Source organism: Antedon mediterranea, chromosome 4 (genome assembly GCF_964355755.1).
Source record: "Antedon mediterranea chromosome 4, ecAntMedi1.1, whole genome shotgun sequence".
Taxonomy (NCBI): Eukaryota; Metazoa; Echinodermata; class Crinoidea; order Comatulida; family Antedonidae; genus Antedon; species Antedon mediterranea.
This window is the reverse complement of record NC_092673.1, coordinates 17,743,693-17,815,781: the sequence shown is the minus strand read 5'-3', so window position 1 is coordinate 17,815,781 and position 72,089 is coordinate 17,743,693. Positions and strand designations below refer to the sequence as shown.

Sequence of the window (72,089 nt, the reverse complement as noted above, 5' to 3'; positions counted from 1 at the left end):
CTAGGCAGTAAAATAGTTTTTTGTTCCAGTAGTTGTGACCTTGGCCTATGACTTTTTCCCCTCAAAATTGGGCATAGATCATTGTGGCCAAATTTGGCCAGATTCGGATGAAACTGTGGCCTCCAGGCTGTTCACAGACACACACACACACACACAAACATACAGGGGTGAAAATATAACCGTCTTGGAGGAGGTAATTACTATTTAAGGAAGAAAAAAATCTTACAAATTTCATCCAATCTTCTAATAGAAAAACAATGTAACAACAAACTAAACTTTTTTTAGAATCTGAACTAACAAGAAATAGAAAAATAATAAAAAAAGAAATACCTTTTAAAAACTTCCAAAAAGACCTCATTTGGTTCAGACTAGAAATGAAAAACAGAAACACAAGTATTAATATATTACAATAGTTTCTTGTTGTTTAACATTACCTAATTGATACAATTACTTATAAACAAGTGATCATTCATTAACAAAATGTTAAAATTGTATTGATTCAGTAATGAAAGTTAAAATTCTTTGTTTTTCAAATCATACTTTGTGGCTTCTTGCTAACAGGATGAGTATTATATTTGATGATGCTCCATACAAAAATCATGAGAGCATGTTACAAGAAAAACCTCAATGCATTCTTGTTTGTCTTATCTATAAATATTTTACATAATCATTGTAAATACTAATTTTGCTATACATGTCTGTATGTCATAACTTTGTATCAATGGTCAAATATAACTACTGTATTTGAAACATTTTCAGAATAAAACTGTAAAAAAAAAAATAGCATGGTAAAAATTCTTCTCTTGTTGTCAATTGACTTGTCATACTAATCTACGGCCAGTAGAGTTTGATGGCACAAATTTTATGGTGTAAAATGATATCAAGTACACGTTATTAACATTCTCTAATGGTAAATTTAACTTATACTATTTATATATTTAAATATATTTTCTTTCCAGACACAAGTTTTTATCAACTAAAATATTGTTGTACTTTTCTTTTCGAATTTTGACAGTTATTTACATTAAAAATGTATAAACTGTACAATTCCATATCACAATAACATTAAATATAATGTTACTGTGTACTTGATAACATTTTATATAAACCCTACCGGGCGATACAGGGCATAGATTAGTATGACCCCAATTGACACCTATCAACAGCAACGAAAACAATAACAATTGGTGTTGCTGAGTTAATGTGAGTGTTGTTAAATTAAAGTTAGATAACCCATAAACTACTTACATTGGATTGTCTAGTTGACCTGAAAAGACAATAAATAAATGAATTAAATTAAATTTCAAGTAAATAATGTGTTGTTTTCAATCAATGACAATGCATGTTTGGTCCATTTTCAAATTTGTTCTAATGTAAATATCCACTGCATGCAGTACACATGGATGTCCATAGAATTTTTGCAAAACAAAGCCATGAGAGAGAGACCAGTTTTTGATTTTGTATTAATTTAGACCCAAAAAAGATTAGCTTCAGATCATTTGTATGATTTTAATTAATTATACAAGAAGTGGAAAAAACACAGAATTAGCCTACAGTTGATCAGTTTCAATTGCCTGTTAATTTTTCATATCGTCTTTTTACTTTTTAAACTAGGAATAATAGGTATGTGTGCTATAAAACAAATAATGAATGTTTGTATTTGTTGATGGTGGATCGCCGACTTAAATATATAGCAAATATATAGCCTCTGTCAACTCATGAAATATTCTCCACCATCCAACTCATAAACATTCATTATTTGTATACTTTTTAACATTGTAAATACTGTATACAAGTACATTTTAGTGTTTATGGTATTGTACAAACTTTCGTTTTATTGACTTGACTAAAACACAAAATATTTCCACTTTAAAAAAAAAAAATTGTGTCTTTCAAATGCTTGGATATGAATACAAACCAGGACAAGCATCTTAACCATTAGACCACACATGCTTCATGATTGAACAAGTGCAAATAATCAGCAATTTAAAATTTGTTCTCAAAGAAGTTGATACCAGATAAACCTGATAGTATTGCTAGAATTTAATAATACACATTGCCTGTGTTGAAAGCTACGTTAGTCTGTTTATTAAAAACTAGTTTTTTAAAGGAAAAGAAGTGCCAAAAATAAGCATGAGTGAATTAATTTACTATCATTGTCAAAGGTCTTAAACAAGTCTTTGGAAGTGGAGTTGTTTAATATGGTGTATGATGGTTTAATGTATTTATTTAATTCTATTCTCCTTCAAGCATTTAAAAGCTATGCTGTCTTTATTAAACACTGTATTTAAATTTTGTAATTTATACAAAATGTATGTATGGCCAAAAAATAGATCTTACCATTGGCTTGGTCACCTGATGCAAGTAATGGATCAGCTGGAGAATTACTTGGCACATCTGTGAAAAGTAAAGTGTTCAATATATGATCTGTATTTTATATTTTCTTTATTATCTATATTATAAGTTTAGTGCAATTAACTACACATACACTAATCACCAGGAAAATAACTCTTATATATGTAGATAACATAACATAGTAGAACACTATAATAATAATTATAAGAGCAACCAATGGAATGTAAAATGGCTTTCTCAATTTCACGTTGTGTGTAATACAATAAACCACAGTAATATTACAAAATCAACTGTTACACAAACTAAACGTTCAGGTGTTTGTGGGGGAAGAGTCTTATAAGTAAAGAAGACATTACTTGGAGAGTACAAATTGAATCTGAATTTAAATTCAGAGTCACTGGAAAGTACAGAAAACAATTGATTTGAGTTTTATAACACTTTAATTTCCCTTAAATTCATTATAACTAATTAATATTGAAAAAAAGTGTAAATTCTCACAGCTTAAAATTGGTTAAATTTTCTGATTTCTTGGCAACCAGGACATGGCTTTGCAAAATGTGGTAAAAAAAATCAAACACCCATATTTATGTCCTGGAGACACAAAAACCTAAATATGATCCTTAATATATGTTTCGGGCATAGCCCATCATCAGGTGATGATTATGACCTGATGTTGGGCTATCCCCGAAACATGTCATATTAATAAATTTATATTGAAGAAGTTTTAACTTGTTTGATTTTGATTTTCTTCCATCTACCCTGCCTATGCAGCTCTTTGATTTATAAATAATCATTAGCTACATTAATTTAGAACAGAAAGAGAAACCTAGTCAAGTTTGTGATTACCTTGAATACATGTTTGATCTGGAACTGTAACAGGAGATATCTCTGTAAAAGGTGAAATAAGTGTATATATAATTCAATTACAGGACAAAAATCGTTTGTTTGTCATAGCACAGTACATTATTATTCTTTATTTTGTATCCTGTTTTATAGTATCAATATTGGAGAGCTGTGACAACACACAGTATTTTACAGGGTTGTGGATTACAACTGTTTTAGTCAAAAAGCTTGCTCATTTATTTACATCCAACTGTGTGTTCTGTAATCATGTGACTAACAATGTTTAGATTTCATTATTGATCGGGATGTCCACTATTTAAGAACCTCGACCACTGTTTATTCAGTTATTTAGTTACACGCTTAAATTGACAATTGTATATTCTGTGATTCCGTGAGTGATTTCACCACCATGTGCTAGTTATTAACTGAGGTCTTTTTTTGGTGTGGAGTGGAGGAGAAATACATTTGCCAAATTGATGAAGACAACAACATTTTTGCATCAGCCTATAGCATTGTTACTATATTGTTGAAATAAATGAAATATAATTAAACTTGTAAGTTGTAGTCTGTTACTACTTTACCTCCAAATAGCTGCTTGTAACATGTAACATCAGTCCAAAAATCCTTGCCAGTTATGTTGCAATGTAACTCGTCCTTGGATGTATCTAGTTTTCGAATGTGCTTCTTTTTCTTATCACTACAACTACATAGAATGCATCTCTTGAATGGAATCCCCCTTCTACCGCCATCTTTAGATTGTTCAAATGTCTTCTCAACCGTTGACAAAGCCTAAAGATATAAATTAAATACAAATTTAGAGATATCTGTAACAGACAATTTACAAAACAAAATAAAATAACAGCTACTTTATTGAACAGAAGCGTTGAAAAATGTTGAATTTAATTATTTACAATACAATTGTAAAAAGAAATGAAAACTAAACTAAAACTAAATAAATAACATATGTATTTTAAATAAAAGAAACATTTTTATAAATTTATTAAAATATATGCAAAAGGTAGGCTACTGCTATACATTTTCTTCAAATCATTGCTACTTTATTGCTATGAGGTGATCTAGAGACTATACTATACCGTGTATCAGCAACAGTTGTCTCCAGATAACCTCAAGCATTTTTTTTAAACAATTCCTGAACCCCAGCCACTATTCAATGATGATTATTTTTACAGAATTACATATTTTTAATACTCTATTAAGTGTTAATATACAACACTTTTTGTATGCAATAGACAAATGGATGTAAAATGTATAAACACTACTCTTAATATCTCAAAAACACAATCATAACATACCTTTTGACATGCTTGTGGACATAGGTCACATTTCTTGTTTTGTTTAATAGTCATCTGTAAAAAAATAACCAAAATAATTGATATTAGAATTTGAGTTGATATGTATGAAAAGTAAATTCTTTAATTGATATTTAACAGATTTATGAAATTGACAATAAATTGGCATAAAGACCTTAATAAAATAAATAATATATACTATAAGCAAATAAATAATATATAAATTGTTTTGCTTTTTATTTAACTTCTATCAAATTAAAATATATTTGTGATATTTATTAAATATTCACTAGAGTTTGTACAATACCTTTAACAAGAACTTTTGCTCAAAAGATGAGTCATTCTTCTTAGTTTCAAAATTAACAAGAGATAAAGTCACATGATGAATTTCGTTGAGGTAAAGTTCTGCATAATTACACGATAGTTCTGTCTTAAATCCATCAGATTGAAATTTGGAAAGGAATTCATTAACTACATATGGAAACAATACGTCTGGCAGATATCCCTCAAAGTCGTAATAGATACTGATAGATTGTGAATCATCAGGTTTTGGTTTCACTTTACGTGTTGTCTTGAAAGCAAAGCGTAGTGGCACAAAGAATGATCGCTTTACATCTGATTCCTGAAATTGATAAATTTGTGTAATGTCATTTAAAAGAACCAAAGATCAGTTAATTTATATGTTAAAAATATCTTTTAGTAGAAATATTGTGTATCAACAAGGCTAAAATTGTGTATCAACTATTCAGTAAAATCACAGACAAATCATATTACACACATTAGAAATTATTAATTTATCAACAAGTTCAACAAACATTTATTTCATCAAATGCCATACAAAGTAAAGAGCATAAAAATGTAAACTTGTCTCAGTTGGCCCTTTAAAATGGTTTACATAAACAATAAAAAGAAACAAAACCTACTGTAGATGTACTTGCCACATCTTGGCTGCTGGTTGTCTCCCTCTCACAAATGAAACCTAATTGAATCATCAGTTCTACAAGGAACTCAAAATTCTCTACATTGCATACATCTACTTTACACTCTTTACAAAATTTTTGCAACAAGACTTCCTCTAGTATGCCCTCGCCAAGCTTACGATAAGCCTTTATAAACTCGGTCGGCTAAAAGAAAGCACCAATAATTAGCCACAAATGTGATTGTGTGTTCAGTGACAGAATATTCAGAAACTGAAGGAGAATGACAACGCATCATTGCTTTAAATAGACACAATAACAAGTTTTAAGGATCACATATAATCTTATACATTATACCACCACGATCGATGATAAATAGATAAGTATGCATTTTTTTACATAAAACAAAAGAAATTAGAATGGTTTTTGTTCTAGAGCTATAAGATAATTATTATGCTGTTTTTGATAAAAATAATATTTTTAAAATTCAAATCAAATGATGTCATGATAAATAAAAACAATAAAATCATTGTATTGTCACGATATTATTGCTTTTACTAATCATGATGTCATTTGATTTGACGTGTGAAAACATCATTTTTACCAAAGGAAACATAGATGGGTATTCTATAGTTCTATACAGTAGTTCCATTACTGTTCAAAATTATCTTGCCTCTAAAATTTAGAAAATACTGTTTTTCCAAAAGGAAAAAGAAATGATATTGAGCACTTGTTTGTAATTTGATATGAGCCTACTTACTTTTGGTGGAACCACAGTTACAAATTGGGTGACAATGTTAACCAAGCTATTTGGATTTACCACCACTTGATCTCTTAATAATGTCCTGTCAGCCATGTAAATAATTTCATCAATATCGTACAAGAAGTTAAGCACCATTGATTGTTCCCTTTCGCCAACAATGCCATTCTTAGAAGCCAGTGTTTTGATCTAAAGAAATAACAAATGTCATGTATTATTCCACTATGAAATTCTATTCATTTTTTACATCCAAATGTCATTAAAAAAGTTTTTTGTAAATTAGTGTAGTATAATATAGTGTAACATAAAGGAGCATGTTTGAAAAATTCTTGAAACATTACACAACAAAGACATCGTACAAAAGCTATAGCAAGCATTATTGTTGTGATAGGTTCATTACATTACCACATTTTTGCAACTCAAAACATGAAAAAAATCTGCATAGCCAACTTATATAAGTGTGGCATTCAATAAAGAAACAACATTTACCTCTTTTAAAGGATACAAAGGAAAAGGCTTCCTTAGATCATGTAGATTACATCGAAAACGCATCCACTTTAAAGGAACATCCTTTTTTAGTTTTGTCATAAGGTCATCAATAACTTGTTTGAGTTCAATAAAGCTCTCATCTGCAGCATTGCTGTTTTCGATGGCAAAATATGGTCGATGTACATGTTCTTCATATGGTTTGTCTTCAAGTGCCTTATCAATCTCATCAAACAGCTTATTTACCTGGTTATAATAAACAATTCAAATTTGTCTATATATATTGCAAGGACAATAATATTTTAATTGAAAAAATAAAGTATTGAATACATACACCAGTAGCTTTTAAAGCAACAATGTATTAATTCTCAATTTTTAATAACAGGGAGTTTTCAGAGGAGCACGTAAACTTTAACGGATGATGTCAACATTCTACTATTTGCATAACAGCGTAGTTCAGCCAACAGTTGCGCAACATACTCTTTTTTGATTTCGACGGGAAGTGTAGAACGAAACGCATGTGTCGCGCACACAACATACTCTGCTCGTTTTAAAACAAATAATGGAATACCTTGGCGCCTTAGATACTACACCTAGCTAGGCTTGTTTAATCATGCATATGATAAATAGGATATTGTGATGCACAATTCTTATTGTTTGGCTTAATTAAAACATAAATTTAAATTTCCCATTTTTGTTTTCTTAATTATTTTAGAATATGCTTGTCCTGTCTGGCATTTTGGATTAACTGATGCACAGACTAAAGAATTAGAGAGTATTACAGAAAGGTGCTTGCAGAATTATCCTTGGCCAGCAATTTGAATCGTATGGCTAAGCACTTGAACTGCTTAGTCTACCTCATCTGAAAGTTAGACGGGAATCATTGTTACTTGAATTTGCCAAAGGTATTGACAACATTTTGCTCAATGCATTAACCAAAAGTAGAGCAGACACATGTGGAAGGGTCCTTAGAAACAGTGAAAATCTCAGCGAGTTTTTCTGCAGAACGAAAATATACAGAAATTCTTGTTTCCCTGCACTTTACCGCCTAATTAATAAAAATAAGTGATCTCTCGCAGATCGATTTGTTTACAAAGGGAGTGGAGCTTGCATGTTGCACGTTGGGAAATAAAGTTAACGTTTACGTGCTCCTGCGAAAACTCCCTAATATATAAACAGAAATAGTATTACCTCATCATTTTGTTTTTTTTTAGTACAACCAAGCTTACCCTTATGTGTACCTACAATAAGGATAGTTGGTTTGTGAACTTCATTCTCAGTGTCTTTTTTCACTTCATTCTCAGTGTCTTTTTTCACTTCCTTACAACTATGAGAATAAACCGTCTGGATGAAAGATAATATGAACTGAAGATTGGACCAATGATGTTTACGCTTTTTCTGCAAAATAATGTTCAATTAAAATGACATTTCAGTTTAGAGTTTAGAGTGACAAAAACTCTTAGAAATTGCATGAAAATGTGTATGGCCTTCTCAAAATTTACATCCAGTAATAGATCTATATTTATTTAAGGACTAAATTATTTGGAATAAGCTCAATTATAAAATTATTAAAATAAACTCCTAAATTCTATTAATGATGTTCCAAAAACATGAAAAATGAAGATTAATTAAATCAGAATATGAATCATTTTGTAGTTTTAATAAAGTTAATCACTTCCATAGAAAAAAAAAATTATGTTTTCACTTATAAAATTACAAATATTTACTACCGGTAGATTTAATTCGTCACTATGACAAATTATAGGTTATATGCATTGATTTAAATAAAGATATTAAATTTTTAAATAATATATTGATTGATTGATTTTCCCAGAATCTTTAATTATTTATAATATATGATAGGACCTAACGCAAATACAATAGCCGGTATCACAATCCGATCAAAGATCCCTCTGCGTATAATGTCATAAACCACATTTGTTACATACAGTAATAATAAAGACATAAGTTACTTTTTATCGAGATTTCATTATAAATCATGTGTATAATCTATACACTATAAGAAATAAAATTGAACAAACAATACGGATATTAAAAAAAAATCTGATTTTGTTTCGTTTCCCAAGGTGAGACTCGATCTCGGTACCTTGAATGCCATAGACACGAGCACAGACCACTGAGCCATACACAACTGACTTACAGTTGTAGAAAGATTCCTCCATGTATTTACTATGCAGTAAACCACTTTGGTGCAAATAGATTATTACATACTGCAATGAATTATAATTTGTTACTATGATGGCATCTTTAAAAATTATAAACAATGACAAAACTATGTCAAACTATATACTATTAACTTTTCATATATGAACATTTTAAGGAAGAAAGTTAATGTTAAGTTTATTATTTCGGCCTAAGAAAATGTCATAATTTGTTGGATTGTCAAAATTAATTTAAAAAAAAAATTTAATATGCAATTGATGATGACTTAATCAACTTTTGTTCTCTTAATTTCATAGTAAATCATACATATGATACATACACTTCAAGAAAATGAAATGAAAAATAGGTGTTCCCGAGCATTCTGACGATCTATAATAATTTTAAAATTTAGCATATTTTCACTATTTTGTTAACTTACATGTGCATAGCCTGTCACTTTTGACGTGCTCGTATAACGCAATTTCAATTAGAAAAGTGAATCATGATGATATTATTAAAGAAAAGTTGTAAAACAGAAATCGGGCAAAATGAGTGCATATCAACGTTTAACGTGCAGTGCCGGTTAAAAAATCTACGCACTCATTGCAATTTTTTAAACGCTTAAAGTTGCCTGAAACATACTCTAACTAAAAAAAACTATTTAAAAAATGTTAAGCGAGCGTACGCATGCATTATGCGCTACGCACGTAATTGTATTGCCACATGATGAAATATGACCTGAAATACCAAATTTTGTTTAATTGTGATTCATGCTTGATATATGAAACAAACATGATTTCGTTAAATTTTTGATTGCCCATCGTGAAACATAACCACATCGATTCCTGGCCATAAGGAATTTACTGTGAAAAATTGACTAAGGAAATAGTGCTAAGGAAAGAATAAATAAATAAAGATTTTGACAGAATCAATATACATGCATGATATTGCATATAACCTAATAAATGGTTAAATTCAATCAATTACAGTTTTTTCAGGTAAATACATTTTTCCGTCCAATTTTTGGTCAAAGTGGATAACTATTATGTTACATTAAAATGGCATATTCAACAAAAATTGTGGTGAGAATTATTTTTTCAGTGCGACAATACATCTTTAAATATACTAAACGTACTAAAAATCTCAAGAATTATGATGATTATAAATTAATTCAAGAGTCACTCATGATTGTAGTAATTAGGTATAGGTAGTGTGTTTTTTATACATCCCCTGTGTTGAATAATTTGATGTGCGCATAACAACACATGGTTTATAACTGTTGTCAAGAGAAAATAATTTGCACATTTGTAGGAATTCTTTTTGCACATTTGTAGAAATTCTTTTTGTACATTTGTAGGAATTCTTTTTGCACATTTAACGTCAAAACTAATCGTTTTTACATAATAACTGCAATATGTTTGCACATTAGTTTTCTGTCAGTAGTTTTTGTTTAAAATTAACCACTTATTTTGTATTTTTATAAGTGAAATACTTATTTATTTATTTTTTTTCACAGAAGTAAATAACTTTATTAAAACTGCAAAATGGGCTATTTAAAGTCTGATTTTATTAATCTTCATTTTTCATGTTTTTGGGGGAAAATACATTATTATCACAATATCTTGAAATACTTACTCTAGTAGAATCAATGACAGTAGCACAAGTATTAAGGGGTCTACTGAGATCAAACACTACAATGTAGAGTGCTTCTGATGTCATGAACATTTAGAAAAATAATGTATATAAAAAATTTTACTAATTAGGCCTAAAAAAAATTGTTTGTTTGCTGTCAAGTTCTAAATTTGTTTTGGGAGGAGCAGGTGGAAAAAAGTTTTTTTGCAATATGTGCTCCTGTTGTCAGCCAGACAAACAGATCAGGCTTAACTAACTAGCCAAGCTAGATGCGACTCATACTCATTCCAATAAAGCAATTTTTTTGTAGTACAAATTCATGAATACCCTGAACCAGTAAAAATTGAAAACAAAAACCATAAATTAAGAGTTACTGAAAATATAGCACTTGGTAGACTGTTTAAAAGCCTGTTTTCCTGTCGACGTTAGTCGACGTTAAATGAGACATTTACCAAGGGTTTGTATTGACATGTGGACAAAATTATACAAAAATCAGGCTTTACTGTAGGTAAGGTAATAGTAGTGCATTTCAAAAAAATAAATTAGTACCATGGAAAGACATTGTAATCTTTTGTACTAAAATATGTATTTCTACATTTAAATAGGTTACTTTAGGTGGAAACAAGATTAACTAATACAACTTTATGTAGAGTTTACAGATTGTGTAGTAATTATAGAAATATGGATAAAATATCAATGTTAATATAATACCAAAGTATATCTATATACTATATAAAGTACTTACATACAAATACAATTATAACTTACACGATGTATACCATGGTACATCATTTGTCCCCCATGATCCCAGATGTTGAAGGTATCATAGGTTTCTCTCTCATTTAGTTCAAAATTCTGAAGTACATTTTTATCTGTATTCAATAGAGTTTCAGTATCTGTAGGTAAAACAAATATTATTTCATAACATTGTTGCATCATAATGGTCCTTGTTATCATTATTGAAATTGTATGAGATCATCTTTTTTTTTCTGTATTATTCTTCTTTCTTTCCACCCTATTTTTGTGCATGCGTTTCTCAAAAACGTGTAAACATAATATTTTTTAACTTTGTCAACATATCGACTTTCACAAGTTGTACACCTCCTATTTTTTAATGAAGTCAGACTTATGAATTACGATTTATGAATTTCAATGATTGATCATAGCATAAAAACCAAAAGTAAATTAATTCATTTCTGTGGAGTAAAAACGGCGTGTTTCAGAGTAAGTTACGCGCACTTTCATCAGTCTGTGTAGGGCCTGTGTCCCTTCTAGGTGAAGTTGTGTTTTCTATAAATATATTGGGTAGTGGATTGAACAACTTGGGTCTCCATGTACTTCATTGGAGGGAAAATCTAAATAACTCTTGAACTATGATCTAATCTATAAAGGATATTACGTTTAAAATTGGCAGTCCCTTACTTTCTTTATGCAAGTTTACATAAGAGCAAGATTTCACAAAAACAATTCACAAATTCTTTTTTTTTGGAGGTGCCTATATCTAATTAAGGGCAAAATTCACATGCCAAATTGGTAAAATTGGCGTTAATTGTTACCATTGCAACAATTAATTTTGTTCCAAAAATATTTCAGTTTTGTTATATTTACATAAAGTGTGATTAATTATCAAAGTATGAAGAAAATCCATTTTGTTTACATTTGGCCACAATAGGTTGATATTTGTAGTCAACCGCTCTTAATATCAATAATACTCAATTCTTAATAATATTCTTTTTATCAGTGTTATTGACTGGAAGAATAAATTAAGGAGAAGTTACAAACCATGTTCATCATCATTGTTGTGGTTGTGATTATTAACATCAGTGCCATTGTCATCATTATCTTTGTTGTGGTTGTTATCATTAACACCATTGCCATGGTCATCATTATTGTCGTGGTTGTCATCATTTACATCATTGCCATGATCATTATTGTCACCATTGTTATCAATACTATTTTCATCAACAATATCAACACGGTCGTCATCATCTATAGCTGATATTTCAACCTGACATAATAATATTGTCTAGCTTTAATAGTGTAAATAAAATAGCATTTACTTTCCAACTTAACTTAACTTTGAGAAAACTTTCAAAATTCATAACAAAAACATTCACTTATTATGGTTGGTTTGATAGCGGAAATGTCAGTAATATTTATTTGTATTACATTATTGTTGACATACATTTCTATTTAACCATGCTCTCCTCAGTTTGTCAGCAACCAATTTTCCAAACTGTTTTAAAGGATCACCTGTTGGGATAAAACCAAAGTTTACATATTTGTGTAGATCGTACAGTATGTTTGATTTAAGTGAATACATTGATATGTGACTATAATCTGGACGTTTTACCACTGTCAAACTCATTGATTAATGTAATTCAATTTCATTAAAAAATACAGTTTAGCATTAAAACACGGTAACATAGCTTGCTTGTAAATAACAATTGTATAATGTAAATTATATAAAACTTAAACTGCTGACACCATGCCACAGTTGCCAGATTGATTGAAAGCATGTTAGGCTTTTTGTAAACAATTTGAAAATGTTTGCCACACGATGTTGTTGGCTGATTGCGTTCAAAAATCAACTTGTTGTGCATGCCATCATAACTGTTCTACTCCACATCCAAAGTTGGAGCACTGTCTTTTTGAATGGCCTATCTTCCTGGCCTAGCATTCATCAATGATTTATGATAGATACATCGAATAAAAGTAGGTGTGTTATAAAACAAATAATGACTATTTTGTATTCATTGAATGGAGAGAATTTTTCATGAGTCGGCTCTGCCTCATTAAAAATAGAGCAGTCGATCTTTTAACTCATGAAATATTCTCACCATCCAACTCATAAACATTCATTATTTGTATAATAATTCATCATGTTTACCACTATCAGCATTATCTTCTTCCCATTTTGAGCGAACAGTTGTAGTCAGTGCTATGCCATTTGTTACAGAATGGTTTTTCTGAAATCTGACGTAAATCAATAATATTATTAAATATATTATATTAAATAAGGCAATCACTTAACAGATGTCAATCTATCTTCTATGCATTAGTTTGGTTGTCGTAATGTTTGTTGACTAATAACTAGTACTTACTTCTTTCCTAGTAATGCATTGACTAGGCACGTTTTGCCCACTCCTTCTTGCCCAATCACTTTAAGCATTCCAAGATTGACAGGGACATATCCCTCTTTCAAGGCTTTAAAATACTCTAATATGATTTCTGGACTCTGAGCAGCAATAGCCGATGGAATATTCTTTTGCACTGATAAAAATCAGATTTACATTATTTTAAATTAAATCAATAAACATCAGCATTAAAATGTTTAGAGTGTGTGTGGCTAAACTATAGTGCCAACACCGAGATGATAAAAAATTCAATTTTTAGAAATGTAGACATAAACATCTCAGACATTTAATTCTTTGGAAAAAAATTGCATTATATCACTTATCTCTCAAGTAAGAGATTATGGATTGAATTAGAAAATTGTACAACCACAGAATGTTATGATCATCTAGCAATGTTACCATAACTTTTGCAACTCTGGGGCGGATCCAGACATTTTTGAGAGGTGGGTCCGGCAATAAAAAGGGCACATCAGATATTGAGTATTTGAGCAACAGCCCCCCCCCCCCCCCCATGGTGGGGGTTGTGGCGAAGCGAATTTTGTTACAGGACACACTTAGATGGCCGGAAATGGCACTCTCGCACGCAAAATCCATGATAAATGGCACCTTTCTAGTTTGCCGGAAATAACACTTTATTAGCAGGGATAACGATGCAAAATTAAAAGTTGTTATTTTTCAACCAATTTAAACATTATCTGTTGGTATTTTGTTTCAATATTCCAATAAAGAAAGAATTACGAAAATCTGACTTGTAGTTTTCGAAATATAGGGTCTAAAACATTGCCGAAAATGATCATTAAAGCTTGGTTCCCACTAGAACGTAACGCAAGGACGTAAACGCAACGCAAGCGTTTTAACCAATGACAAGCAAAGTTATATACAGTTAGCAATCACAAGCGAATAAGCCATCGCTTGTGATTGGTCAATTCACTTACGTTGCGTTACGTCCGTGTGTTGCGTCGCTAGTGGGAACCACGCTTTATAGCCACGAACGTTGTAAACAAATTGCGCCATTTTTCGCTGAAATAATTACATATAATTACGTTTTTATAGTAATTTCTTTTATATATTAACATTGGAAATATCAATAAAAATGTTTATAAAATATATAGAGTTGTTTATTTAACGGAATTCGTACAAATTCATTGCTCTAAATTTGTGTAGTACCGTTCAGTACAGAGAGATCACGACTTCTTGGTACACGCGAGAGAAAACATTCCGCTGTGGGTGATTCGCGTCCACCAATCAAATAGCCAGAATCCAAAATCATTCAACCGTGAGCTCTGCCGATCGCGGGAAAGCTCAGCTTTGATTGGCTTACGATGACATCATATCACAAAATGGTGGTTTTGTAGTTGAGCCTCACGTAATTTTCACAAATATTGTTTCAAAAATGAAATAAATGAACCTTCTTTATGGTATGTGTGATTTTTCTAAAGATTTGAATAATAAAGGCTTCATATCGAGAAAAAAACATTTTTTTGGCACTTAGGCCTATAATATTTCTCAGAGAAAAAAGCACATGGATTGTAGAACTATATTATCTTGGCGTAGGAAGACAAACAAATCCCAGGTCATGAGAGGCTCAACTACAAAAACAAGGTTGAATAGTGTAAAGGACCGTTCGATGATTTTTGAGTAAACAATCTACCGCGTATGGTCGTACACGCTAGATAGTACGATATTTTAACTACATTTTTTACATGTTTGGTTGGATGTATTATGGAAATTAAAAATAGTTGATCTGATGGAATGTATGATATGTAAATAAACAAATACTCAAAAGAATTATGTTTACTGTTCAATTATTTTCAGAATAATAATACAAAAATGTGTTTACCAATGGACAAATAATCGCGTCAATGACATAGCGCGCATGGTAACGTACGCGGAGTTGAATCGTAAAAAGTTTACATGCGCCCTCTGTAGTATGTGAAACGATCTATTTTTAGAAGTTTAAGTAGAGATCATCACGCGTCACAATTTTTGGGGTTAGTGTAGCCTACTCTGTGCATACTAATATACACACAAATATGTCACACGAATAAAATATTGAACCTCTAAAAAAAGGGCACCCTTAAAATTTAGGGGGGGGGGGTCCGGACCCCGTGGGCCCCCCCCCCCCCCTCTGGATCCGCCCCAGCAACTACTCTACCACAAATTAAAAATGATGTGTATAAGACAACATACTGCAAAACAATATTAATTCAATGCCTTTAAAGGGATTTATTAACTAATATTATGTATTAAAGGATACAGTATGCTGTACATTTGTTATATTACTACTGTATTATTATTCTTACTTCCAAATAGTCTCTTGTAACGTGCCACATCCATCTCAACAAGCTTGCCATCTTTATTACATGGCAACTTCTCATGCTGGAGATCCTCAAGAATTTGAATATGCTTCTTTCCTAATGTATCACTACACTTGTCACAAAGTATGCATCTCTCAAACTGAATCCCTCTTCTACCACCATCTTTAGGAAGTTCAAATGACATCTCAACCGTTGACAATGCCTAAAAATATAAAATTGAATGTTGATTTCTAACAACATAATGTACAGCACACTGCAAATTGACAATTTAGGACACACAATAAGAATAATATTGTATATCAAATATATGCTTTTGAATCAGTAGTACACATTAAAGATCTTCTGTTTTTAAAGTACTTCCTGTATGCGGCCCCCAAAAAGTTTTCATTGACTTTTGACAACAAAAATACAATTTTAATACTTACTAGCAATTATACCCGCCCCAGGGCGGGTTTCAAAATGAGTTTAAAGCCTTCTCAGTACATAACACCCGACGCCAGTATCTCCGTATACGCACCAACCTCCACCCCTTAATAACACCCCACACCCTTTACAGTGAAGGACAAATTCAATTAAACTTTAGCTTCAAATTGAGAGGGCATACATAGCTATGATAGGCCTATGGCTTAAGTACGTTGTAAACTGTGTAAATGAGTAGGTGTCATATTGGCTGATAATTAAAATATATAATGTTGATACTGCGGTCCCCCGGCCTTCTTTCTCCTCTCACCAGTACAAATTATGATAGCCATCACTTCCAACCCATAATCCCTCAGTGGCAGTTTTCAAATGTAGTTTTAAACATTCCCAGTTTCGGTCATGTATCTAATTTAGATACTGCGGTCCTCCAGCCTTCTTTCTCCTCTCACCACCAGCCACAATCAACACACCTTAACTCCTCCCCTAGACAGTTCAAATATAGTAACTTTTCCTAGTACAATTCCAAGCATATAGGCTACTTCATTACGCCAGTATTTTCACTCTTCCTCCTCCCCCTACAAACACACCCCAGATACACTGGGTGATGTGTTGAAGACTGTTCCAGTACAAATTATGTTATTATCACTCCCAACCCATAATCCCTCAGTGGCAGTTTTCAAATGTAGTTTAAAACATTCCAAATACAGTTTCGGTCATGGTGATAGGCCTACATCCCCACCCCAAACTCCCAGCCGCTTTCCCAGGGATAATTAAATACTTTAACATTTCCAAACACAATTCTGGTCTAAGCAAAATCCCCACTATCCCCTGAACCCCAACTCCCAAACCCCACTCTCCCACAATGGACGTTTTTTCCTTGGAGGCATGGTGTGTAGTTTTACACAGTAACAGTAAACAACGTGTGTATGTTCACACAGGAATGGCTGTCTGTAATGAGACAATCCAAAAGACCGATACATAGCTGGATATGGTTAAAGTACTTTGCTAAATGTGTAATTGAATAGGTGTCATATTGGTTAATGATTGAAATATGTATATTATCTATATCTATATTTCCCCAAACACTTTCCTGAGGATAATTGAAATACTGTAAAACCTTTATAGTATAATTTACAATTCGATAGCCTACAACCCCGAGCCCTAGCAAATATGACATCACAAACCACCACAACAAACCTCCACCCCCCACCCCTCCCACAAAAACCCCAGAAGTCGGTGGAATTTTTGTAAATGTAGTTTAAAACCTTCCGGGTACAATTGCTATCATTTGATACCCCATACGTATGGTTACGTGCAGAAACAGACATTTGTATAACGAACAAACATCGAAAGTGGGGGGTTTTGACCACATTTTGGTCCCTAACTTGGATCCTAGGCAGCGGATGATGTTGAACATTCCCGGTACAATTGCGGTCATTTTGATACCCCATATGTAAGATTACGTGCAGTAACAAAAATTTGTATAACGAACAAACAAACAGACAGACAGACAGACAGACAAACTCTCTCACTTATAATATAGATTACTGGCATCATTTTGTTAAACAAATAGCAGAAAGCAAACTCTTTGTTTTTATTTGATATAATTAATTATTGTTAATATCTTGTAATGTCAAACAATTATTCATATAGTAATCAACAAATGGTTGTTACAAACCTTTTTACAAGCTTCAGAGGAAGGGTCATATTTCTCATTACCAAAACTTGCTGTTCTTTTAATAGTCATCTGAAAGGAAAACTTAGTTGTGACATTTCTATATCCTAAATTTATAATATTGAAAATAAATTCTCAACAATGAATATAAAACTAGTAATAAGATCTATTTATTGATTTATGATAATTGCAGGGCTGTTAACAGAATGGTTTTGCTTTTGACTAAAAATTAAATCAATCAAAAATATTAAACATTCAAATAGCAATAGAATCTGTCATACCTTTAACAAGAACTTTTGCTCATTCTTCTTAGTCACAAGTTTGACAAGAGATAAAGTCACATGATGATCTTGGTCTAAGTAGAGTACAGCATGATTATACAACAGTATTGGGTCAACTCCTTTCTTTTGAAATTTGTTGAGGAAATCAATAATCATGTATGGAAACAATACATCTGGCAGATATCCCTTAAAGTCGTAATAGATACTGATAGATTGTGAATCATCAGGCGCTGGTTTCACTTCACTTGATGTCTTGAAAGCAAGGCGTAGTGGCACAAAGAATGATCGCTTTCCAACAGATTCCTGAAATTGTTGATTTGTAAAATGCCATTTAGATTTCTTTTAATAAGTAAAGATCATTTCCTGTACATGTTAAAAACATCTTTCAGCAGGATGTTTAACCAAAATGTCATAACCCTACAAATATTTTGAAAATTTATGTAAAATTTCACCAATTATGTATCACACCAAAATATATTTTTTACATAATCTTAATAAAAGATAACTGAATAAAACCTACTGTAGATGTACTTGCCACATCTTGGCTGCTGGTTGTCTTTCTCTCACAAATGAAACCTAATTGAATCATCAGTGCTACAAGGAACTCAAAATTCTTTCCTTCGTCAACTTTACGCTTTTTCCATAATTCACGCAACAAGTCTTCCTCCAGTATGCCCTCGCCAAGTTTATCAAAAGCTTTGCTAAACATGGGCAGCTAAAAAAAATACCGCCAATTAGCCATACATATGATTTTGTGTTTATTAAGTTATCAAACAGCAGAATTATAGATGCAATTACATGTTTAAACCCTTATACAATCACTCAATGTTAAACTATAAGGTAACTGTCAGATATTGCATTTGATACATGAATGATATAGAAATTCACATGTACCTCTATTATTTCCCCAAGGATCACTGAATTAAGATTTTTATGAACCTACTTACTGGATATTCTGGTCGAATGACTGTTACAAATGCAGTAACAATTTCAACCAGCTGCATCGGATCTAACACTGCTTTATCTCTTAATAATTTGTTGTCAGGCATGTAAACAATTTCACCAAGATCATACAGGAAGTGAAGCAGGACTGATACTTCCAATTCGTCAACAATACCATAGTTGCTTGCCAGCATTTTCAGCTAAAGAAATAATAAAATATTTCAAAATCAGAATATTTTGTAAAATTTATGTAAATATACTCTTATTATTTTCCATTTCATTTTTCATTTATTTATTCGACACAATCAGTCAAGGAGTTCGCAACAACAACAGTACTCCATAACACGAGAGTGTCCGCAAAATTTCCCCTAAATTTCTCCTAATTTCTATATTTTACAGATAGGCCTATAATTCAACAGATATAAAGTGAATTTTACACATTTTACAATACATAGGACACATGTTTTTTGAAGACTTTAAGCGTGCATTTGACTCTATTAATCAAAAAAGAATGTTTGAAATATTTGCAGCATATGGAATCCCAAAGCGCATTGTAAAATATTATACAACTAGAGGGTACTCCGAGAGTACAAACCTCCGCCTACTGTAAAATTCCCCTACATAAAATGGCCCCTGAATATTTTTTTTTTTACATTTTTTTTATTAGTTCTAAGTGTAAATATGTTAACTGCACACTACAAAGTTGTGGATGACAGTGTGGTGTAATGGTTATGTATCCAGCCTCTCACAGTTGAGATCGCTGGTTCAAGTCTCACTGAGGATTTTTTTTTTTAATTATTTTTTGATTTTTTTTTTTTTTTGTGGACCTTGATCTTTGACCCTGACCCTTCAAAATTTAACCACAATTATATGATGTGTCATTGATCATTGTGGCTAAGTTTGGTGAGAATCGGATCAAAACTGTGGTCTCTAGGCAGTAAAATAGTTTTTTGTTAGTTGTGACCTTGACCTATGACCTTTCCCCCTCAAATTCGAACTCGTCCGAGCTTTTTGGGCATAGATCATTGTGTCCAAATTTGGTTAGAATCGGATAAAAACTGTGGCCTCCAGGCTGTTCACAGACACACACACAAACACACACACACACACATACAGGGGTGAAAACATAACCTCCTTGGCGGAGGTAAAAATACAGAAGCAAAAGTACATCACCATGGAGAGACTGACTTTTTGACAATTTTGAATATAAAATAAATAAAAGTTTGTTTAGATTTTAAATTTCATTCTTATTCAATTGAAGTGCATTTATTGTTTTGTTCATGGGAAAGCCTTAAAGTTCATATTTGCAGCCACACAACTCTTTTTTCATCATGAATTTTATGTTGTTCTGTATCTGTATGTGGAAAATCAATAACAACAAAACAATTATCACAAAGCATTCTCACTCCTGAGGACGACCAAAGTATATTAATCAAATACAGAACTATATATAGGTGGTGTACCGCAAAACTTGATATCAACATTTAATTTCACCATACAAACCTCCATCAAACAATATAAAACAATTGGTGTTATATAAATAAGTTTCATAATAATATAATAAAAATAGGTTAATATTACTGTCTGTTGATGTTTGCACATGGGTTTCTATTTGTGTATGTGTCAATTGTCAATCTACATAATTTTAGCTAATAACAAAATTCTGACTTGCCCCAAGGCTGTAGTTATTTTCTTTTATATGTTAAGCTCTGTCTACACTATCAAACTTTATGTGCCAAAACAAAGTTATGTGCCCATATACAGTATGGACATGATGATGTCATATCACTACCATCTATGGGCATACCACTACCATATTTGGACACATCATAAAGTTTGATAGTGTAGACAAGGCATTATAGTCCACCAGTTGGCATTTTTATTTTTGTATTAAAACATATGAAACGCCATATGCGCCAAAATATTTAACTATTTACTGATATTTCTAGAACCAAGAATAAATAAATTAAATAAATTTTTAATTTACTATTTTTTGTCTTATTTTGAATGTTTCTAGGCCTAGATACATTTGAATTTTGTAAATAATTAATGTTTTCTTGACTCTTTTTTCATTATCCAATGCAAATATGGTTTTGGTTGTTGTAGAAGTGCATTTGAACTGGTTAGCCCTCTCCTTCACTGACGTCTTTTAGTAATAAATATAATAAATAAATAATAACTGTATATTGGATTGTCTGTGTAAAATGTAATATTAATAAATTTTTTTGTTAAATGTTTCTTTTTTCTGTAAAAACAGAAACAAAAAATGATGCTAATAAAACTTACCTCTCCTAAACGACACAAAGAAAAGTGTTTTTCTCTTCTTAGATAATCTAGTTCACATCGGAAACGCATCCACTTCAAAGGAATTTCCTTTTCTAAAGCTTTCATAAGCTCATCAATAACTTGTTTGAGATCACTAAAGCTCTTATCTGTAGTTTCTTGGCTGTTTTCAATGGCAAAATATCGGTGATATACATGCTTTCCATATGGTTGACTTTTAATCACATCATGGATCTTTTTGAATGACATCTTGGCCTGGTTGTAAAAAAAGATAAAAGTACACCTCAAAACTTTATAAAGACCTCCATTAGGATACTGTATTGAATACATTCAAGAACTTTTGATATAAATGTATTCAATACAGCTCTCTAGTAGTCATACTTTCTTTAAATTAGCTTTTAGAACAGAAATGTATACTGGTTACTAGTTTAATAATGAAAGTATATAACCTCATCATTTTGTTGTTCTTCAGTCCTGCCAAGTTTCCCCTTATGTGTACCTACAATAAGAATAGTTGGTTCGTGAACTCCCTTTTCTATGTTTTTTCTCACAATACGACTATGAGAATAAACTGTCTGGATGTAAGATAATATGAACTGGAGATTGGTCCAATGATGTTTACGTTTATGCTGAAAGAAAAAAAACACTACACATTATATCTTTATTTGATTAAAATAAAATAAAATAGTCATATTTTTTTCTTAATCGTCTCACTCTTCTGGTAGGTATCTTTAATCACAAATACCTTTACCTTAACATTGTCTTTAAATACTTACTCCATTTGAATCAATGGTAATGGCAGGATCATTAAGAGGGGTACTGAGATCAAACACTACGATGTAAAGGGCTTCCGATGTCATGAACATCTAGGAAAAAAGAAATATGCACAACTATTATTTCCTACAGTAAAGGAAGATAAAAACTTCTGAAACATCAATACTCAAACACTGAGATCTTTTTATCAAGTGCAATTGTTCTCTATTAAAAATTAATAGTGTAGTAAATAAATATTTAAAACAAAATTGTAAAAAAAGTATTTAAGCACTGTGTAAATAATCAATGTTGTTATTATATTGAAGAATAGAAGAATAAAATGTCTATGGACTTACAACCTTTTTTAAAGCACTGTGTAAATAATCAATGTTTGTTATTATATTGAAGAATAGAAGAATAAAATGTCTATGGACTTACAACCTTTATTTGAGCACTGTGTAAATAATCAATGTTGTTATCATATTGAAGAATAGAAGAATAAAATGTCTATGGACTTACAACCTTTATTTGAGCACTGTGTAAATAATCAATGTTGTTATTATATTGAAGAATAGAAGAATACTATATGTCTATGGACTTACAACCTTTATTTGAGCACTGTGTAAATAATCAATGTTGTTATTATATTGAAGAATAGAAGAATAAAATGTCTATGGACTTACAACCTTTATTTAAGCACTGTGTAAATAATCAATGTTGTTATCATATTGAAGAATAGAAGAATACTATATGTCTATGGACTTACAACCTTTATTTGAGCACTGTGTAAATAATCAATGTTGTTATCATATTGAAGAATAGAAGAATAAAATGTCTATGGACTTACAACCTTTATTTGAGCACTGTGTAAATAATCAATGTTGTTATCATATTGAAGAATAGAAGAATACTATATGTCTATGGACTTACAACCTTTATTTAAGCACTGTGTAAATAATCAATGTTGTTATTATATTGAAGAATAGAAGAATAAAATGTCTATGGACTTACAACCTTTATTTAAGCACTGTGTAAATAATCAATGTTGTTATCATATTGAAGAATAGAAGAATAAAATGTCTAAGGACTTACAACCTTTATTTGAGCACTGTGTAAATAATCAATGTTGTTATCATATTGAAGAATAGAAGAATAAAATGTCTATGGACTTACAACCTTTATTTAAGCACTGTGTAAATAATCAATGTTGTTATCATATTGAAGAATAGAAGAATAAAATGTCTATGGACTTACAACCTTTATTTGAGCACTGTGTAAATAATCAATGTTGTTATCATATTGAAGAATAGAAGAATAAAATGTCTAAGGACTTACAACCTTTATTTGAGCACTGTGTAAATAATCAATGTTGTTATTATATTGAAGAATAGAAGAATAAAATGTCTAAGGACTTACAACCTTTATTTAAGCACTGTGTAAATAATCAATGTTGTTATCATATTGAAGAATAGAAGAATAAAATGTCTAAGGACTTACAACCTTTATTTAAGCACTGTGTAAATAATCAATGTTGTTATCATATTGAAGAATAGAAGAATAAAATGTCTATGGACTTACAACCTTTATTTAAGCACTGTGTAAATAATCAATGTTGTTATCATATTGAAGAATAGAAGAATAAAATGTCTATGGACTTACAACCTTTATTTAAGCACTGTGTAAATAATCAATGTTGTTATCATATTGAAGAATAGAAGAATAAAATGTCTATGGACTTACAACCTTTATTTGAGCACTGTGTAAATAATCAATGTTGTTATCATATTGAAGAATATAAGAATAAAATGTCTATGGACTTACAACCTTTATTTGAGCACTGTGTAAATAATCAATGTTGTTATTATATTGAAGAATATAAGAATACTATATGTCTATGGACTTACAACCTTTATTTGAGCACTGTGTAAATAATCAATGTTGTTATCATATTGAAGAATAGAAGAATACTATATGTCTATGAACTTACAACCTTTATTTGAGCACTGTGTAAATAATCAATGTTGTTATCATATTTAAGAATAGAAGAATAAAATGTCTATGGACTTACAACCTTTATTTGAGCACTGTGTAAATAATCAATGTTGTTATTATATTGAAGAATAGAAGAATAAAATGTCTATGGACTTACAACCTTTATTTAAGCACTGTGTAAATAATCAATGTTGTTATTATATTGAAGAATAAAAGAATACTATATGTCTATGGACTTACAACCTTTATTTGAGCACTGTGTAAATAATCAATGTTGTTATCATATTGAAGAATAGAAGAATAAAATGTCTAAGGACTTACAACCTTTATTTGAGCACTGTGTAAATAATCAATGTTGTTATTATATTGAAGAATAGAAGAATACTATATGTCTATGGACTTACAACCTTTATTTAAGCACTGTGTAAATAATCAATGTTGTTATCATATTGAAGAATAGAAGAATAAAATGTCTATGGACTTACAACCTTTATTTAAGCACTGTGTAAATAATCAATGTTGTTATTATATTGAAGAATAGAAGAATAAAATGTCTATGGACTTACAACCTTTATTTGAGCACTGTGTAAATAATCAATATTGTTATTATATTGAAGAATAGAAGAATACTATATGTCTATGGACTTACAACCTTTATTTGAGCACTGTGTAAATAATCAATGTTGTTATCATATTGAAGAATAGAAGAATAAAATGTCTATGGACTTACAACCTTTATTTGAGCACTGTGTAAATAATCAATGTTGTTATCATATTGAAGAATAGAAAAATACTATATGTCTATGGACTTACAACCTTTATTTAAGCACTGTGTAAATAATCAATGTTGTTATTATATTGAAGAATAGAAGAATAAAATGTCTATGGACTTACAACCTTTATTTAAGCACTGTGTAAATAATCAATGTTGTTATCATATTGAAGAATAGAAGAATAAAATGTCTAAGGACTTACAACCTTTATTTAAGCACTGTGTAAATAATCAATGTTGTTATCATATTGAAGAATAGAAGAATAAAATGTCTAAGGACTTACAACCTTTATTTGAGCACTGTGTAAATAATCAATGTTGTTATCATATTGAAGAATAGAAGAATAAAATGTCTATGGACTTACAACCTTTATTTAAGCACTGTGTAAATAATCAATGTTGTTATCATATTGAAGAATAGAAGAATAAAATGTCTATGGACTTACAACCTTTATTTGAGCACTGTGTAAATAATCAATGTTGTTATTATATTGAAGAATAGAAGAATAAAATGTCTAAGGACTTACAACCTTTATTTGAGCACTGTGTAAATAATCAATGTTGTTATTATATTGAAGAATAGAAGAATAAAATGTCTATGGACTTACAACCTTTATTTAAGCACTGTGTAAATAATCAATGTTGTTATTATATTGAAGAATAGAAGAATAAAATGTCTAAGGACTTACAACCTTTATTTGAGCACTGTGTAAATAATCAATATTGTTATTATATTGAAGAATAGAAGAATACTATATGTCTATGGACTTACAACCTTTATTTGAGCACTGTGTAAATAATCAATGTTGTTATCATATTGAAGAATAGAAGAATACTATATGTCTATGAACTTACAACCTTTATTTGAGCACTGTGTAAATAATCAATGTTGTTATCATATTTAAGAATAGAAGAATAAAATGTCTATGGACTTACAACCTTTATTTGAGCACTGTGTAAATAATCAATGTTGTTATTATATTGAAGAATAGAAGAATAAAATGTCTATGGACTTACAACCTTTATTTAAGCACTGTGTAAATAATCAATGTTGTTATTATATTGAAGAATAAAAGAATACTATATGTCTATGGACTTACAACCTTTGTTTGAGCACTGTATAAATAATCAATGTTGTTATCATATTGAAGAATAGAAGAATACTATATGTCTATGGACTTACAACCTTTATTTGAGCACTGTGTAAATAATCAATGTTATTATATTGAAGAATAGAAGAATACTATATGTCTATGGACTTACAACCTTTATTTAAGCACTGTGTAAATAATCAATGTTGTTATTATATTGAAGAATAGAAGAATACTATATGTCTATGGACCTTTATTCAAAGCAAATACAATCATAACTTACACGATGTATACCATGGTACATGTGTTGTCCCCCATGATCCCAGATGTTGAACGTGTCTTCATATGTTTCCCCCTTATTTTGCTCAATAGCCTGAATTACATCTTTATCTAACTGTTCCTCTATATCAAATGGCATAGCTTCAGTACCTGCAGTGAAATATTTTTTTTGTCACACTCAACACTTATGTAGGATAGCATCATTAATATTATCATAATTATTATTATCATTATTGTTCATCAGTTATCATTCTAATCATTTTCATTGATCTCATTATCATTGTTGTATTCATTATCATCACTGTTGTTGTCATTTTTGTAGTAGTAATCATCATTAAAGTCAATATCATTGTCATAGTATATTTAGAAAAGTGTTATACAGATTGGTTAATTGATCAAATAACCACAATGGAGATTGTATGTTTCTTTAGCTACTTTAGATTGGGAAAATACATTTTTAAAATATCAGATTATTCTAAATGGTTGTGGATTGTCAATAACAAAATAAATTATAATTTTTGTAAATAATTGGCATTATTCTAGTTACAAAAGGTCTACTTGGGATTATAATTGATAATAAACTAAATTGGGAGAGCAACACTAAAGAACTCCGTACCAAGGCTAATAAGAGAATGTACTTTATATACAAAATGAAACGGTTTAATGTTAGTTCTCATCTCATTCATATGTTTCATTCATATGTTGTTCAATCAATCATTTCTTATTGCATTATTGTTTGGTTTTCTCATATTAATGTAAACAGTAAAAGTCAAATTCAGAGATTAGTAAATAAGGCCAACAGAGTTATCGGTGTAGAAGTGAAACCTTTAGATGAAATGTTTAATGCATTCATACTTCAGAAATTTGACACAATTATGCAAGACCCACCCATTACATTCAGACATCATTATAAGTAGATCAGGAAGGGTTAGACTGACACAGAAAAAAATATCCACACACCGTTTCAGATTTTCCTCAATGTACATAGCATGCAATTTATTTAACAAAAACTTTTCAAGATAGTCACTTGTATCATTTGTATTTATTTATAGTTATCACATCGTATTATTTATTCTACTCAGGTACAAAACATATCTCGAAATTGTTAACAATTTTGACAATAAAGTTATCTTGTATCTTGTACAAAATACAGTAATACAAATTATAATAGTAAACTGAAAGTTTTATTACAAAACAAAATTGTCTATTAGAGCAGAACATTATATTACAGGAATTATAAGGCTAAACTGAAACGAGAACTTTACCAACAAGGGATTTAAACTTCACTCAAACTCAGCTAATATGAAAACGTTAATTTATGTCACTTAGAAGTGCAAATGTTAAAAACAAGTTGTGCAACATTAATAACTAAAAATTCTTAGATATTCTTATCTTTAAGTATTATTGACAAAAAACAAAATTTAAAAGGAAATTCCATACCTGCTGCTGGAGATTCATTGTCAACCTGACACAAGAAAAAAATGATATTAAGCATTTTTTGTTGACTGTTTTTATAATTATTCCATGCCGTTTAGTTTAAGACTTATATAAAGTCTAATTAATTAATTTAGCAGTATTAGAATCTAGGCACTATTTAAATGAACTTACCATTCCTCTCAGTTTATCAGCGACCATTTTTGTATACTGTTTTGAAGGGTTACCTTTAGAAAAATATAATCATATTGGTTTTATTAATAGTAAAATATTAATAAATATCTATAATATTGAAATGAAATGTGAAAATTAGATGTTTGACAATTAGCCTCTATGTACATTATTCCGGTTACTCTATTGCTAATATGCAAATTAATATCCAAAAATATTTTCAATTTATCTTTCAGTGTGCAGTATACCGTTTTACTGTGAGATCTTGTCTGGGGATAATGCTAATTGTTTTCACTTATCCTAAAAGTATCAGCAGTATTCTCTGTTCATCTTTGCTTACAGTAACCACTATTAATTCCATCTCTAACCCCATGGTCTTTGTCAAAATGTAGTATAGTGTTTCACTGTGAGACTCTATGTGTTTTTAATGATAGGGATAATAATAACAATGCTAATTTGTATTTATGTTTACCACTATCAGCTGTAGCCTCATTCCATGTTGTGCTTGCTGTTCTTATTACTGCTATGCCATTTGTAATGTTATGAGCTTTCTCAAATCTGAAGTAAATATCATTTATATCAGTATTCAAATTGTGACACTTAAAAAGTGGTAATAATAAATAAATGGTTTATTGAAACAGGCTCTTAAGCAAGTGGGAGGGTGGGGGAGGGGGGGGGGGGGGCTAGAGGAGTGCACTTCCCCTTAGGATGAAATTATGAACTTTTGGATATCTATCAATATTATATGTGCCAAAAAAGTTATTAACTCTCTTCCATTACAAAAATTCAAGAAAATGGCTAGTTTGTATTCTTTAGTTGACTCACATACTTCTTATGTTCATTTCCCTGTACTGAACTACTAATAGTACTTACTCCTTTCCAAGTAAGGCATTTATGAGGGATGTTTTACCCACTCCTTCTTGTCCAATCACTTTAAGCATTCCAAGATTGATTTTGAAGGATCCCTCAGTCAATGCCTTAGTGTACGCTTCCTGAACATCTGCACCATGAGCAGTAATAGCAGATGGATCCTTTTCAACTGATTAAATAAGATTTCAAAGTATCTTTTTCAGTAACTCAAATAAAACCAGATTTAGTTCGTCACTATGACGAATTATAAGCTATATGCACTGATTTAAATAGATTTGTTTTAATTTCTTTTATTAATTCTCTGGACAAAAGAAAAAATATACCAAATTAGGCTAAAACGGTGGTTACAATGATCTTCAAGATTATGCTACCCTTAATATTCAATGACCTAAGAATGACATTTCTTTGGTAGTCAATTTTGTATTTTTTGACTCCTTCAATTTCGTTTTGTTTATTTATTTTTTCCACTCACTTATATATATATATATATATATATATATATAATTTACACAACATATATTGAATGTGGGTGGATGGAGGTCACAGTAAGTTCACAGAACATTAAGTCGTGACCCCCGTATGCCTATAAGTATACTAACATTGCTACAGAGTAGACTAAAATATAAATATATAATAGTGAAAGTACATGAAATCAAAAATTTAAGTTAAGATAAACCAGGCAATTATATAATATAATGATAAAAGGGATAATGATAACAATTAGAGTACAATATGAAATATAATTAAATATGGTATTTATGGTATTTTAATAACAAGTATTAACGATACAATGTAGCGGAGATTATTGAATACCAGGGTGAAGAATTTAATGCCATGTATCACCAAATAAATAAGGATAAAAGATCGGCAAAAAATTATGTAGCATTCTGACACCATTTTGTGTTTGAAATTAGATTTAAAACTAGAAAAGGAAGATTTCTGTTAAATTCATTTGAGAGTGAAGTCCAAAGTTTGGGACCAAAATAATAAATAACAGATCGTCGAGCCTTAACATTTAAATTATCAAAGATATAATTGTTTACAGAGGATCGGGTTTTATAGGAATGGCGTTTGTCAATCCTTGTAAATAAAGCATTAAAATGTGAAGGCAGTAAATTGTTAGATAAACGGTACATAAATGAGGCAACTTGTAATTTATTTAAATCATAAATGTTTAAAACGTTAAATCTTTTAAAAAGTAATTTTGTATGGGCTCTAAATGATTCTCCCGCGCAAATCCGAAGTGCACGTTTTTGTAGTTTAAAAAGGCGGTCTATTTGAGTTTTCTCTAGACTTGTCCAGGGGCATAACGTATTAAATTTATCTAGAGTAATTGCCCAACATAAATTGGCATAAGAAAAGTAAGGCAAAACTAAAGTATTATAAAGGGTTAATAAGGTTTTTTGAGGGAAGATATGTTTTAATTTGTTCAATATTCCAACATTTCTGGAAACTAGATTACTGATTTTATTTATATGTAGTTTCCAAGTCAGAGAGGCATCTATGGTTACTCCTAAAAATTGTGTTTCATTATACTCGTTTGATGATTTTATTATCAATGTATATTTGTTTGTTAATTTGAAATTTTACGTTTAGAAAATATTATATAGTTCGTTTTGAATGTATTAACAGTTAATTTATTGTGCTTGAGCCAATTTGAAACTTTAAGTAACTCATCATTGACAATTTTAAACAATTTAGTAATTTAGAGCTGTTTGGTATATCGTTAACAAAAATCAAGAATAAGAGTGGTCCAAGAATCGATCCTTGGGGAACACCACAGGTTAAACGGGAATAGGAAGAGTTAAAATTATTTAAAGAAGTAAACTGAACACGATTGAAAAGGTAGCTTTTAATTAGTTTTAAAGGAAGGCCTCTGATACCGTAAATATCATGGTTAATAGTATCGAAGGCCTTAGATAAATCAAGGAAAATGCCAACAGAAAACTCATTCTTACTCAGGGCAGTTGTAATTTTGTAAAAAATATCTAATAAATCAAGATCTGTTGAAGACCATATTGGCCTTTAAATAAAATGTTATGTTTAGTTAAAAAGGCAGAAATTCGATTATGCATTATTTTTTCAATTAATTTTGAGAAACAAGGAAGTAGGGAGATTGGTCTGTAGTTATTGAAATGATGAGGATCTTCTTTCTTGTAGATAGGGATGACTTTAGCTATTTTAAAACAATCAGGAAAAATACCAGTTTGAAAAAAAGTATTAAAAATGTGAGTTAAGGGTTTGCATATAAAATTAGAAACACGTTTAATAATTGTATTGGAAAACCCATCAAACCCAGGAGATTTATTATCTTTGAGGGAAAGTATTATACTGACAACTTCATGTTCGGTTACTGGACTAAGAAAGAGAGAGTGCACACATGGACGAGGTAGGGTAGAAGTATAATTATCATTATCTGACACATGTATTTTGTTAACTAAATTTGGCCCTATATTAGTAAAATAATTATTGAATTCAGTTGCAATTCGTTGAGGATTATTTAATTCAATGTCATTGTTAATAAAGTGAGAAGGAAACGGTTTACCAGGTTTCTTGCCAAGGACTCCATTTATTGTTTGCCAGGTTTTTTGGATGTTATTTTTATGGAATTCAAATTTGTCACTGTAATAATTCTTTTGGGCAGTACGAAGGATTTTGGTAAGTACATTTCGATATTTAACATATTTATCTTTGTCCTTTTGCTTTTTAGATATAAGAAATGTTTTATATAATTTGTGTTTTTTGTCGATAGATTTAATTAAGCCTTTAGTTATCCAAGGTTTTTTTTCTTTCCGAATATTGCGTCTGGAACGAGTGGTTTTTATGTTGTTATTATATAATGTACTAAATAATATGTCGTTGAATAATGCGTATGCCTCATTGGGTTCATTGGAGTTACAAATACTAGTCCAGTCAACATTTGACAAATCATTACTTAAGGCAGAAATTGAAATATCATTTACAAAATTTACAAAATTAATTATCAATTATCATCAAATACATTTGAATTAACAATATAATACATTCCTATTGATACAGGTATATAATATACTTGAACTGTACAATTAAATCGTCAACTATTTTATAATACTCATTTATTTTAGTACCGAGACTATAAACTGACATTAATAGAATTCTATATCATTAATTTTATGAATGGAAGACTGATTTTGATTTGAATTTTATAATCATCTGAACATTACCTTGTGAATCTGCCATTTCACTTTATTTACGCTGTCATCTGTAAAAAATAAATTGCATTAGATTAATTTCCATGTTTTTGTGTAACATAATAAACTAGAGGGTACTCCGAGAGTACAAACCTCCGCCTACTGTAAAATTTCCCTTTTTTTTATTAGTTCTAAGTGTAAATATGTTAACTGCACGCTACAAAGTTGTGGATGACAGTGTGGTGTAATGGTTATGTATCCAGCCTCTCACAGTTGAGATCGCTGGTTCAAGTCCCACTGAGGTTTTTTTATTTATTTTTTATTTATTTTTTTTTTTTTTATAGTTTTTTGTGGACCTTGATCTTTGACCCTGACCCTTCAAAATTTAACCACAATTATATGATGTGTCATTGATCATTGTGGCTAAGTTTGGTGAGAATCAGATAAAAACTGTGGTCTCTAGGCAGTAAAATAGTTTTTTGTTAGTTGTGACCTTGACCTATGACTTTTCCCCTCAAATTCGAACTCGTCCGAGCTTTTGAGGCATAGATCATTGTGTCCAAATTTGGTGAGAATCGGATAAAAACTGTGGCCTCCAGGCTGTTCACAGACACACACACAAACGCACACACACACACACCAACATACAGGGGTGAAAACATAACCTCCTTGGCGGAGGTAATTATAAAACAAATAGGAACATTTTTAAACATGTTTAAGAATTTGTAAGTAGGCATAATTCTTTTAAACTAAAGTTATTTGTCAGAATAGTATTTACTAAGGTTATTTTCCACTTCTATTGTGGGCAGTGGACATTTAATTCATGTACCTGTATTTATATTCCTGTATTCGCGATTGGTCAATGTCAATTAGACTAGAGTAAGAAGAAAACCAATAATATAAATGAGCATAATCCATTTTGCGTCTATGATAGATGCTATCTTTACTCTTTCAAACATAAACCACCGAAAGTTTGAGATTCGTCTAAATCAGACAATTTTTTATGAATGATAGTTTAAAATATGCAATGCGCTCTGATATCCATGCAATAATGCTGTTGAAGAAAAAAGAATGTTCAGAATAAAACCAGACCAGGAGATCATTACGGGTCATATGCAGTATGCCACTAAACAAGGCCATATACAGTACATGGCTGCAGTCGCGTGCTCAAGTTAGGATTGACCAACCAACCGACCAACATAGTGAGCTGTAGAGTCGTAAAAATCCATCATAATGGTATACTAGATGTTGTAATGTGTTAGAAGATATAAAAACATTATTTTCTATGATTAAAAAAATGGATATAAAATAGAAAAGAGGCAATAACTAACAAATTGTATGTGTTCCGTATTATAACTAAAAATTCACAAGTTTGATAAAAGTATGACGAATGAGGGCGTACTTCATTTTACAGATCTGTTTTTTTCTGTAATGTTTAGCTGTTATATGTACTACAATAATTTCAGACTTGTTCTGCTTTTTGTAATGTTTTTTATATACCTAAATAAATAAATAAAATGTTTATTTCGACATTTTTAAACACGTATCTGTATAAAATTTTATAGTTTATATTTGGATATCTTTATATGTTATGTATTTCATTATATATTTTATTGCAAACTATACTTAAATTTATGCTATAAACAGTTAATTACCATAGGTTTCATAGCTTTATTAATATATTTGTTTACGGGCGCTAACGGTATCGTAATTGTGTACATTTTTGTTGTATTTGTTGTCTGAGGCGCCTTGATGCTAAGGTGGTTCCACCTTGTGAGGTGCCTCTGTGTAATGTTGCATTTTTTGTCTGAGGCGCCTTGATGCTAAGGTGGTTCCACCTTGTGAAGTGCCTCTGTGTAATGTTGTATTTGTTGTCTGAGGCACCTTGATGCTAAGGTGGTTCCATCTTGTGAGGTGCCTCTGTGTAATGTTGTATTTGTTGTCTGAGGCGCCTTGATGCTAAGGTGGTTCCACCTTGTGAGGTGCCTCTGTGTAATGTTGTATTTGTTGTCTGAGGCGCCTTGATGCTAAGGTGGTTCCACCTTGTGAGGCGCCTCTGTGTAATGTTGTATTTGTTGTCTGAGGCACCTTGATGCTAAGGTGGTTCCACCTTGTGAGGCGCCTCTGTGTAATAAATTGAATTTAAAAAAAAGTACACTGTAGTCAATCAAGAACACAACTAAAGATGTACATATGTACATATACATTAGCGAGGTTTTAGCAGATGGATGATGCCAACATCTATTAATTTGCATGACAGACAGCACAGTTTTGCCAACAGTTGCATTTAAATGTTTTAAATTATTTGTTTTTATTTAGTTTCTATGAAGAATTTTTATAAGTTGAATGGGGAGAATATTTTCAGGGTGTCACGAAACCTAAGACCACGAAAGCTAAGACCCCCTAAGACCTAAGATCACGAAAGCTAAGACCCAAGACCTAAGATTACAAATATTTATCTTTCGCACCTGCCTTGTATTTTAACTCCCAACATTTATTCTGAATACCACACCTTAGAATTGGCCCTTTCATGAAAAATAATCACATAAAAAGTAACAAATACATTTTTAAATTGATGATTTTACAGACGTTTTTCTCGCACACAAAATGACTAGCCTACAGTACAGTAGGCCTACCCCATGTTCAATGTTTTTGTTTATATGGAACGTCAAAAGAGCAAAAATTATATAGAGGGCTGAAAACTCTGTGGAGTCCATCTACAGTGTGGATGGAACAATGTAAATTGTAATGATAATAGTATAATCATGCAAATACGAGGAAATAAATACTGGCAAATAAATTTTAATTAAAAAATCATGATAAGTTTTTTTGTTTCGTTTACTTTCTGTTTTTATACTTGTACTATTATTGTTGCTCTTTTGGCGCTCCATAGAAACAAAAACATTGAGCATGGGGAGCTCGAGGAGTTACATTACAGTATACAAAGAAACACATCTGTAAAATCATAAATTTAAAGGATTTATTTATTTGTTATTATGTGTTTCTCCTTCTGAAAGTACTTATAAGTCCTAATTTTAAAGTGTGGTGTTCAGGATAAAGTTAGTCAACAAATTTGGAGTCAAAATACAAGAAAGGCAGGTGCGTAAGAAAAACATCCTCTGAACCAACACAATGGAGTAAATATATACAAACAAACAACCCGTCAAGTTTGTTTGTTGTAAAGAAAAAATATACATTTACTCAACGGGCGAAAATAATGTGAGTTTATCTATGTTTTGCGGTGGTATTAAATTATATTTATGGTAATAAATGAAACCTACTGTGTTTAAAATTATGTATGGATAAACAAGTATTGTTTTTAAGCTGTAGTATATCTTAGAATTTGTAATCTTAGGTCTTGGGTCTTAGCTTTCGTGATCTTAGGTCTTAGGGGGTCTTAGCTTTCGTGATCTTAGGTTTCGTGACACCCAATATTTTCATGAGTGTTATAAAAATTACTGTTCTATTCAATGAGGCAGCGCCTAGTTGAATAGGCTTTAAAAAAATTAACATTTACGAGCTTAGTTCACCCTAAATTCTCAAAATGTTTTTAAAAAGTTAATAGTACAATATTACCTTAGTCATTCAAATTGGTAATGCATGGATTGTGGTCAGACACACTTAATAGCATAATGTAGTACCAAATTAGTTACTTAAAATACAAATAATTTCTCTGAAAAAATGGAAAAAATCCCATCTCTACCACCAACAACAAAGTATTATATTGTACTGGTGTAATTCTATAAGCCAAATTAAATAATATAAAAACTCACACTACAACAGAATCTGAACAGAATTGTTGGTAAACATAAAATTACCCTTGTAGATTATGCATGGAAATGATCCTTCATTGCCTGCTCCAGTGTGACTGAACAGCTCTACATCAAAGGACGCTACCAGCCTATAAGGTGTTTGTTGTTATGCAAAGTGCCAACACCCTTTTTGCCGTGTTCTCTGTGTCCATCACTTCCCAATCAATCTTGCATGTCACCCTATTTAATGGAATTGTAAACTGTGAGTTTTTCATATTAACATACAAACATCTGGACATTTTCCAGTCAAGTTGATTCTACAATCAATAAGAGCGTAGGCCCTACACTACAAGGTATTATTGTTACGCAAAGTTCCAACACCCTTTTCGTTGCGTTCTCTGTGTCACATCACTTCCCAATCAATCTTGCATGTCACCCTATTTAATAGAATTATAAACTGTGAGTTTTTCATATTAACAAACATCTGGACATTTTCCAGTCAAGTTGATTCTACAATCAATAAGAGCATAGGCCCTACACACAGTTAACAAAAGCTAAGCACACACCATTTAATACCAACATATTATTTATTTACTAAATTATATTATGTATTCACCTATTACAAGTTACCATTTCTGAACCCATCCAAATTCCTCTTAGGAGGTTGTTTCCTAAATTGTATTGTAAATATTAATGTTAAATGACAAACAAAAGTGTACCTGTATTTTATGGTCCAAAGGTTACTGGAAACTGAAGGTGTTATATACAGGAGCACATAACAGCAGATCTGACAGTAGCCTTAGTTCAGCACACTTACATATTTATTTTCACATGATTAATGCTATAAAAATAACTGGTGATTTTGAATATAAGCACCATTGCCATCTAATAATTATACAGATAAAAAATGCACAATCATAACAACAAATTAAATATACATTTATTATTACACACATCTGGAGTGATAAGTATATCTTGAAAACCATGAGCTAATTTGTCCAAAGAACATGACTATAATGGGTATTTAATGCCAACATTGATCTGTGGGATCAATGGCTGCCAAAACCTGTCGGGACGGAACAATTTTGACCGGCAAAACTGGTTTGGTCTTGATTAAATCAGTCTGGTTATTAAGACTGTTTTTGGCTGCCAAATATGGTCCAGGCTTACAAAATATATGGTGCGCAAAACTGGTTATAATGTACAGTATCTTTCGAAACAGTTTAAAAGAAGGCTTACATTAATTATAAAGCAATTATACCAATATTGATTAGGCTGAGAAAATAAAGGACCTGTATTAGTATCTACTGTATCTATTGTTTATTAAAAATAAAATCTAGCTGATAATAATGTTCATGTCCATGTGTGCCAGGCAGAGAAAAAATAAATTTGTTTGTAGTATTTATCAGATAACTAGATATTTTTCCAGCCAAAAAAAAAAAAAAAACATGTCGTAAGTCTAGTAATTTAATTAAAATTGATAGAAGAAAAACGTGGACCGATTTTGGCAGTGGCGGACTCCTTTTGGCCACCAATATAGCCAAAACTGGTCTAGCTTTTACCCCCGACCATATTTTTAATGACATACCAATTATATAACAGATAATCCTCTTGTAACACATTCACAATTAACATTGCAATATAAATCATTATTATTTTCATAAATTGGGTGTGAATATGATTTTATTTTTTGGGAAAAATTCATGTACAGTATATAATTTGTAGATTTTGAACATTTATCATCACTGATTTTATCAGTGTTGATGATCAATACAAAAAATAACATCCAGCCATAAAAAACTATTGGTTCTGCTCTGCACTTGACATAAAATGTTGTTAATTGGTTCTTTACAAGTATTTATTGTAACATTTACAAAAGGATAAATGGATTGCAGTGGCTTTTTTCCAACATCAAATCGCCAGCAAACATATTTTATACAATTTTTAAAAAATAATGTAGAATGTAAACAAGAAAAAAAGTAAAAAAAAAAAAGTATGTTTGTTTCCATAAAATCCTCTTGAAAAGATATATAATCAAGGTGTCTTTATTTAATTTAATATAATTTATTTATTATTTATTTACAGAAATTGAAAACAAACACAGTAAAATAATAAATAACTAGAATTTAATTCGTCACTTTGACGAATTATAGGTGATCATTTTTATCATTTTAACATTTTTTAAACATGCATGTACGTTAACATACGATCGTTAAAAGTTGATGTACGCCATCCTATGACATGATTGCATATACACTTATAGTGCTGAGTTCTACCTATGTGTCATACAATATGTACAGTATATACTGTATATCTATATACAGTGTAGCATAGGTGAAATTACGGGACTCATATCGTGTTCTAATTTTTTGGTATGATGGAATTTTCAAAATAAACTCGAAGATGACAATTTCGAAAGATAATGAATTGAGCAAATAAATATAAGGATTGGAAGAAAATTTGACACGTAGAAGCGCAATGCGCGGTCTTTGAAATTTGTATAACTTTGACTAAAGAAATTTAAAAACTACTTTTTAACTTCAACTGGCCATATGATAACATCACAACATCTGATAGGCTTAATTTTAATATGAATTCATATCTACATTTCATCAGCTTTCATAATAAGTTATAATCTTCCAGGTCACCTTTAATTCTGAAGAGCTATAAGATATTCAAATGTATGGTGTAGCTGAAATTACACGACCTAGGTTATTCAAGTTTTTACGCGTGATGACGTCATCAAAATAAAAATGTTGATAATGCATTAGAAGAATAATTAATTGAGCAAGCACATACTAAAAGTTGTGCGAAAATCGGGCTCAAATAACGGAGATGCGCTCTATTGAATGTGATAACCCACACAAAAAGAAAAAAATTCCTAATTTTTAAATTCAAGTGGCCATTTGATGACGTCATACCATTTTGTACGTCTAATGTGTATATACATTTGTATCTACAACTTATTGGCTTCCATAATAAGTTAAAAAAATTGGGGGTCATCTGCCATTCTGAAGAGTTATATTCATTTTAAAAAGTCCTCATTTTTTACCATTTTTAGCACTTTTGTACAATTAGTGTGCGCATTTTGTCATTTTTAACGTGCTCGTATAGCGTTATTTTAAGTCGGAATGGACTCAAAATTGGTGAATGTACTAAGGATTGTGAGTAGAATGTGATTTATACATCAAATTTTTTTTTTACGCATTTTAAGAATCGTGCGCACAAAAACGCATTTTTGCGCAGTAATTTTTTGAAACGCGCAAATGGCCTAATTCATGCTCTAAATTGATCAAAACCTAATTTTGCGCGTTTTAAATTTTTAACGCGTGATTTCACGTGCATGACCTTGAAACGCGCAACTTTTTATTTTCTAAAATTTTTACCCTTGACCTGAAGTTTACCTGTAGTGAATTTCATTAATATGTCATAATGAATTATGAAGATATGATTGATAATGTGATTTCACAAAATGGCGTATAAATGACGTCACGGATGAGTGATCACGCTGGAAAGCTCATTAGGATTAAGTTATATTATTTGAAAGATATTCTGAAATTTTGGTAATCATTGACATTAAACTTTTTGAGATAATTGTTACACAAAATAGTGTACAGAAACAATAAAAAGAAAAAAAAAAATAACTAGACATGTAACTCGTCACTTTGACGAGTTAGTTATCCGCACGACAAACGCCACGTGCACGTTATACGTTGGTATATGGCGCACAGAAAAAGATTATGGCATTATGACCTGAACTGAAGAATATGATATGTTGTTGGTGCTGAATTCTGTCAATTTTGTGTCATATAGTATACACAGTATAATCTGTATACATATCACATACAGTGTAGAATAGGTGAAATTACGGGACCCGCTATTTATTGCAATTTTTAACATTTTGACGGTTTCAAAATGAAACGCAAATGTAGCAATTTCGGAAGGAAATTATCTCAGCAACAACATATTAACGTGTAGAAGAAATTTAAATACGTGAAATATTAATGCGCGCTCTTTTAAATGTAATGAATTATGACGCAAAAGATGAAAATACGACTTCATTTATTTAACTGGCCATATGATGACGTCACCACATCCGATTGGCAAAATGTTTATATGAATTCGTATCTACAATCCAATAGCTTCCAGAAAACGTTTTAATCATGATTATCACGTTTTATTCTGACGAGCTATAACAGATTAAAATTTACTGTAAAGATGAAATTTAAGGCACAAGTAATTTAAATTTTTTGGCATGATGACGTCATAACAATTAAAATATGTTTAACTCATGCAAAGGATAGTTGATTGACCTAGACAATATCAAAATCGGGGTGAAAATGGAAAACGGATAAGTGGAGATGCGCTCTATTAAATGTGATGCGCTATGACAAAAGAGAAAAAATCCCTATATTTTATATTCGAGTGGCCATACGATGACGTCATAATGTCCGGTTAGCCATATTGATGCATGATACGATATCTACAACTCATCATCTTCCAGAATACGTAATAAAAACAACTTTTACCGTTTAGTTTAGAAACTACAACTGTTTAAAAAAAGGTATAATTTTGACAAATTTTGATGAATTTTTGAACTTTTTCATAAAAAACGCACATAAATTATCCAATTCTACGGGCTCGTATGACCTGATTTTCAGTCGAAATCGTTTAAAACTTGGTAAAATTACTAGAAAAGGCTGGAAAAACCTAAATCACATGAAAAAAATTGTTTTCAACGCTACGTGCGCACCACGAGCGTAAAAATACGCACGCGCGTGGGAATTTTTTACATGCTCAAAATGACATGAAACGCGTAGAAAGTTGATTAGAAATTGATTTTTCGCATTTTTAAATTTTAAATGCGCGTGCGCGTGTAACTTCGTGTGAAACATGCCATTTTTTTTCCACAGTCAGTTAGCGCAGAATATAAATTAAATTTTTGCTAAGTTTCAATTTAAATTGTTATATGGTTTTTGATTTATGTTAAATAGGCGAAATTCGTTAAAACGCGCGTAAGTCATGTTGCGCAATTCTGACGTCATTCAAAAATAAAAAAGCACAACTTCACGTGAATGCCCATATGTTGACAAAGTTATGAAATGTTAACTTTACACGTTTTTGAGATATGCTCTGCACAAAAATGACAGAAAGAAAGAAGAATACAGAAAAAAAAAAAAAAAAAAAAAAGATGATGAAACAGGACAGTTACAAGGAGTTATCCGCTGAATGCGGATAACTAATAATAATAATAAAGATTTCATACAATAACAATAGGTGATCATTTTATTCTAAATGATCACCTAATAAAATAATTTTTAAAAATAAAAACCAGCCTTTCTTGTAGTTAATTATTATTATTTATATTCAAGGTTTATTTTAAAATATTGCAGTTGCAGCACTAAAAATAGACGAGTTAGGTTATCCGCCGCGCAAACACCACGTGCACATCATACGTTAGAATATTGCCCAAAGAAAAACAATTAAGCCATTGAAAAAATGTTAGTGTGCTCTCTATTGTGTGTCACGTCTAAGTATATACAGTATACACTATATATTTTATACGTACTACATACAGTGCAGAATATGTGAAAATAACGGGACCCGCCTTTTCATCCAATTTTTACAATTTTTTTGTGAACAAGATGACGTCATCACAATTTAAAAAATGGTAAATCATGCGAAAGATAATTGATTGACCTAGACAATATAAAAAAATGGGGGGAAATGGAATACGGATAAGTGGAGATGCGCTCTATTAAATGTGATGAGCTATGACAAAAATCCTATATTTTATATTCGAGTGGCCATACGATGACGTCACAACGCATCTACTTCCAGAATATGTAATAAAAATAAACTGCACCATGTAGTTTAGAAACTATGACTGTTAAAAAAAAGGCATAATTTTGACGCATTTTTGTACTTTTTCATAAAAAACGACGCGAATTGTCCAATTCGAAGTGCTCGTATGACATGATTTTAAGTCAAAATTGTTTAAAAGTCGGTAAAATTACTATAAAAGGCTGAAAAAAACATAATTCAGTACTTCTGCTGGATTAGATTTACCAAAATACCATGTTTTGGCTACTGTTTATTCAATATAATGGTTTTAAATTTATATAGCGCAAAATACAAATAGTCTCTATGCAAGTGTGAAAATGAAAATGTTGATGTAAAATAAACCACGAAATAGCATAAGAAAACTGAATAAATTGACCAACAACAGAAAAAAAGTTCGAAAAACGGAATCTCACATCACCACACTGTTTCACTAATTTTTCAAGACAAGCTAGATATTCTTTACTCCATGCTTACACCGTAACAATTTGTATTTGTAACCTATTACTATTGTTATAGCCTATGATACAATCTATTCATTGAAATATGAAATTTGCCTTGGCTTCTTTTTCTGTGGCTTATTATTATGTTACGATTTGTTGTGTTGATTGGTTATAGGCTGTACTTCTTCACCGGTTAATATACTACTTGATTTGATAATTGAATAGGCCCATTTAAAAAAAATTAAAAGCAATCCAAAATATGTGGCGGCAGAAATTTACGTGAATGAGAGATCTATTTTGTTAAGAAATCATGAAAGATATTATGGATTTTTATAGTAAAATAGTTTCATCTCAGTGAGATTGGCCGAAGATCATTCAACGAAGCAACAATCTTAACCTTGGGTACATTCGCCTTTTTCCACAAATTAGGAAGTTCATTAAGTGAATTGTTAACAATTTTACTGATAGGTATACTCAGACAGGTGCGAAGTCTTTAATCAAGCGGCTTGGCTGATCATCGAGATGCTCAGCTTTATCATGGGGGTTGCCAGATATCGATGACAGGCGGTTGGCTGCTAGTAGGAAAACGAACATATCTTGAAACAACTGAAAAATTCTTATTGTAAGTTCTGTGAAAGTGTGGTCACTAATAGCACCCAAAAAGGCATAGTAAGGCGGGTAGATCAGAAATGTTTCCCGCAAAAAGCATCTCGGAATATCTATAGGCCTAAACATGGCTGCAGTCGCGTGCTCAAATTCAAGTTAATGTTTACCGACCGACCGACCAACATAGTAAGCTACAGAGTCGCGTTGCACGTACGCGACTAGACTAAACATGTTGTCTGTGGCTTCACAAAAATTCTGCAAACAAATGGAAACAGACAGACGACGGTGCATTAAGACGTATTCTCTCATGCACGTTGTCACTTTCTGGTGCACCCTCGATTAATATTCACACAGCACAATTTTTCTTTAGCGTCTTTTATTTCGTAAAGTGCCCTATCCAGTATTGCTTTTATTTTTAAACTTATTTTTTACTACTGTATTAAATATTAACTGAAAACTGTTACATGTCCCACTGCGCAGCAAAAAATAGCATTCACTGACTGTTTACATAAAGCTGCCCAAAGTATGCAAAATCAGAGAAAGTTTTGTTTTATATCACTATTTTTTATATAACTATGTTTTATATCACTATGTTTCAGAGTAAAAACATTCCAGTATTTGATTTCTATAGTATTTTTTTTAACACACAAATAATTCTTTATTTTGTTTTACACACCAACAATAAATCAAATTAATCAAAATATAAAATTTATTATTACATTTCCTTTATACAAAAAAATCTTATTCACATTCTATGTTATAATATGGTATAATATTATCACCGTAATGAAAATGTATACAAAATAGCAAAGAAGTTAAAATATGGTATAATATAAAATCACCGTAATGAAAATGTATACAAAATAGCAGAGAAGTTCTATTCCATGATAATAAAATAAACCAAACTCCCAAACTATGCAGCTGCTCTGTCAATTCATGGAAAAGGTCAAAGGTGGTGAGTCAAACAGATCCAGGATATCTAAAATGGCACGCTAATAAATTGAGGAGGAAAACTACCTAATTTTTATATAACATCATATTACAAATATTTATAGAAATTTTAAAACGGGCTCAATCATTTTTAATTTTGGAGGTCAGTCCTATCCGGAGGTACATATGTAATCCGATTGCTCTTGTTTTTATATTGTTTCAGTTCACATTTTCTGTTTTGTTTCTTCCCCTGTCAACCCTTTTAAAAATGATTTTCTATTTTTTAGCAGTAGCTTTATGCAAGGTATGTTTGTATAAAACATAACAAAGTACTATGAATCGCTGATGATTTCCATATTTCTGTTGTTAAAACATACTTGGAATAAACATAGTTGTCTACATATATATGTTTATAATGTCTTAACATTGAATTGTCACCTAAGTTCAATGAAAACCTCTTTTAAGTTCCTAAACTTTATTAGTCTTTTTTCAATTTCTATTCAATATGTCTATTCTAATAATGCTGCATGTCTATCCAGGTCAATGTCTTTTAGCAGTTGAAGGAATTTTGTCCTTTCTTCAGTGAAAAGTCGTTGCCTTTCAAGTTCAAACATCAAAGCCCAAACATCTTTAGGTTTACTTTTCACTCCACACACGCGTCCAACTTTCTTTTGCTCATCAATACCTATCTTACGCCCAAATTTAATCAACTTTTGACGCTTATCCCAGCAGTCAGGAATTGCTATTTCACTGAATCCAGGAAAGCTTGGTATCAATTGCTTGATCTTTTCCTCGTCCACACCCTCCATCCCTCCGATTACAACAGCTTCAAGTAGAACATCCACATTTGACGGGCTAATTATTCCAGGAGCTCCAAGTAATTCAAAGAGTTCGAATGGATCATCACTCTTCTCTATGTCAGTTAGAGTAACTTGTTTGAACATTAAAAGGATGAATTTAAGTAAATTGATCTTATCGTGTTCTTCCCACCATGATGACACTTCCACAAGTAGTTTTCGATAGTTACTCATGGATAGTACTTTAGTTAAAAAAAAAAAAAAAAGTTATTATTATGCATACAACCTTATTGAATCTTTATTTCTTTCTTTATTTATTCTTTCCTCACGTCATATGTCTGTCATCATGTGAGAATAGCCATCGTTGCATAGTGCATATAACATGCATGTATGCATGTTTACAAATTTTATAATTTTCGATTATTAAAAATCAGCACATTGCAGACCATTCGAGGCATTTTTTTTTATCAACTGAAATATTTTGCTCTTTTCATAGACTAGTAGTGCCACCAAGGCCTGGCTTAATAGGTAGTCATTGCATGGATAACCTAACTCATCACAGTCACAGTTTAAATCTAGTTTTTTTTTATTGTTTTTCTGCACACAAAAATAAACCAAAATTATATATTATAGTAAAAAATACAAAAAAGTGCAGTAGGCCAAAGTTTGCTGGCAAATTGTAAGTCATGGCTATCAGATTTTTTTAAAAAGAAGTATTGTAATAAGTATAGTGCAAATGCAATTTCTCATAATCGATTTTACAATTTCTTCTCTAAAGAGATATGGCATAAATTTTAAAATGAAATATTTCTTAAAATTTGCTTGCTTGGCTGTCACATAATTACATACTGTAGTCCGGTGGCAGGAGGGGGGAATCACCACCCGAAAGGGGACAAATTTCCATCCAACTTTTCTAGACTAGAATTTTCCGTAGATTACGAATATGGAAGGTAATCGATCAGGATAGGAAGCGTTTTCGAGATATAAGGGGTCAAAGTTCAAAATTGACCAATTACAACAATGTATTATGTATATGTATTATAACAAATTTATTGAAGCACAATTTGGTCTTTTATTACATTTTTATGATTATAAGTGTCTATTCAATCACCTTATGAAAAAAAAATCCTTTGTGATTAAGGGTCAAATGTCAATATTGACCAATCATAGAACGTACCTATAAAACCAAATAAAAACTAATATTTAATAAAAAATCGGATGTTTTCTCATCCTGTTAATCAATCATACGCAATGTAAAAGAGCGAATGCATCATTTCATCAGTTGACATAAGGTCAATTTCATCAGTTGATGTAAGGTCAAAGGTCAACATTTTAATACGCGTATTAGTTAACAAATAAATGCAAAGTTGTTATTGATGGTTTACAAGTAATCAAATTATTGGATTAGTAAAGTTATGTTATTTCATTATAATACTGTATTTAATCAAATCAGACTTCGATCAGGATAGGAAGCGAATAGGAAGAGATAAAAGGTCAAAGTTCAATTTGGTCTTTTAATACATTTGTATGGTTATATGTATTGTATGGTGTTATTCAGTCGCCTTATAAAACAAATACTTGGCAATTAAAGGTCAAATGTCAATATTGACCAATCAACCAATTTGCATTTAAAACCAAATAAAAACTAACATTTAGGACAAAATGTTATGTTTTATCATTCTGTTAAGACATCTATCAATCATACACAATCAAAAGAGCACATTTATCATTACACAAGTTGACATGGGTCAAAGGTCAACATTTGAATAAATGATATACTAAATAATGCAAAGTTATTCAAACTATGAGATCGATGTTCATAAATGTAATCACGTTATTTGATCAGTGAAGTTATGGTATTTTTATATTTTTTCTAGTGCGCATTATTTTAAATGTATTAATATAATACTGTAAAATAAATAATAAAATTAATATTATGACGATTAAAATGTTATGATGTTAAAATGTTGCGCTGACCTTCAATGATTTGCCACTATACAGTTGCATTTATTAGGGCTACAATATTCGTTTTTGGAAAAGAATACCAATTCGTACAGGATAGGGCATAGCCAGATCCAGGTGGCCAAACTCAATCCACAACTCACTACACAGACAGACCACCATTTTTATATAGTTTGGCCCATACAGGAAAGAGTTTCCTGTATACAAAGGATTCTAAAATAACCTATATGGATTTGCCCGAATGAACACTCTAAGGACCCTTTTGGGATCTCTATGTGGTGTGCTACATAAGGCCCTGTATTAGAAATTAGTATGGGGTAAACTATGGAATAAAACTAAATGTGCACCCTCAATCTTTAAATAAGATTTATGGATTTGCCCAAATGAACGCAAGGGCCGGTCGTTCTCCATGGATGGACATTATACCCCATAATGGAAATATAAGGGGTGACACTGTGAGTTCATATAGACAGGCGCGGCCCATGAATTAAGCTGCCTGTGCACTCTCGATCCTTAAGAAAAATTTATGGATTTGCCAAAATTAACCCAAGGGCCGGTCCTCCATGGACATTAAGCCCCATCATGGAAATATAATGGGTGACACTGTGGGTTTATATAGACAGGCAGAACCATGGAATAAAGCTGCCTGTGCACTCTCGATCCTTAAGGAACACTTATGGATTTGCCCAAATTAACCCAAGGGCCGGTCCTCCATGGATGGACATTAAGCCCCTTAATGGAAATATAATGGGTGACACTGTGGGTTTATATAGACAGGCACATGGAATAAAGCTGCCTGTGCACTCTCGATCCTTAAGGAACACTTATGGATTTACCAAAATGAACCAAAGGTAACTTCTGAATTCTCTATGAGCCGTACATTCCGTTTATTGGAGATACATGGATACCTGATTGAAATTGCTCAAAAGAAAGACATTGTACTGTATAGTAATAGTATTATTCCCCTTCCACACCTCTTTGAATTAAATCCGCCCTGATAGGCTCTTATGTACAGGATTCAAGGCAATAATCACACTTGTATTTTTCAAACAGTATAATCTATTAGATTGAATAAAAATATCTATTATAAACAATTTGCCGTTAGAAATCTCTATTGAGTGAGTCATATGGCCGAGCGGTTAAGGCAGGGGCGGCGTTTACCGTACCTAAAGAGCCAACAACAACATCGGCAAGGGTTCGAGGCCGACTCGCTCCTAGTTCTGGTGGTGGAACAAGTCTTCTCGGATAAGGACTATAAACCGTAGGTCCAGTGTACACAGTTATAACCTGTGTGTACTTTAAAGAACCCAGTTCATTATTCGAAAAAGAGTAGGGGGTTACCCCGGTGAACTGGTTCACACAATTGCCCCTGTATCAGGGGGATTACCACCTATCTGATAGGACAGTGATTAATTCACTATTGGTAATCCTTGGCCACATTGCCTAAAGACATAAAATAAAATAAAATAAAATAATAAATGCCATGTCGTTATTTAGATGAGAAAAACAGGTCAAAGATTAAAATTACAGTCACTTTTTGAAAAAAATGTTGCATTATGGCAAGTATAAATATATATATTGTGAACAATTTGACACCAAAATTGGCTCCTTACGACAAATATTTATTAATTTATGTTTTTATAACCTTATTCAATTATGTCAAAGGTTAATAACCACACTTCCGGTCATTTTCAAGCAATATCATCTGTTATACTGAATATAAATGTATATCTTGGGAACAATTTGCTCCTATTTTTAATTCTCTCCGACCTGCCGTTACTTAGATATAGCAAAAAGAGGTCAAAGGTCAAAATTGCTAACAATGGGGTTTCCGGTCAATTTTTCAAAGAAGGTTCTGTTAGAGCTAATATAAACATATATACATTGTGAACAATTTGACACCAAAATTATCTCACTACGTCCAGAATTTCCAGAGATATAGCATGTTTTTATATTGGTCAATTTTGAACTTTAACCCCTTATATCTCGAAAACGCTTCCTATCCTGATCGATTACCTTCCATATTCGTAATCTACGGAAAATTCTGGTCTAGAAAAGTTGGATGGCAATTTGTCCCCTTTTGGGTGGTGATATCCCCCTCCTGCCACCGGACTACTGGTATTCAAACTTACCAGTACCAGTCGACGTCCATGCTGACTTTCTTTTGACGGTACTCAGAGGAACACCTGTAAATACAAAATTGTAATATTATATGGTTGAACTTAAATTGATGACAATTTTACAGTTAATTATACTGTATATGTACTATATATGTATAATACATGATCAATAAAAAACTATATAATGCAATGCAATAGTGTTCACACAGACTAGGGATATTGTATATAGACGACCAGACATTAAAAAGTACCTTAAAAAAAGAAAATCTGTATTTAAAATAATATAGATCGCAATGAAATGTTTTGTGGTAGCGTATCTACATATTCTGTGGTTTATTATATAATATAAATTTTTGTTTAAATAAATGATACAAATTTAGACCAAATTTGTGATACGATGAATGTAACTCATAATTAATAATAGGTCCTGTAATGAACTTGATTTTAAGTTTGATCATTCTGTTCTAACGCTGGCCAAATGATTTATGTCCAATCACAGACATCCCTTGTTTGCAGAGTACAACTTCCTGTGTTGATTGCGTAGCATTCTGTCATGGACTACAAGATATCATATTTCATTTGTTCCTAGCTCAATCATCACATATAATAAGACATTACATTCTCATACCTGGTATTATCGTATTTATTCAAATAAACACTTTGCTTTAAATAAACGCCTCCCTCAAATAAACACCCCCCATAGAACATCATTTTTAATAAACTAAATAAATACTATATACTAATACTATACAATCTCTTTTTACAGATCTATGTGTTGTGGAATGGCAACAGTGTGCATTGCTTAATATCCACTTAGTCTACATCATTATCATAGTAAATGTAACATTATGTTGATATAAAGTTTGCGGTACACCACATGTCCTGGACTTTCTGTATTCTCACTCCTGAAGACGACCAAAGAAGAAACAACTCAACAGTCCTTTTCTGAACTATATACACATATACACACCACAAACTTTACATCAACCTATTGATTGTAACATACCTGGATTTAGACTTGCTGTTCCAACATCACCTGTAACAAATGAAATACACAATAATTAATTCAATGGATGCTATTAACACACACAAGCTAGTTTCTGGTAAAAATATATGTATTTATATCAATAATGATTCTGATAGTACTACTACTGGAAAGAGGAATGAAGATATCACAGCTAATAGCAGCATGTTGTAACAATGTATAGATTATCAATAATGATTCTGATAGTACTACTACTGGTAAGAGGAATGAAGATATCACAGCTAATAGCAGCATGTTGTAACAATGTATAGATTATCAATAATGATTCTGATAGTACTACTACTGGTAAGAGGAATAAAGATATCACAGCTAATAGGAGCATGTTGTAACAATGTATAGATTATCAATAATGATTCTGATAGTACTACTACTGGTAAGAGGAATGAAGATATCACAGCTAATAGCAGCATGTTGTAACAATATATAGATTATCAATAATGATTCTGATAGTACTACTACTGGTAAGAGGAATGAAGATATCACAGCTAATAGCAGCATATTGTAACAATGTATAGATTATCAATAATGATTCTGATAGTACTACTACTGGTAAGAGGAATGAAGATATCACAGCTAATAGCAGCATGTTGTAACAATGTATAGATTATCAATAATGATTCTGATAGTACTACTACTGGTAAGAGGAATGAAGATATCACAGCTAATAGCAGCATGTTGTAACAATGTATAGATTATCAATAATGATTCTGATAGTACTACTACTGGTAAGAGGAATGAAGATATCACAGCTAATAGCAGCATGTTGTAACAATGTATAGATTATCAATAATGATTCTGATAGTACTACTACTGGTAAGAGGAATGAAGATATTTAATAATTTGCATGTGTTTGTTTAATTAAATTACAGAATAATCATATTGTTCATTCAGTTTATTGTTTATTGGTCAAAATAAATAAAATAAACTTGTATATATTACTCTTACCTCCAAATAGCCGCTGGTAACGTGTAACATCCATCGTAACAGACTTGCCAGTTTTGGTGCATTTTAACTTTCTATACTGGAAATCTTCAAGATTTTGAATGTGCTTCTTTTCTGATGCATCACTACATACATCACAAAGAATGCATCTCTCATATTGAATCCCTCTTCTACCACCATCTTTAGTAGGTTCAAATGACTTCTGAATCGTTAACAAAACCTAAAGGTACAAATTGAATGGCAAACTGCAATTAACACTATATGTCGATTAAACACATACTTAATGTAGCAACTCTGAATCAGCAGCACAAATTCTTAAAATGTTTTGTTCACTAAAAATTTACAATACAATAAAAGGAAAAACTAAAACAATAAAAAATAAAATAAATATCTAAAATACCAATCTAGTGAATTTTTAAAGTCATTTGTTATTAATTAATATTATATAATAAAAAGTCAATCACAACTAGTTTTGACAACTGTACTTTAAGTTGCTTGTACTTTAAATTGATATTATATTAAAATTTTATCAATTTATAATTAAATTTTAAAGATGTTTTTATATCAATTGTTACTAATCAATGTTATATTATATCATAATTAATAATGTTAACTGAAATCAATAAAGTTTTAACCTTATAAATGGTAGATCTTAGCAATAGTTAATAGCTTTCAATTCTGATATTTAGGGTGGTGTTTTTATTATGAAAATTAAAGAATCTACAAAATTACAATTTCAAATACAAATTAAGACGATGAAACAGCTAAAAAAAAAAATTATTTTAAATGTTTAAATTATTTTAAACTATATCGTATTATAACAATCAACCAAAACATCTATAAAAAAATATATAGTTCTCCAAACTGATATGAAATGTAACATACCTCTTTACATGCTTCAGAAGAGGGTTCCTCATTACTTGTTTCATTACGAGCAGGAGTTCTTTTAATAGTCACCTGAAAAAAAGGAAAGTGATGTTTTGATATTTTAATTTGAGTTTAGAAATAGATTAAATTATGATTTATTCACAAGATATTCTATGATACAGTACCTTTAACAAGAACTTTCGCTCATCCTCCATAGTTATGACTTTGACAAGAGATAAAGTCACATCATGATCTTGGTCGAAGTAAAGTTCAGCATGATTATACAAGAGTATTGGGTCAACTCCTTTCTTTTGAAATTTGTTGAGGAAATCTATAATCATATATGGAAACAATACATCTGGCAGATATCCCTTAAAGTCGTAATAGACACTGATAGCTGGAAATTCATCAGGCACTGGTTTCACTTCAGTTGATGTCTTGAAAGCAAGGCGTAGTGGCACAAAAAATGACCGCTTTCCAACAGATTCCTGAAATCGTTAAATTGTAAAATGTCAATAAAATTTCTTTTAATAAGAAACTAAAGATCATTTCCTGCACATTTATTCAAAATATGTGTGACTAAAATTTTATGTAAAATTTCACCAATTACTGTATGTATATTAATACCTAAAATCATTTTTTAGTACATAATCTTGCATACCAAACATGTTACAAAAGATAACTGAACAAAACCTACTGTAGATGTACTTGCCACATCTTGGCTGCTGGTTGTCTCCCTCTCACAAATGAAACCTAATTGAATCATCAGTTTTACAAGGAACTTAAAATTCTTTCCTTCGTCAACTTTACGCTTTTTCCATAATGCTCGCAACAAATCTTCCTCAAGTATGCCCTTGTCAAGATTATCAAAAGCTTTCCTAAACATGGGAAGCTTAAAAAAAAATAATAATAATAATTAGCCATACTTACAATTTTGTGTTTATTAAGTTATCAAACAATTTAAAATCTGAAGGGGATACAGGAATAATGTTAGAAGAATATAGATAAATACTTATAAAATACTAAAATAAAAATAAATAAATAAATACTTTCACATCTGATATGTACAATATACCACACAATGTTAAACTATAATGTAACTGTCAGATATTGCTTTTCATACTACAGTACCTATAGGAATTCACATGTGCCTATTAATTTCTCAAGGAACACTGAATTAACATTTTTATGAGCCTACTTACTGGAGATTCTGGTGGAATGACTGTTACAAAAGCAGTCACAATTTCTACCAGCTGCATTGGATCTAACACTGCTTTATCTCTTAATAATTCCTTGTCAGGCATGTAAATAATTTCACCAAGATCATACAGGAAGTTAAGGAGGATTGATTCATCTGCAATACCATTCTCACTTGCAAGCATTTTAAGCTAAAGAAAAATATTATTACTATTCAAATTTAAATAAAATATGAAATCATTGGTAGGTATATATTTATAACATTATTAATTTTAAAATCTTTGGAGGTACAATTACCATATAAAAAAGTTTTGCGTAAATACTGTTACTTTTGTCATTTACTTTAAAATGTAGGATCTGAAGGACAGCATTACTCTCACTGGGGAATAGAATTTTTTTTTATACGATTGTTCTTACAGAATGGCAACATTGCGGAGAATATTCCATGTAATATTACCACTGTAGGTTGTCAAGTTGTCTGGCTCATTCGTTAGGGCCATATTACCAATCAACATTATTATATTTACTAACACTAATTGTTTTTAATAATGGGAAGATTCTTTTGTTTATACTACTTTCGATATTATTATTTTAAATACATTTTTATTCTGAAAAAACATAAATTTACCTCATCAACAGGACACAAAGAAAAGTGTTTTTCTCTCCTTAGATTATGTATGCCACATCGAAAACGCATCCACTTTAAAGGAACATCCTTTTCTAAATCTGACATAAACTCATCAATAACCTTTTTGAGTTCACTAAAGCTCTCATCTGTTGTTCTTTTACTGTTTTCGATGGCAAAATAATGATTATGCACATGTACTTCATACAGTTTCTCTTTAATTGCATTTCGAAGCTTTTTAAATACCTTTTTTGCCTAATAATAAAAAATTTATAAATTAATATTAACAAATTCTTTATGATCTCTGCGACCAACTATTAATTAATATAAACTGTTTTAAGCATAGCCTTAAGAAATATTTTACCAATCTGTTTTAAACTGAACATATATATTTATGTATATTTTAAAGATATTTTCTTAATTCTATCTTTTTAAATTAACAATTTTTTATAAAAATCCATTTCTGAATTTTATAGTTTTATCTCAATTTTAATGGAATCGACAGTTATTTATATTTAAAACTTTTAGTTATCCGGCCTCATTGACTTACTTTTGTATTGTTTTTTTTTTTGTACTGTTCTGTATATTGGCGAAATAAATGATATGATATGATATGATAGATATGGGCTTACTCTAGTGATTGCACAATAGACTTAAAAATGTATTGTCCCTTTGACTAATTAAAAAAAAAATTTTTTTTTTTATAATTTTCCAAAAAAAGGGGGTAATTTTGAAGTATCATAATAGTTATTAACTTTCACCAAAAATTAGTCGAAAAAAAAAAAATTTAACCGAAACACAGATGTTTTTTTGTTCAAAAAATAACTTTGACTTCCAGTCAAAGTTTTCAATCAAAACATATCTCATAATGCAACGCGCTTGTTTGGCTACTCTGTATGCATAATCATAAAACTTCTTCGCGATCTGTGTAAAAACACCTTTTCAACCGTGACGAGTTGTAAACAATCCTAATTAGCATCATGCATAATGCATACTCATGGTTTGAAATCTTTGTTTACTTTCGCTTGCGACGATTTCCCAGACGAAATGTAATCTAATTAATTTACCTGTTAATTACGTAAACTTGTTGTTTTTGGCTCAAATTTTCGACTTAAAGTGAATAACTTTAATATTACTTTGATATGGCTAATTTAAATTTAGAATATTTTTTTTTTCATTTTTTGTGTTTCAAGGGACAATACATCTTTAAGTAATCAAATTAATTGATACACTACAACAGATTTCCTCATTTGCTTATTATAGACCTGCAATATATTCTTGGTAGCATTAAGTATTACCTCAGACTTCTGGTTTTTTTCACTCTTACCAAGCTTACCCTTATGTGTACCCACAATAAGGATAGTTGGTTTGTGAACTCCCTTCCCTTTATCTTCTTCTACAATACGACTATGAGAATAAACTGACAGGATGTAAGATAATATGAACTGGAGATTGGTCCATTGATGTTTACACTTTTTCTGTAAAAAAAATATATAAGAACACTTAATCAAAGTTAAACTTGAAATGTTTAGTTTTTAAAAACATTCATTATTACATCTTATTGGAAGGTATGAAATAAAATATTGTAAAATAGTCAAACTGTTTTTAATGCATAAAATGCATGCTCTTATCAATTAGAAGAATTTTTTAATCACAATGCCTTACTGCCGCCATGTTCTAGAAATACTTACTCCAGTGGAATCAATGAAAGTAGCAAGATCATCCAAGGGTTTACTGAGATCAAACACAACAATGTAAAGTGATCGTGATGTCATGAAGATCTGCAAAAATAATTTTGTTAATCAAATATTGACTGATTAATATTAAAGCCTTCTGGAAAAATATTTTAAATTATACGTTGACCTTTCATATAAAAATTCTTTGATAATATTGAAAATCAGTGATGATTGAAAACAGAAAACAAATAAAGGAAAAGTATAGGTTACTGGATTTTTTTTTCCAGTGTAACAACTTTGTATAGATTGATACACACAAAGTAGATGAACTTGAAACAGTTTAAAACTTCTGTTCTATATTGTAAATGTATTATATGAGAATAAGATTTAGTAAGATTAAAGTCCCATTCTCTACGTTTTTTAGATCTTATTAAAGGTCGGTGCACACTGAACAATTTACACGCGAAGCAACACGCAACAAGCGTCAAATCGAACCGTAATTGTCGCGACAGACGATTTCAGTGTAAATATCAAATCGAACTTGTAGGCGTCGTTCGATTCTCAACCTAGCGAAGGCTCCACGCGTGAATTCGCTAGAGTTGCTCCATGGGCAACTTTTTCGCTTTCGCTTGCAAATTCGCTTTAATTTGACCAATCAAATCACAAGGATCGTAGGACTGTATGTGATGTCATCAGTCAGACGAAGTTGAAAATAATTTGTTCATGAATACTGTGTCAGCGACATAAATTTTGTGGCCATAATTCACGAGTATTCTTGTCTTTTTATGACAAGGTGTACTTGAAAATAAAAATCACCAAACCAAAGAAAATGCCTTTTCAGTGGATATATTGTAATACAAGTGTATTGTAAAATACAAGTAAATTGGAGATAGATTTGTAAATAGCCTACCTACCTAGGCTAGGTCTAACTAGCTTTTTGATTAATGCCTCTAGGCCTTTGCCTACTAGCTAGATAGCTATACGCCCAGATCGAACCGGAAATGGTAGAAATGACGCGTGATGCAAACATACTCCGATCGCGACATTTTATGTAAAAATAAATATTATATGATCCTGTAGAATGCGATAACTTTTTTTGTCTTTGAATGGTTAAAAATATGATTAGATTTAATTCATCACTATGATGAATTATAAGTTATATGCATTGATTTAAATAATAATTGATTTTTAAAAGATATATTGATTTTGTCATGATCTTTAATTAGGTCTAGTTATAATACATGAAAGATAGGATATTGGTTGCACAAGTATAATAGCCGGTATCATCACTGCACATCGAGCCCCTTGCATAAAAACAAAGATCCGTATATGTCACAAACCTCCCTTGTTACATAATAAAGACATAATTTCTATAGATTTCATTATAAATCAGGTGTATAATTTATGCACTAAGAAATAAAATTAACAAAATAATACGGAAAATAACAACACAATCTTGTTTGGTTTCATTTTCAAAGGTGAGACTCGATCTCGGTACCGTGAATGCTTTAGACACGACCACAGACCACTGAGCCATACACAACTACACTAAAATTTGAAGATTCCTCTGTCTGTGTATTTACTATGCAGTAACCACTTTGGTGGAGATCGATTATTACATATCGCAATAAATTATATTTTTTTAATATGAAGACATCTTTAAAATAGATGCACTGTCAAAGTATATTACCTTTAATATATGAAAATTTTAAAGAAGAATGTTAATGTTTAGTTTGTTGCTTCGGCCCACAAAAATGTCATTGTTTAATTGTCGAAATTAATTTTTGTAAATTTAATATGCAATTACTGATGACTTAATCAACTTTCTTTCTCTTTGTTTCATAATAAATCATAAATATGATACATACACTTCAAGAAAATGAAATGAAAAATAGGGTTCACCGGGCATTCTGACGATCTATATTAATTTGAAAAATAAGCATATTTTCATAATTTTTTAGCCTACACGTGCGTAGCAACAACTAGACAACGTCAGGCTAGGCATATAGCTAGCGTACAATGTTCGTACGTTACTGCTGTTTACCAGCTAGGCCTACAAAACTAAGTCTAGCTAGGCTAGGCCTAAAGTCCATCCACAAGAGGACATTCACTGCAACCTACTTTTCTCTCATTTTATCATAAATTACCATAAATGTACATCTAACAAGGAATAACCTGGTTTAATGTTTTTAAAGTAATATATATGCATTATTTTTACAAAACGTCAACAATTGTAGGGAATGGGTCTTTAAATAGTCTGAGTTCTGCCTTTTCAATGGCATAGCCTCTTGTTAAAAGTAGGTGTGCAGTCAAACAAACAATGAAAGTTTTATATTCGTGCAGTAGAACAAATAATTTAATTCGTTGAAAGATCAAAATGTTGTTCTATTTTTTTTTTATATAGTCCTTCATCTTTCACCTCATGTAATTATTTGTACCATTCCACTCATAAATATTCATATATTATGACAAACATAAAGGCCTAAACTATTTCAGAAGGCAGCAATTAAAGACGGCGTGACAACAGTTGATTTTCGAATCACATAAGAATATGCAATCTGAAAGGTTAATAGTAAATGTCTATTGAATATCATGTGACCCCACAATTCTCCAAACAAATTTTAATAATAAAATTTTATATCAGTACCAGAAAAATTTTGCCGATGACCTTGGCCATGCAATCATGTTATATACATTTTATACAGAAACATTTCCTTTAGATAGATTGGCTGACGAGGCATTTCAAAAGGAGAATTTTGGGTTTTAAATTGCTTTTAAATATTATTTAATTACTACATAAAAACATGTCAAAATGATAAAGTAATAACAAGAAATAAAAAAAAATACAATTTCATATACAATTCAGGGTAAATTCATGGAATTTCTTTTTTAGCAGCTTAGGAAAGCTCATTGGCTTGGCATATTCATGAGATCAATCAATCAATCAATCGTTCGATTTATATAGCGCCATTCCAACATTCATTGCTCATGGCGCTGTAAAAAATCAGAAAAGGTGAGTTTTGAGTAGTGACTTAAAGTGACTCAATAATGATGTGTGTTTAATGTTCAAGGGTAGGTGGTTCCAGAGCCTAGGTCCAGCAACACTGAAAGTCCGATCTCCCCAACTATGTTTGCTCCTTGGAATGTCCAGTAGCACCTGATGACTAGATCTTAGTTCTCGCTTTCCCTTCTTGACTGTCAACAATTCTGAGAGATATTTTGGAGCGCAACTATTTAGGCATCGGAACACCAGCAGCAGGATCTTAAATTTAACACGTGACTCCATGGGTAGCCAATTTAACTCTTTGAACAATGGTGTGACGTGATCATACTTCTTGGCACACATCACCAAGCGAGCTGCCCAATTTTGCACCTTCTGGAGAGTCCGCAACTGCTTCTTTGGCAGACCATACAGCAGGGAATTTCCCATATCAAGCCGACTTAAACAAAAGCATGTACAATCTGCTCTGTTGCACAATGGTTCAAGTAACGTCTGATCTTGGCGATGTTACATAAATGGAAAATAGCAGATCGGCAGATTTTGTTGATATGTGATTCCATGGTCATTTTACAATCAAGTTGTACACCAAGGTTACGAACTTCTGATGATGGATTGACTAGTACGCCACCAATATGTAGGCCATCAAACTGGATCTTTTTTCTCTGCTGAACAGAACCAAATAGGATCACCTCGGTCTTTTTATCATTTAGCTTGAGGAAGTTGGAGCCCATCCATTTTCTAATCTCAGCAGTGCATGCTTCTAACCGTTTTACGGCGGACAGAAACTTGGTCTGGCAAGGCTTGACAGAAACGTAGATTTGTATATCATCTGCATAGAAATGATGACATAATCCGTGTCTTCGTATTATTTCAGCAACTGGGGCAACATAGATGGAAAACAGCTGTGGTCCAAGCACCAAACCTTGTGGGACGCCACATAATAGAGGAAGGTCATCTGATGAAACATCACCAATGCAGACGGCCTGGGTTCTGTTCCTTAGATATGATGTGAACCAAGACAATGCTTGATCTCTTACCCCAATATCATGTGACAATCTATGAAGAAGCAGTGAGTGATCTACTGTGTCAAAAGCAGCCGATAAGTCTAGTAAATCTAGAATAACAAGTTCTTGATTATCTATTGATGTCAAAACGTCATTCTGAACACGTAGAAGCGCTGTCTCCACACTGTGGTTAGCTTTGTATGCTGATTGGTAAGTTTCATGGAGGTTGTGATTTGACATATGATTAGAGAGTCTAACTGCAACAACACGCTCAATAAGCTTCGAAACAAAGGATAAATTTGAAACCGGTCTATAATTTTTAAGAACTTCTGGGTTGAGGCCAGTCTTCTTCAGCAAAGGCCGTACATGTGCTTTCTTTAAATTCTGCGGTACTGTGGATGTGATAAGTGAAAGATTAACTAATTTCATTAGCACTGGAACTATTACAGGAGCGCAATCCCTTAAAAGCCAAGTTGGAATAGGATCTAGCTCACAAGACTTCATCGGGGATGCCTTGATCAATTTCTCGATCTCTTCATCTGTGGTTGGTTCAAGAATAGACAGTTGACAGCTTAAAGGAGCCCTTGTACTAAATGTATGCGCATCTTGGAGAACAGATTGAGGAAATCCTGATCGAATTTTAGTGATCTTTTCATTAAAAAACTCTGAAAAACGTTCAGCAAGAATACTGGTTGACTTACAGGTAGGTAAGGGTGTCTTATTTCCTCTATGCAGTAACGTGTTTACAATTTTGAATAATTGCTTCTGGTCGCCTACAGCATTATTTACTAGAGCTGAGTGATATTCCAACTTTGCAGTATGAATATGTGATGATACACATTGGCGTTGATGTGTGTAAGCATGCCAATCAGTTTCGAGACCTGTCTTACGCCATTTCCTCTCCAGCTGCCTTCTTACTTTTTTCTGTTTTCGTATCTCATCAGTATACCATGGAGTTTGCGGTCGAATAGTCACCAGACGTGACTTAGTTGGAGCAAGTTTATCTATGATTGAACGCAATGTAGAGTTGTACATACATATAGCATCATCAATGTCACATGGAAGAGATACAGTCAGTGTTAGTGGTAGTAACTCGCTGACAACAGAGTCAGCACAGAGATTCTTGTAGTTACGACTAGAAACTATTTTCTGAGTTGGCGGCGGTTTATTTAACTGTAACTTACATTGTACAGCTGAGTGGTCAGATATATGTGGGATGCCCACATTGACATCAGTTAGAAAAGTGTCAGTTGATTTGGTGATAAGCAGGTCAAGAGTATGACCTGCCTCATGGGTTGGTTGCTTAACATGTTGATTAAGATCATAAACTTTAAGAAGGCTCATAAACTGCATAACCTCCCTATTCTCGGATTTGTCAAGGTGAAAGTTGAAATCCCCGGCAATGAGCAAGTCGGAATGTACTAATGCAATGGTATCAAGCATGTTAGAGAACTCATTGAAGAAATGTGAGACGGTGAAACCATTTTTCTTGCTAGGAGGAGGACGATAGATAACTATAATTCGCAGTGTTCAAATTCCGTTACTAAATTGAATCAAGTTGATTCCAAACTCATGTTGCGTACGTTGTTAACGGAGATTACCCATGTTGTGAGATAATTGCGAAATACAGTTTTTGTATTAGATTTTTTTATCATATAAATTTGTAACAGTACAGTAGGTCTATGTATTTATTAGCACTCAATGAAATACAAAATTGTGTACAGTTTATTACTGTAGCCTTGGCTTCAATAGCCCAACAATAGCCTTTAATGGCCTAACTACTGTACATTTTTAAAAAATGGGCAATTCCATGCCTGCCACAATGGCTATCATAACATAAACTAGTTGGGCCCAGCCGGCTGCCGAGACAATTTGCCCATATTGCTTCCTACCTATGCCCATCCTAACAACTCTTTTTATATAATCTAATAACCTAACGCTCTAAAAATGTACATAAAGTGATCGAGGCAAAACATGGTCCGATTGTGGTCGTGTCCCAATCGTCTATGGTCGTGTCCCAACCGTCCACGGTGGCCATGAATAATTTATGCATGAGCTTTAACAAAGTGGGCAGAGCATAGCGTGAAATTCCGTCATCTTAACTTTTTAAAGATAAAGTCAAGTCACCATTTTCTCGTTTCCGGAGAACGACTATAAATAATGTATATATAACCTTAAATATACAGTTCAAATTTCACTCAAATGTTATTGTTTACTAAATAACTTTTTTATTGTGTTAAAATGGCTGTGTTAAAAGCGGCGTTTGAATGCGAGGTCCCTGGCTAGAAAGGCTAGGCCTATGCTGCATCACCAGAGCCAAGCGATTCAGAAGCGCCCACCGCCATGAGACAGGGGACAGAGATAAACTGCCGGTCGCAAGGGTGCGTAAACTAATAAAACAGCTATGTCAACTGTTTCTGATTTTACCCTCTTCCCTAACCGCTGTGTTTCCTAAAGTCCCTATTAGCACACAATACTGTACATATTTACAAACTTATTCCAAATCTCTCGCTTGAGCTATATTATCTATACCATTCCGTTAGGTGGAGCCACCTTCAAATCAAATACATTGTGCATGTTGCGATTAAGGATGAGCATGCTTGCCCAGATCAGTTTGCGGTATATTTTATGTAATATATAATCTATCTGCTCCCTCTATGATACATTGCAGAGCACATGCTAGTCTCGCCCAGCAGGTCTGTATATGTTATTGTTACATTTCATTGATTTTGAAGGCTACTCTAAGTGCAAGAATTGCAAACGTATCTCATTTTACACATTTTTTTCATAAATTTTTGAATAGATAAATGGAAAGAATTACTAAAAATACAGAAAATTGAAATTTAGTAAATTATATATTTAGTGAGTATGAATCATTTTAGCATTTTCATACTCTGTAACATATTAGCATAGCTGCACTTCACAGCCTTTGTTCTGCTTCAACGGGCTCTTATAATAAGTGAAATTGTTACCGTCCAAGAGACATTATACAACTAAATTTTATATTTTTTAATAGTAATTTCAAACCCGGAATCCCACTTTAAATATATTGTAATAAAACTCTTTAAACTTTTGTAGAAAGTATTTAAACAATGTCAAAAAAGTATCAACTAATACAAAGCAAATACATCTTTTGTAACTTACCCGATGAATACCATGGTATATCAATTGTCCCCCATGATCATAGATGTTAAATGTTTCTTCAAAAGTCTCTTCCTTATTTTCCTCAACAACATTCTTGATTGCATCTTTATCTAATTGCTGCTCTGTATCAAATGGGATAGCTTCAGTAACTGTATAAGCACCTGTAGTGGAAACAAGTTGTTTGGCTACTCTACAAACAGCATAACAAGCATTATTGTTTTAGTCCTATAATCATCTATAATCATCATAATTAATCAGTCAGTTAAAAAGTTACTATGAGTATATAGTTGTCTTCATTATCATCATAGTGAGCTTTCTCACCGGGATGGTAAGCGAAAGGGGATGGTAGATATGAAAGGATACTTTAATATGTACAAACTATTAATCTGCACATTTGTATAAATAAGCCCAGTATATATTTATGTATATTATATAGTAGGTGTAGACTGTGAATTCACTTTGATTCTTCTAGATTCATAAAAAAAAAAATATAAGCATCTTTGTAAGCCCCTTTTAAGGTTTTAATTAGGTGATTAATCTTTTTTTAACTTTGCTAACTAAGAAAAATGCCCATCAAGCCTGCATGTACAGCGTCTTTGGACTGTCTAGGAGTGGGATGGCCGCTACCATGTTTTCTCTAAATTACCGTCACCATAATTGTTACACAGATAGGTTGCCTCTAAGTTATAAATCTGATAACATAATTTTATACTTCTTTAGTTACATTAAATAGGAAAATCTAATTAATAATCTTATTATTTTAAATAACTATGAACTTAAATATGTCCCCTTGAAAAAATAATTCTTACAATTTTTTTTAAAATATGCAATTTTAATGTCACCTAATAGTTATCCACTTTGACCAAAATTTGGATTGAAAAAAAATGTATCTAAAAAACTTTAATTTTAAGCAAAAAATATTCAAATTGACTGCCAGCCAATGGGTTTTTGCTTGAATTTAACCATTTATTTTTTGTTATTTTATATGTGTTTCCTTTTTTTCTACAGAAGTGATTGACTACAAAATAATCTATTCAAAGTCTGATTTTAATAATCTTTATTTTTCATGTTTTTTGGGGACAATAGATGTTTAATATGACAGAAATTGCAAACTGATAATTGCAACTTATTTATTAATGCTTTTACTACAAAAATGTAAGAATAATTAGAATGTTTTTGTCTTGTGTAATTATAATTAGAATTTAAGGGAAAGTTACATACCATCATTGTTGCCATAGTTATTGTAGTCAACAACAATACCATCATCATCATCTGTAGGTGGTTTCATGTCAATCTGACACATAAAACAAAAACAATAAATGGATATAAAAAAGAAATATATGTTATTCAAAGTTAAATACAGTATTGTTTACAATTTAATATAAGAGAAAACTAATATTATTTACTCTCAAAAGCAAAACCAAATTATTTTTTAGAGTAAATTTAAAAGGATTGAAGCAAAAAAAATAAAAATGAAATAGCTGCTCATAATGCCTCATTGACTCATTTAGAAAGAAAGCCTAAGTGACTGGTTTGCAATAGTCCTGTAGGTGCTACTTAATTCAATAGAGAGGTTTCGCAATCTTACGAATACGATAACGAAAACGGATACGTCACGCACACGTATTCGTTTTCGTAAGCCATAGAAAAATCTGTTTCGCATGGCAACGAAATATCGAGGCGCGTCTAAAATATGACTGCGGTAAATTTGAGCGAAGCGCAGGTATGTGTTGCTTGGTGCTTGGCCAGCTGCCTAGGCCTAGCGTAACATCAAAGCGAGTGAGGACTTTAAAAACTGCTATTTATCTAAATTGACCTGGCATTTTAGTGAATTACTTTAGTAAATTACTTTCAATAAATCCATAATTATATTATAATCATGAATCATTCCTAATTCAAATGCAAAATGTGCAAAATAGATCAAAAACTATACTCGTTTTGGAGTTACGAATATGACTGGTGATATTCGTCAACACAAATACGCCTTACGAATATGAAATGGGGATCAGCTCAAAAGTTTCACAAATGTGTGACGTATCCGTTTTCGTTATCGTATTCGTATGGTTGCGAAACCACCCTATTATTACTGACATACGCTTACAGTTTCCTTTGCTCTCAATTTGTCAGTGACCATTTTCGTATACTGTTTTGAAGGATCACCTGTAGAGAAAGAGAAAGTGTGTACATATTATTTCAGCACATACGTTCATATGTGACTATACTTTGGATATTTTACTACTGTCGAAGTAAAATTACAATTACAGTACATCATCAAAGAATGTGTGCGTTATAAAGGGATCATAGAGTAACAATTGTAATGTATGTGAAAATATGACTGTTGAATCCATACTACGGTTGTATACATTTATTGAATTCCATTCTATGTCTCCATTTCATTGTGGACTTGTTTGTGTCTATGATAATAATTATTGATAAATATGGTTACATAACGTATGATGATGGGAAGAGTAATATGCTAATTTGTATTCATGTTTACCACTATCAGCTTTAGCCTCTGTCCATGTTGTGCTTGCTGTTCTTATCACCGCTATGCCATCTGTAAGTACATGCTTTTCCTCAAATCTGGCAAAATTATTTGAAACCAACAATGAACTTCAGTCATTTTAAGTACAGGTACTGTAAAACATTCACTTTTCTCCTTTTACTTCAAAACCATTTTAATATATTCATTAATTATACATTTAGGAAGTCAAGTTATCCGACCATTCGTATGATCTTTTTTTTAAATACAAGCCTAAAAGCAAATTCTATATTCTATAGAAAATTTGATGGTTTTATGATTATTGTAGAAACCGATTTATATATTTATAGACGTTTTTATTCAACTATTGTTATCTATCACTGCAATATTTAAAAAGTGGTAGTTTATCAAAATCAAATCAATAAAAGTTGGCTGGTTTGTAATTCTTAGTTGACTCACAAATATTTTGTAATGTTCATTTCACTGTCCTACTACTACTACTTACTCTTTTCCAAGACATGCATTTATGAGGCATGTTTTACCAACTCCTTCTTGCCCAATCACTTTAAGCATTCCAAGATTGACTGGAACGGATCCATCTTTCAAGGCTTCATTGTATGCTTTCTGAAAATCTAATTCACGTGCAGCAATATCTGAAAATTGAATCAAGATTTTAATAGATTTTTTAAACATCTGGAGTAAATAAAGTTAAAAAAAAACTAGAATTTGGTTATATGCATTGATTTAAATAAAGATAATTGATTTTTAAAAGATATATTGATTGATTGATTTTCTCAGAATCTTTAATTATTAGTTATCCGCATTCAGCGGATAACTCCTTGTAACTGTCCTGTTTCATCTTTTTTTTTTTGGTTATCCGCAACTTAGTTGCAGGATAACCCATGTGATTGTAAATATCTTTTTTTTCATCTTCTTTGTTATTCTTTCTTTCCCGGATTTTGTGACCAGCATATCTCTATTGCTTGTGAACATAACTTTGTATAACTTGGTAAAAAGATTGACATTGAAGGGTAGATGTGCAGCCAAGCTTTTGGACGATGTCAGATACGCGTTGCGTAAGTTACGCGCGATTTTATGAATTTCTATAACTGATCATAACTTTAGAACCAACAAATATTGTTTCATGAAACTTAATAAAATTATAATTCATATCATGGGTCAATTTTCTATGGATTAAAAATGACATGTTTTACAAGAAGTTACGCGCGCACGCGCATTTAAAGTTTCAAAATGCGCAAAATTAATTTCTAATCAACTTTCTACGCTGATCATGACATTTTGAGCATGTCAAAAATTCCCGCGCGTGCGAAAAAATTTACGCGTATGGTGCGCACGGTGCATGAAAATCATGTTTTTTTCTCTTGAATTATGATTTTCCAGCCTTTCCTAGTCATTTTAAAAAAGATTGACATCATTTCAAATTAAAATGACGTCATACGAACACGTTGATTTAGACAATTTGCGTGCGTTTTAGTTGCAAAAAAGACAAAATATTGTCAAAATTATGCCTACTTTGAATCTATTATAGCTCCTCAGGATCAACCGTTACCCCCATTTTTTAAAATTTAATATGTAAGCAGATATGTTGTAGATATGAATTCATGCAGAATCTTTACCCCTCGGATGTTATGACGTCATCGTATGGCCACACAAATGTAAAATATTGGTTTTTTTACTGTTTCGTTATTGCTCATTACATTAAATAGAGCGCATATCGCTTATACGTATTCCATTTCCTCATATATTTTAATACTGTCTAGGTCAATCAACTCTCTCTCGCATGAGTTAAAAATATTTTAATTTTTATGACGTCATCATGTCTAAAAATGTAAATAACGTGGGTCACTTATTTTTATCTTTACAGTAAATTTCAATCGGTTATAGCTCGTCAGAGTTATAAGTGATAATCATTATTAAAACGTTTTCTTGAAGCTATTGGATTGTAGATACGAATTCATGTGAATATTTTGTCAATCAGATGTTGTGACGTCATCATATGGCCAGTTGAATTCAAAAAGTCATATTTTCACCTCTTGCGTAAAAGTTCATTGCGTTTAAACGAGAGCGCATCTCACTTTTACGTGACCAAAATTCTTTAAATTTGTATTAATGTAATTAATTAGATAATTATCTTCTAAAAGTGTTATTTTTATGTCAATTTGATGATGTCATCGTGTTAATAATTGGATTTAAAAGATAGGTCTCGAAATTCCGTCTATGCTACACTGTATATAACATACAGTGTATTCTGTAAATACTGTAACATGATGTATGCTACAAAATAGGTACAATTCAGCACTGTAAACATATTTATTTCATGTCATAGGATGGCATAATAATTGTCGAGGTTCATATAGTTTAAAGTATGTGCATGTTGCGTATGCGCGGATAACCCGAACTCGTCAAAGTGACGAGTTCAAATCTAGTTTTTCTGTATTATTCTTCTTTCTTTCTGTCATTTTTGTGCAGAGCTTATCTCTAAAACGTGTAAAGCTAACATTTTATAACTTTGTCAACATGTGCGCATTTACGTGAAGTTGTGCAGCCACTTTTGTGAATGACGTCAGAAATGCGCAAAGTGACTTACGCGCGATTTTATGAATTTCGCGTATTTAACATAGATCGAAAACCATATAACAATTTAAATTGAAACTCAGCAAAAGTTTAATTTATATCTTGCGCTAACTTTTTGTGCACTAAAAATGACATGTTTTACACAAAGTTACGCGCGCACGTGCGTTTAAAATGTTAAAATGCGAAAAAATAATTTCTAATCAACTTTCTACGCGTTTCATGTAATTTTGAGCATGTCAAAAATTACCACGCGCGCGGTGCGCACGTAGCGTTGATAACATACTTTTTCCGCATGATTTATGTTTTTCCAGCCTTTTTCAGTACTTTTACCAAATTTTAAACAATTTCGGCTTAAAATTACGTCATACGAGCACGTCGAATTGGATAATTTGCGCGCGTTTTTTATGAAAAAGTTCAAAAATTCGTCAAAATGATGCATTTTTTTAAACCGTCGTAGCTTCTCAACTAAACGGTGAAAATTATTGTTATTACATATTCTGGAAGTTGATGAGTTGTAGATATCGGATCATGCATTAATATGGCTAACTGGACTATGTGACGTCATCGTATGGCCACTCGAATATAAAATATAGGGATTTTGTCTCTTTTGTCATAGCGCATCACATTTAATAGAGCGCATCTCCACTTATCCGTTTTCCATTTTCACCCCGATTTCGATATTGTCTAGGTCAATCAACTATCCTTCGCATGAGTTAAAAATATTTTAATTTGTATGACGTCATCATGCCTAAACATTTAAATTACGTGTGCCATTAATTTCATCTTTACAGTAAATGTTAATCTGTTATAGCTCGTACAAATAAAATGTGATAATCACGATTAAAACGTTTTCTGGAAGCTATTGGATTGTAGATACGAAATCATGAGAAAATGTTGCAAATCGGATGTTGTGACGTCATCATATGGCCAGTTAAATAAAAAAACTTGTATTTTCATCTTTTGCGTCATAATTCATTACATTTAAAAGAGCAAGCATCAATATTTCATGTATTCAAATTTCTTCTGCACGTTAATATGTTGTTACTGAGATAATTTCCTTCTCAAATTGCTATCTTAGTGTTTCATTTTGATACCGTCGCCATGTTAAAAATAGGAATAAACGGGGGGTCCCGTAATTTCACCTATTCTACACTGTATGTAACATGTATACAGATTATACCGTTTGCACTGTATATACTATATGACACAAAATTGACAGAATTCAGCACTAACAGCATATAATATTCTTAAATTCAGGTCATAATGCCATTGTAGTGAATTTATTTTAGTTGGTTCCGAGCTTTCTCAGGCGTATATATATAACTCCACGCGACGTACACTGTCACTGAATGATAACTCATACAAAAAGTATATTTAACTCAACTAGAACTTTTATTCCTTGTAACTCTATTAATACATCTTTCTACCACTGTACCAGTCAAGCCTTATTTTCTTTATCATCTTTCCGTTTATCTACTCTGATCTTATTCTCTCTTCTCCTCTAATATCTATTACATTCTACTTTTATACTGGATATGCAAATTTTAGGCTTCAGAGGAGGATAACATTTTCCCTCTAAAAATTATACGATTTTGATTGGCTAATAATAAGGCGGACCTGGTCTAAAGCATCCTTCTCTAAACACAGAGAATCACAACATCAATAATATGACAGCCATAATCTTTTTCCGTGTGCAAAATTCCAACGTATGACGTGCGCGTGGCGTTTGTCGTGCGGATAACTAACTCGTCAAAGTGACGAGTTCAAATCTAGTTTATAATATAGGATCTTGCTAACGGGAATACAATAGCCGGTATCACAATCCGATCAAAGATCCCTCTGCGTATAATGTCATAAATCACATTGTTACATAATAATAAAGACATTACTTACATTTTATCTAGATTTCATTATAAATTATGTGTATAATCTATACACTAAAAAATAAAATTGAACAAACAATATGGATAATAAAAAAAAATCTTATTTCACGAGCACAGACCACCGAGCCATACACAACTGACTAAAAGTTGTAGAAAGATTCCTCCGTGTATTTACTATGCAGTAACCACTTTGGCGCAGATAGATTATGACATACCGCAATGAATTATAATTTTTTACTATGATGACATCTTTAAAAATGTTAAAAAAACGATGCACTGTCAAACTATATACTTTTACCTTTAATATATGAACTTTTATTTTGAAGGAAGAAAGTTAAAGTTTGTTATTTCGGCCTAAGAAAATGTCATAAATTTTTGATTGTCGAAATAAATTTTTTAAATTTTAAAATGCAATTAATGATGACTTTATCAACTTTTGTACTCTTAATTTCATAATAAATCATACATATGATACATACACTTCAAGAAAATGAAATAAAAAATATGTGTTCCCGAGCATTCTTACGATCTATATTATTTTTTTAATTTAGCATATTTTCACCATTTTGTTACACGTGCGTAGCCTGTCACTTTTGACGTGCTCGTAAGAAAACGCAAATTCGAGTTGAAAAGTGAATAAAATATGATGATATTATTAAAGAAAGGTTGTACAACAGAAATCGGACAAAAAGAGTGTGCATTAACGTTTAACAAGCAGTGCGCGTGCAAAAATCTGTGCACTCATGGCAATTTTTTAAATGCTTAAAATTGCCTGAAACGTACTCTAATTTCATCGAAAATAAATTTTGACGATTTTGGAAATTTTAAGCGCGCGTACGCATGCGTTATATGCGCTACGCACGTAATTGTATTGTCATATGATGAAATAATGACCTGAAATTTATGAGTACCAAATTTTGTTTAAAAGTGATTCATGCTTGTGAAGATATGATTACAAACGTGATTTTGTTAAATCGCATGATAATGCATATAACCTAAAAATCAACAATCAAGCAAAAATCAAGAAAGCATGGCACATAAATCTGCAAACTAGCTTCATTCCAGTATTACAGTATTTTAAATGGAAACAATCAACTGTTATTATTTATGATAAATAAAATCTCTCCATTTGTTATTTGTTATCAGTTGCACACTTTTTCGCCTTTTTACAGTACCGCTCAGAAATGATTTTTTAAATAACATTAGCGTCTAATTCTCTCTACTGAAATCCCATTTTAATCACAATTCTGTTAAATTATATATAGATACAATCATAAAACATACAGCAGCTCTTATTCTTAAACTTACCACTCTCTGGCTTAAGAAGTTTTGTTTTCTGTTCATCACTTGTCTGTTTCTGAAATTGTGTTTGAAATTGCTCATCAACAGTACTTGGTAAATCTAAAAAAATGCACAAAACCAAAATATTACATATTTAATTTTCATAAAAAACACTATATTAAAAGTCATAGCTTTTTTTTTTCAATGGTATAAGGTTGTATAAGGCTCTGTGCGATACAAAGCCTTACAAACACTTGTGGGTGATTGTGTACAAGCAATCATTCATTCTGAATATACTATAATAATAACAATGTATATTTTTAACTACAATGTATACAGTTATTACAACTACAGTTATTAATTTAAATTATGTCCTAAAAAAAATCAAACTCATCCAAACATATAGACGTTATGCAACATTTTTTGACAGCGATCCTGAATCTAAATCGTTGAAATTATAGCAACATACGGTTGATTAGCATGGTTTCAATGGGTAAAGTGAAAATAAAGTAATCCTGAAATGAATAACTGGTATGATTCAGAATTAGGCAGTAGGAAATGCGATTAAAAACATCTATCGTAAGTTTTCAATATGCTTTGAACTTTTTGAATGTTTTTATTTATATTCTGTTTTATGACCAGTAACCAATTTTGTTTTTATACCTGTTTGTCATAACTCGAACCCTGCCATGGTTTAGGCTGATGTCAAACAATTTTGTCAATATAGATCTGGAATTGCACCTTTAAAGGCTTACAATAAGGGCGTTTTTCTGGTCCTACTAAGGCACGCTCAGAAAATGTGCTCATTGTCCCCAGTCGTTAGTTCCCCATTATGTGTGTACGCTACACTTTTGTAAATATTAATTGTAAAAAAATAAAAATCAGCCTAGAATGTACAATGTGTCATAATTGCTCTAAATGTATTTATTGATAAAATGCAATGAACACTCTACATGTTTGTATAATATAAATATTTTGTAAAATATACACTTTATACACTTGGTAGAGCTTTTATACTTTGAAGGGCTTGGTGTTTAGAAGAACACCGCCCCCCGCCCACTACCAATGTAATGAATATACATTACAATTAGTTATTAGCGGCGGTTCAGCTGGCGCTAAATTTGAAAACAAAATAAATATTTGGTAAGCCTAGCCTAGTACTTAATGTAGGGGCATTTCTCTAATTCCAATTCTTGGCAAAATATTTTTAAACATCCTTAACACTAGAATAACTAACGATACTGAAAACAATAACATTATTTAACAAGAAAAATCGGGTTTTCGCAAGGGATTCCGCATATTAGATAATATTTTCATTCTTAACAGCATAATTCAAAAATATCTACGTAAAAAAAGGGATAGAATAATTGGTTGCTTCGTTGATCTCAAACGTGCACTTGACAGTATAAATCATAATTTTCTATTATTAAAATTAAGAAGAATAGGCGTAAATAATAATATATATGACGTCATATATATTATTATTTAGTTTCCAATTATTAGCGCATGTAAAAATAGGAAACTCATTAATGCTCCTATTTGAATGTTCAATTGGAATACAACAAGGGTCACCCCTGCCATCATCTCTATTTAATATATTTATGAATTACTAGCTAAATCAAAATAACGAAAAAATACCATTCGGGGATTGCTTTATAAACCATCTGCTAATAATGCTGCTGATTTATTACTATTCGCAGACACAGTAAAGGCTTACAACATTTAATAATTATATTGGAAATATTTTGTGACACATGGGGTCTTAGTGTAAATGTACACAAATAAAAAATAATGGTATTTAAAAAAGGTGAAAAATTAAGAAAATATGAAAAATGGTATTAG

The 72,089-nt window shown here is 31.4% G+C and overlaps 1 protein-coding gene and 2 long non-coding RNA genes across 3 annotated transcripts; all 3 read right to left on the bottom strand.

Annotated features, from left to right (window-relative positions):
* Nucleotides 1–3,969: 3,969 nt before the first annotated feature.
* LOC140047940 (uncharacterized) lies at nucleotides 3,970–4,893 on the bottom strand. Its single transcript, XR_011844999.1, has 3 exons — nucleotides 4,816–4,893; nucleotides 4,512–4,565; nucleotides 3,970–3,987 (listed from the first exon to the last, which is right to left on the bottom strand). It is a non-coding gene; the product is annotated as an uncharacterized lncRNA (long non-coding RNA).
* Nucleotides 4,894–28,015: 23,122 nt separating this feature from the next.
* Nucleotides 28,016–28,959, bottom strand: LOC140047985 (uncharacterized). Its single transcript, XR_011845013.1, has 3 exons — nucleotides 28,888–28,959; nucleotides 28,487–28,572; nucleotides 28,016–28,070 (listed from the first exon to the last, which is right to left on the bottom strand). It is a non-coding gene; the product is annotated as an uncharacterized lncRNA (long non-coding RNA).
* Nucleotides 28,960–43,378: 14,419 nt separating this feature from the next.
* Nucleotides 43,379–71,054, bottom strand: LOC140047631 (uncharacterized). The gene is made up of 18 exons (XM_072092667.1): nucleotides 71,003–71,054; nucleotides 70,275–70,367; nucleotides 64,994–65,141; nucleotides 64,504–64,589; nucleotides 64,108–64,166; nucleotides 63,228–63,300; nucleotides 62,007–62,167; nucleotides 54,873–54,962; nucleotides 54,480–54,659; nucleotides 53,185–53,436; nucleotides 52,562–52,747; nucleotides 52,057–52,251; nucleotides 51,545–51,847; nucleotides 51,378–51,449; nucleotides 50,496–50,712; nucleotides 49,512–49,541; nucleotides 48,518–48,571; nucleotides 43,379–44,665 (listed from the first exon to the last, which is right to left on the bottom strand). The coding sequence occupies exons 1-18, from the start codon at nucleotides 71,052–71,054 to the stop codon at nucleotides 44,136–44,138; spliced, it is 2,781 nt and encodes a 926-aa protein (XP_071948768.1). The 3' UTR covers nucleotides 43,379–44,135.
* Between the last annotated feature and the right edge of the window lie 1,035 nt (nucleotides 71,055–72,089).

Bases quoted from the DNA above. Each gene is read 5' to 3' on its own strand.
- LOC140047631 (XM_072092667.1), bottom strand. From the start codon at position 71,054: ATGAGCACATTTTCTGAGCGTGCCTTAGTAGGACCAGAAAAACGCCCT. The intron at 64,167-64,503 runs GTAAACATGAAT...CTTTCTCTACAG, and splicing joins AGAGGCTAAAGCTGATAGTG to GTGATCCTTCAAAACAGTAT. The intron at 63,301-64,107 runs GTAAGCGTATGT...TTTATGTGTCAG, and splicing joins AATTGAGAGCAAAGGAAACT to ATTGACATGAAACCACCTAC.